General features: G+C 28.5%; 2 protein-coding genes across 2 annotated transcripts; one reads left to right on the top strand and one right to left on the bottom strand.

Annotated features, from left to right (window-relative positions):
* Nucleotides 1–335: 335 nt before the first annotated feature.
* Nucleotides 336–23,741, top strand: LOC107443985 (charged multivesicular body protein 1a). Its single transcript, XM_016058028.4, has 8 exons — nt 336–521; nt 6,519–6,538; nt 9,137–9,214; nt 11,367–11,513; nt 17,025–17,093; nt 21,154–21,213; nt 22,006–22,208; nt 23,594–23,741. Exons 1-8 carry the CDS (start codon nt 506–508, stop codon nt 23,613–23,615), a joined length of 615 nt encoding a protein of 204 aa, XP_015913514.1. The 5' UTR covers nt 336–505; the 3' UTR covers nt 23,616–23,741.
* A 7,769-nt stretch (nt 23,742–31,510) lies between these two features.
* On the bottom strand, nt 31,511–51,127 carry LOC107443984 (aquaporin AQPAe.a). The gene is made up of 3 exons (XM_016058027.5): nt 50,418–51,127; nt 34,547–34,627; nt 31,511–33,130 (listed from the first exon to the last, which is right to left on the bottom strand). Exons 1-3 carry the CDS (start codon nt 50,979–50,981, stop codon nt 32,963–32,965), a joined length of 813 nt encoding a protein of 270 aa, XP_015913513.1. The 5' UTR covers nt 50,982–51,127; the 3' UTR covers nt 31,511–32,962.
* Nucleotides 51,128–60,948: the final 9,821 nt, after the last annotated feature.

Here is a 60,948-nt window from a genome sequence, read left to right as displayed (position 1 = left end):
AGGGGATGGATCAAGCCATGAGACCGGTCTTCTCCCCAGATGACGGATACGAGCGTTGCTAGCGTTACTGTGCAGGAGAGAAACATGGCGAGAAAGCTCTAAGACATGAAAACGGGGCATGGACTAGTCTAGCTGCATACAAAAAAATTTGTGAATACGATTTTGGACATGTAAATGAGAACTTCAGAGGGGAAATATCATGAAGATCAGCCAATCGTAGTCTTGCTCTCATCTCCGAATTTGCTTACGCGTTTTGCGTATGCAAGGAGAATCATCCTTGCGTATATTTCTTCAGTGTGCCCCCAATCTGAAGGCGAATTATTTTTTTTCATTTTGTCGTCAAATTCTGATTGTGGCAACAATCTGTTTGTTTTCTTCTATGACAGGGAGTGAGTGAAATCTTTGACGGAATTTCTTTTTGTGTGAATTAATACACTCGTTTTGTTGTTTTTCCTTCAGAGTATTTTTTTTTGTACATTTTTCAATACTTTTCTGATCTTCAAAAATGCCTGATATGCAAGGTATTAAATTATTGTGTCATGATCATTCTCTTTACCTTAGTTTCGTTTTCTTTATACTCATGTGTTTTTTTCTGAGATTATTCTTTTAAATCATTATTCCAAAATTCAATTTAAATCCTTATCTCTCGTCTGTTTATCTATTTAAGTAATTTTTATTTATTGCAAGCATAAAACTGTTTTGGGTTTAGAAACTGTTGTTGGTTTATATTTTCAATATTAATTTTCAGATCTTATTCCCCTATAAATCGAGAATCGAAGTGTTGCTCAATCTCTCAGTTATCGAAACATTATTTCTTTCAATTGTATAAATCCTCCAATGTTGTTTTTTGCAATCAATCCAGCCGTTTATCGCTTTTTAACCGATATTTTTCAAAGACATTTTAATTTCAATAATTAAAATTTAAAATCAGTTTTAGAAAAAAGGAAAAATAACCCTCAGTAGTTAGAAGATATAACCTGATGGTTATGTTTTCTAATCATTAGTGTTAGAAATGTTTAATTTTTCAATGTGTTATGTCACTGATGCCTCATGTTACTTATATTATTTATAAATTTAAAAAGAATACAATTTACTGTTGATAACTAGAGGGAGAAGATTTATGTATCGTGATCTGTGGCAGAATTATCACCTAGTCTTGAAAACTTCCGGGCAGTGGCCCACTAGAAACTAAAAAAAACATCACAGAAAGGGACCAACTCGAAAGGTATAACTCGTAGCCACCCCCGAGTCTACATGTTTTTTTTTTCTTTAAATTTGCAAGTTTAAAATCTATTTGGCACCTTGGCGGTTGTAGTTGGCAGGCCAGATCACAATATGGAAATGTCCCCACTAGACAATTGTAGAGCATTTTTTTTACACTTTATTTGTTAGGTGACTGATGGTTGAGTTTATTATTACAAGAATATAATTGCCTCATTGAATCAATCAAATGCTCAAAATATGCAAGAATTCAAAATCAATCAATACTGAATACAAAATGCTGCAAAGCATCATGATGTTAGAGTAAGGATGCATTGTGATGCTAAATTTGAAACCCAGTCCTACTCTAGACTTTCCAAGGGACATTGTGGTTGCAAACTTTCGAGTTACCACTTCTCACAATTTTTTATTTGAATACTTACACCGTTTTGTTGCTGTTTCTTAGTACCTCTTCAATATTACAGAGCACTATATGGATTTTAATCTTATAATGTTGTGTTCACTTCAAGACAAACATTTCTCTGACTTTTTTATTGTTCAACTCTACTAGGTCATTTTGGAAGTAAAGATCCTTAGACATTTTCTTGATGTAGGATATAGAAGAATGTTTCATGCGTTGTTAAAGTCATCGCAAAGTGTCACATACCACAAATCAGTCAACACTGATTTGTGTTATTGTGCTTGAATAATTGTTTCTGTTCTTGTTTCTACTTATTTCATTTGGGGATATTTCCGTTTTGTAATCTGTCACACTAACTACAATCGCCAAGGGGTAGAAAAATTTTAAACTTACAAATTTTTTTGCTTGTTTTTCTGTATAAACTATAACACAGCCTTTTAATGGAGCATTTCTAACAGACTTTATTCTTTTATTATCCCTTTTTTCCTGTCCGGTAAGACAGATTACTGGTAACATAGAAAACAGAGATTCTCAATGTTAAAGTTATATTTCAGAACCAAAAAAAATTTTTCTTCATAAATATTCAAAATAAATATCAAAAAACTTATTTAGCGAAGTACCGAAGATAAATTTTTCTTGCTCCCGCGTCGGATCTCTTCCTCCATCACAAGATGTTCAACCAATTGACGCAAGAAGGTTCTGCGGTTTTTTACTCTGTAACCATTTTCTGTGTATATAACTTGACCATTTATACCTGCTACGTTGAGAAGGACAGAAAATGAGATAAAATATATATATTTAATTCATAAGAATATTATATCCATAATACTTGCGTCAATGGTCGCGCTGCACCAGAGGGGTGATTTGAGCGGTTCCAACTCTCCATCGACATGTTCTAAGGTCGGTTTTACGCGGACATTTGAGTAATCCGAAGTTAGGAACATAACATTAGGCTCAACCCCCGAAAAAATCTATTGACGGCAAAGGAGGTGGAAGTGCAGTAGGGATGCACCTGTGAGGTGCGTGCGACTAACAGAAGGTTAAACTGAGATGTTTAGTTTAATAATTTTCTTTCAAAAATTAAAATCAATTTTTATTTTTTCTGTTTTGTTTTTGTATATAATATTTTTTATGAGTGTTTTTGTGATAGTGCTGTTTTTTTAAAAGCCTTTCTGATAAACATCTCTTCCAACGATTTATGGATAGTTTTTCCTGGAAAATATTATTTTTAGTATTAAAGTCTCGTTTTAAGAACTAAGGCAATATTTTTTTCTATTTCTCTTTTTTTTAATTTTAAAACTTTAGTTTTCTTTTTTTTTTATTATTATCTGTTAGTCAGTTTTTTATTTTTCTTAAAATTTTGAATTATCTTAATATCTAATTATCTTTCCTGTGACAGAATTTTTTCAGGCTATGTGCGACAAAACTCTCTACTCCAGCACTAATATCTTTCTGCAAGATGCTTTTAATAATAACAAACATGCATGTTACTAATTTAAAATAACAAAAGTGCTGTGTTTATAAAAACTATGTAATTTTTTTAATTAAACATGTCATATTTTATTATTCTAATATTATGGGTGTTGTTCATGCATTTTGTTGTTGGGGGGAGAGACATACAAATTATTTCCTTCTTCTCATTTTGTAAATAATCATCACAATAAAAAACATAATTAAAAACCATGAACTCCGTAGTAGTGTTTGCCGGAAAAAAAGATCTATGAAGAAATCACGCAAATCGGACTCCTCAAATGCGTGTTTCATTTTGAGATTAGGTTATTGTATTAAGTAATAAATAATATCTTATAAAAAATATCAGATTTAAAAACTATGGAGAAATCAATAGCAATAACTGCCAAAAATTCGATAGAATTATTGGCTTAAAAAAAGTAAATACTGAAATGCACGATTCAAATTTTCCATATTCTTTGATATATAACGGATTATTTAAAAACCAAATGAAAATCAATATCAATAACTGCCGAAAATGCAATAAAAATACATTGACTTACCATACTTTCGTGCAAATTGAGCGCATTCAAAAGTGATTATCTAAATGCATGATTCAAATATTATGTTGATTTGGTAATTTTACCTAAATTATACAAATATGACTTTGTAAATTTCTGTAGAAGAGGAAAGTAAAATTTTTTACTGTTCAGAAGAAAAATCATTCTGTATGAACTATATAATGTTCTGTGACAATGTAGCTGCAATTCTGCCATAGGGATTATCTTTATAATCTTAACCCTTTCGCGACGCAAAGCGCGCTTACCGCTGAGGCCGGCAGTCTCTCTAGCGTGTGTCTCCCCAGGGCCGGAGGGTTTTTCGATGTTAAGCCTAATTCCATGAAATTACCGAAATATCAGCGCGTTGTTTAATATTGTTCTGTAGAGTATTTAAGTGTCATAAGCTTTATATATATTTCTATGGATACTTTATTTACTTAAGTTATTTCTTGTTTAAATGTATATTTTACACATTTTATTTTCATTATAGTGTCACTATCATTACTATCCGAATCTGTTTCAGAATCAATATCTGAAATATTTTGCATAATTTCCTCTATTTCCAGCTCAGTCAAAATTTTTCGACGCTTCGACATTTTAACGGTAAAGAGAAAAAAAATTCAAGCCTACAAGATCTAATTATCCACTAAAAACTAATCCGAAAATCGAAAGTAGCGAGAGAAAAAAAAACTCCCTTACTTACTGTAAATAAATATCACGTGCTAATTTAAAGAGCCCTCATTAAACATTCCCCCCCTCCACTCCTTCCCTTAAAAACCACGTGACTGTACTTTCATCTTGAGTAGAAGGTCAAATCTACATGTATCTGAAACCATATGGACATACAATGCCATCTTTTGGAAGAAATTTCATTTTTTAAAACGTTCCGAAACGCTGGCACAAATAAGTGACAGTCGGGGGTGAACGAGAAAACTCTCTGACACGCGGGTGTGTCGGTCGGGAAGTGAGCGCGTTTCTTGCTGGCACATATATGTGACAGTCGGCTCGAAAGGGTTAAACATTTTTATTAAAGTTATTTTCCCTTTACCAATAATAAAGCTAAGTTTTGATTGTTTTTCAATAAAGACTAAACTTATTTATATATTAAAAAATGTTTCTTAATGATTTTTTTTTTTTTTTTGTTGAAAAAAAGTGTTGCTACACTGGTTATCATAAATTAAGGAAAATTCACAAAAATCGCGATAACTCAAGAAATTACACATGGAATTTTATGAAACTTACCCACAATATACAACACATAGTAAGGTATTAAACAACATAAAAAGAAATTATCAGACATTAATAGTAGTATAGAAATTAGCACATGTATAAAATAAACAAATTGGAAGTATCGGTTTGCAATAGAAAAAGTACCTTTAATATGGAATATGATTGCCTCTAGAAGCAATACAGCACAAACAGCGATGTGTGATGCTTTCAATTATGCGGTCTATCAGTTCAATAGGAAGTGAGAGCCATTGCTCTTGTAAAGCAGTTGCAAGTGTGGCAAGGGTCTGAGGGGGCGGATTGATGGCAGATACACGCCTCCCTAGAGCATCCCAAACGTGCTCGATAGGATTCAAGTCCGGGGATCGAGCTGGCCACTCCATGCGAGTAATTGTTTCCTGTTGAAGATAATCATCAACAATGCGAGCTCTGTGTGGTCTTGCATTATCGTCCTGTAACAGGAAGCAATCACCAATTGCCCCGGCATATGGGCGCACATAAGCATCAAGGATGTTGTCTCGATAAACCTGAGCATTCACGGTTCCCCTTGGAAAGACATGGAGGTATGTGCGCCCTCCTAAGGATATGCCTCCCCAAACACAGACACTGCCTCTTCCGTATGCATCTCTTTCACGGATGTTTGATGGATGATAACAGGTCCCAGGTTCTCTCCATATCAAATAACGTCTACTGTCACTTTCTAGACTAAACCTGGACTCATCCGTAAAGAGAACAGGCCTCCATTGATCTGACGTCCAGTGGACATGTTGTCGGGCGCACTGCAAACGGTCTCTCCTATGGCGTGATGTGAGCGGCACGCAAATGGCTGGTCGTCTCGCATACAGACCACCTTCGTGGAGCCTTCTGCGCACAGTTGACGTTGACACCAACCTTCCGGTGGCTGCAGCAAGAGAGGATCTAAGATGTGTCGGAGTAGCGGTTCTATTCCTGCGTGCACTTAATGTCAAATATCGGTCATCGGCACTGGTCGTAACAGTTGGCCGTCCTTGACTGAACCTCCTAGATGCCGAATCTGTGGTTTGAAATTGCCTCCAAAGTCTATGAACCACAGATGGACTCACATTTAGCCATCTGGCCACTTCTGATTGACTCTGCCCTGCCTCTAGTCTCCCGATGGCTCTCCATCGTAGTTCTTCAGGCAAATGATGCCTAGAGGTCATTATTACGAATTGGCTATCTCAGATTTTCAATGTCGCAATCACAGTAAAATTTGTGTGCTTTCTCTCAAACTTGGACTTTTATGCTCCAGGCAGATGACGTAAGCCGAGTGCAGCGCCACTAATTTGCATATTGCAATTTTACTCAGCTACTCTTAGTGGACAACATATGCAAATTTTGCACGGTTTGGCTTACTTTTGAAAGAGTTATCGCTATTTTTGTGATTTTTCCTTAATTTATGATAACCAGTGTATTTCGCTACCGAATATTCGGTATTTGCCCGAATCTTTGATATTCAACCAGTTTAAGGGGCAAGAACAGAAATTAGTTTTAAACAGCCTGTTTAACCTGACAAAAAGCCTTGTTTTTTTTTGGAGAAAAAAAAATTTTTTTTTTCAACCCTATAAATAATTATGCAATAGTATAAAAATTTAATCATATTCATGGATAATTTCAAAACTTATGCATGTTTTCTTTTTCAGAACTTATGTTTCAACTGAGAGTAAGTTTGTTATTTATTATTTATAAATATCTTCCTATAGTTTAAAAATTGTGTATGCATAATGTCTTGTTTTTTTTTAATATTTTTAAGTTTTGTTGCATTTTTTAATTTAGAAATTTTTCGCTGTCTTCTAATTTTGTAAACATTTTAAATTAATAATTAGAGGGTAGTTAAGCCTATTAATGTGTATTAATAGTATATTTACTTTATGGGAGTATAGGAGAAAATTACAGTGTTTTGCTTTAACTTGAACATGGTTGATTAGGCTTACTGACAAATTTTCTTTAACGTTAGACTTGTACAAATGGACTTATTGAGAAGAGATACTTAAATCTGTTATGCAATTTTTAATGGAGGTTAAAAACATTATAACTATGGTGTCATAGATTTACTATAAAGCAGTTATAAAATATCCATGGTTTGATTATTGCTAAGAAGATTTTAAGGTGCTGTAGCCAAGAATCAAAAATAGAAAATTTCTCTCTCCATATAAAAATACAAAAACGTACTACGCTATTTAATACAATAGATGCAAATGCAGTATTTTATCCAAAATTTCCTTTATCTCTTGTAATGATTTGATTTCAATAACACAAAGTCTATCCTCTTTGAATGTTTTTTGATAAATTATAAGTTAAAAATTATAGATTAATTTTCTATGTTTTACTAGTGAAAAAGTTTTTCACTGTAGCTTACTATATGATTTCAGCAGAAATTTCTAAATAGAGCAAACCTTAATCTGCAATCTTAATAAGATAAAATCAAGTTTTAGTTTCACCAAAAATAAAAATTTAAACTTTGACCTTGCATAAATTATCAGTTAAAAACTTGTAATCTATTAATGCATCATTAAACTATGAATTTTATTACACATTTTACTTGTTTTTAGAAGACATAACTGCATGTAAATTTTTGTATTCTACTTGTTTACCAGACAGAATTTACACTTTGTCCATGCCAAAAAGGCAATGTTGTGAGTTTTTGACATTCTGTCAAGGCCTCCTTTGATTTCTCTTTTATTATTTAGTTAGTTGATTTTCTATAACTGGAATAGAAAGATGCTCTGATAAAATTGAATAAATTATTTAATTATGCAAAAATGGTAGCAATAATTCGGCTGCTATTATTTAATTAATTAACTAGGCTGTAATGTGTATAACCTTTTATGAGTTTGGCCTTACACAGTTGACCACTTAAAAAAAAGTCAAATATGGATTTTTGGTAACATTTAAGCTAGTAATCAGCTGTTTAATACATGTTATAGTGATTTTTTTCTATGTTGGTTAAGAAAAATTTTAATCTGAAAGGAAAAAATCCAGTCTACTCTAATTAATCAGGCATGAGAATCTACTATTTTTCTAAACTTTAGAAGACATTAAATTTTTAAACTTTATTATTATTTCATTCTCTTTAATCATGATTGAAATAGAAAGCTTACGGCTTTGTTAGACTGTAAGTGTACGTGTATATTAAAAAAACTTTCAATAATATTTAAATTTTTTTATATGTTTTCTTTTTGTGCGAAAAAGTTTCACATAATTTATATATTTTATTATGTATTTGCTTGTATATATATATATGTTTCAGGATTTTTATTCTTTTCTCACTCTATGCCTGAATTAATAAAATAATATGTTTCAACTCATCTTATTTATTACTTAGATAAAAATTTCCATGAGTAATTATAAGCTTTTTCCTGGTAAGGTATATCACTTTACTTCCTCTCAGTAGGTTCAAATAATGCAAAATAATTTAATAACTCAAATAACTAATAATGCAATAATAATTCAAATAACTCATAATAATTCAAAATCAGTAGGTATAAATTGAACTTGACCAACTGATGTGTTATCTAATCTGAATCCAATCCAATGATAAAGTATTAAGGGAATCCAATCCAAGGATAAAGTATTAAAAAAATATGTGTGAATTTTTAGATTGATAATGATTGGAATGATAATGATTGGAATTCCTATCACAATTCTAAGATAATATAATTTAAAACAAAATATTCTTAATTAAGTTCACTTATTCTAATGTTACAAAAATGCGTTATTTTTTTTAATTTCCAATGGCAGGGAATACAAACAATAACACAGAGGAACAATAAAAATAGAAAATAACAAAAGACCAAAGTCATCTTCCCAAAAGCTCTCTCACACTCCAATATCTTGCGATCTCCAAGTCAAGTCCGTGGAGCCTCCTACAGCAATCGAGGTGCTCTCTATTCAAAGAATGCATTATTAATTTTAAAAATCTTGCACTTTACATGCATCAACGTACTTAATGCACCAAACATAGAACCTTTTAGGAATAGTGTACTGAAATTTTCCTGCTACATGCCATTTTCCTGTAGGACGACGCTAGGAAAACATTTTCTATGATGGGAAGCATTTAACAGAAAGGTTGAAAAAAGGAAGACTTATTCTCTTATCAAATGGGCAAATATCAAACAACATTGGGCTTGACTTACTGAGATTCATACAAAAATATTTGACACTGCTTTCTGAACTAAATCCTTGATGATTTTTAGACAAAAATGTGTTTTTTGTTGTTCTTATTCACATAGCATTTTAATTGCTTCACTTTTTTCCATAGTTCAGTTGCAAACAGTTGGAAAGATTATCAAAGAAAGCTGAAAAGGATGAAAAAATTCAAAGAAATAAAGTTAAAAAAGTAAGAGTTTTAAATATAATTTAAAAATTAATTTTAATAAGCATTTTATTTTTTCTGTTAGTTCAAATCCTAAATTATTAGTGACCAGACACTACCATTCAAATCATTACACTTTTTCCAAAATTATTATTACTATTTTTATTTTTTAAATTTGCCTTAAGTATGTTTAATCAATTTATCCTTAGACTGATTATTTTTTAGGAAAATTATTATCATATTTTAACTTAATTTATACATTGCTTGTAATATCAAGTAAAAAGAATAATTTCCTGATTAATTTTTTTAATATTTTCGGTTTCTAAATTTATAGTCGAACTTTATTACCTTAATTGTCTATTTTTTTAAAATTCCACTAAGATTTTGAATGTTTTTTTTTTAATTTATACATGCAGAGGAGTTATTTATATATATATAAAGGAAAATTTGTTTAATATTTTTTTTACATGCGATGTTACAATATGCTAGATGTATCAACTAAATATTAAATTTTTTCTAATCTTCAACTTGTAAAGTACAATTTATGTTGTGTGCAGCTAATTTTTCTTCTGTTAGGAAACTTATTCAGTTCATTGATTGTATTTTTCATTTTGAATTATAGCTTATTTTTCAGTTTACTTTTTACTTCAAGGAATGTTGATTTCACTTCATTTTCAGCAAATCAGTATCAGCAGTGTTTTCTAACAACCTTCCTTGACCTTTTAATAGCAGTAGTTAGTATTAAATTCTTATTAAGGATTTTTTTTTTAATACAGACATCAAGATTACTTAAAGTACACACTAATTATTTTTCACATTCTGGCAACCCTAAGAAATTGTTTCACAACAATTTTAAATGGTATTTGATCTATACAATCTCATTTATGCATAGATTTTCTGCTGTTGGTCTCAAAAGTGTGGTGCCTTAAACTCTATGACCCTCCTGTCTCTATAATTGACTGTTGCTGGAATGCTTTATGCTTTTTTTTTCTTTTCTCAAAGCTAACATTTTATTTAAAATGATTTATAAATGCATGAAACTTCTCTTTCATGAGTGAAACAAACTTATAAATTTGAAGATAATTGGCAAAACTTGACATTGAAGTTATTATTACATATTTTGCAACTGATTATACAATTGACTTTCAATTAAGCGAGATAGGATTATTCTAGTTGTGGATTATCCAGGATGATAATAAAAAGGAAAGAGAAGTGTGAATTGCAGTTAATGAAATGTGTGGCTAGACCAGATTCTTCTTTACCCTTCCTTTCTATTGTATTGGATTCATACAGCCGACCTTAAGTACCACCAATTGATTTTGCTCCCCATTCTGTAATGCTGGTGTAGGAAGACAAGGATAAACATGATTCAATATCATTAGGGCTTAAAATATCGGATGATTTCAAGGCTTTGAGTGGGTAGTTAATGAGATTCAAACAAAGATACGATATTCTCCAAATAACAGTTTAAGGCAAGAAATTGATTAGTAATACATTCATAACTGAAGATTTTGTGTTGAAATTTTAAGATGCAGGAAAATAAATATGAGTGCTGAACAAATTTACAATAAGGAAATATGTTTTATATTGGAAGTGTTTGTAACAAAAAACATTGAAACTGCATTATGAAACCGAAAAAAAGGCATTGGAACATAAGAAGCAGAATCAATGCATAGCAGTGTTATATTGTGCTAATGCGTCCTATAAAGAGAGATGATGCAGCTTTTAAAGGGAGCAAGCATGTTATAAATTATTTTAATGGCAAGAAATGCTCTCTTGTTTTGTTTTCAAGCAGGTATCATAAAGTAATTTTCATAATGAACATGATAAGCTGAAGTATTCTACAATAGTATATAATAAGCACAAAGCTCTAATATAAATTTTTTAATATACAGTATATTTATTATTCAAAAGGAATGTTTTTAATTTAATCAAAGAATAAAAAAATAAATGCTTAACTATGAAAAGATAAATTTTGTTTTTGTGTGAGTAGTTTCTAAGATGATTAACTTTCAATATCATTAACTGCTTTTAATAAATAGTTTTTGTGAAAGATCTATCATTGAAAATCATTTTAAAAATTCTTTCATGTTTAAAATGCTGTTTAAAATGTTTTTTTTTTTTTGTCTTACTGCTTTTTAAAAAGTAAGAAACATTATTTGATAAATTTTTTCAGGCAATTCAACAAGGAAATTTGGATGGGGCTAAAATATATGCTGAAAACGCCATTCGTAAAAAGAATGAGGCTCTTAACTACTTAAGAATGGCTTCCAAAATTGATGCAGTATCATCTAAAGTTCAAAGTGCAATCACTATGAAAGGGGTATTGACATATCTTTTATTTTACTTTGAGCATTATGCTGAAGTCTCTGTTACTGTTTTGAGAAGCATGTAATATATATATGCGTGTGTATATATATATGCATATTTATATACATGTATATGTACATATTAAGGCTAGGCAGTATCAGAAATTTGATATTGTGATTTATTTTCTACTTTATATCCTGATATTATGATATTCCGTGGTAATTTAACTGTTATGCATATTATAAATGCTAGCTTTTTTGCAAAAAAAAAATTTATGTGTTTAAAGAACATCATTTACAAAGAAATACCCAATGTTTTTAGGAGTAGCTCATAGGATGAGTATCCTATAGAATCAACAAATTATGAAGCATAATTATTTAGAAACAGAATACTTTTATTCACATAATTTTAAATATTATACACAATTTTTCATAGTTTTACAACACATTTAAACATATTTAGAATTTTTACTTAAAAAGATCTGCATCCAGGCTTCGTCAGGTAGTAAATATGCACAATCTTTAGTTATCACATTGCCTGCAACACTGAATACACTTTCTGATAGCACACTTCTACCTGGTATTGCAAGGAATCACCTTGCAATTTGTTGTAGTTTTGGAAAGGAGGAGCTATGTTTTTTCCACCACATTAATGGGCAAAGAACTTTGAAAGACCTTTTTTTTGTGTTTGAGTACTTGTTGAAGAAACGCTTATTTGTTGTTCATCTTATATTGTATATGAAGCAACCATGAATTCAATTGCTCTATTTTTAACTTAAGAGGCATTTTCTATATATTGAAGTTTAAATCTTGGGTCACACAATGAACAAAGATCCAGAGTCAATACCATTGAAGAATCTTTACATTTGGCTTCAAGAGCACCCAGAATTTCTTTTTTGATAACCATGCTAATTTCAGAGTCTGTGTCATTAGCTTGAAGATTTTTCTTTGTTTTACTCAATAGTTGCGGAGCACAGGTTAGTTAGCTGTGATATAATTGCTACCACTTAAAGATTTTGTCATTTCTTCAAGCATATTTGTTATAGTCATGAATCTTAAAGCACATTAATATGTGATCCTTCAAGCATTAAATGCTTTCTGGTAGGATAATCTAGCAAAACTTTGCAGAGAGGAAGCTGTTTTGACAAAACTTGTCTGCATAGTTTTGTTGTGCTCCACCAACATGTTGGGCATGCAATTGGTAAATTTCAATAGTCATTACTCAATTGCTTTTGAGCTGTCTGTAAATCTCTTTTTCATCTTCTGCGAATGAGAAATAGTATTTTGAAGCTTTTTCAATCGAGAAATTGCTCTCTTCAGGGAAGACTTGCAGAGATTGGTTAATGCCAATGTTTGTGCGCAAAACATCAAATCTGGTTTATGTTAAGATCTTTGATAGCTTTAACAATGCTAGTGCCATTATCAGATGTTATTGAAGGCAATGTTTTAATATCAATATTTCAATCTTTTAAGGTATTAGTTAACATTTCAATTAAATTTTCTAATGTATGATTCTCTATGAAAGCTTGTAATTTAAACACGCACTTATAAGCTGCCATTCATTGGAAATTTAATGAGTAGTCACTGCTGGAAAAGGAGTGTTGGTTATAGATGTCCAACAGATCACAACTCTGTATGGAAGATATTCCAGTCTTTATCTTTTCAACCATATCTTTATAGAATTTTGGAATAGCTGTGGTTGAAAAGTGTTTTCTACCAGGCAACTTATCTCTTGGTTTCAAAACACTTACCATTTTGATAAAACTTCGGATTTTCCATTGTGGCAAATGGGTGCATTGATGTAGCAAAAAATTTTGCCACAGCTTCGGTGCAATTTTTAAGGGATTTACTGTCCAATGGTTAAAAGTCTATCCTAGTTTTTGCCACTTTCTCAAGTTTTCATTTGTGTTCTGCTTAGCATCGACTGGAGCTGGAGGATCATCTACATCCGTGGCACGATTAATGCATATAGTCACTGGTTTGCTTGAAGAGTTCAATTCCCTAAATTTTAAACAATGATGATGATCATTAGATGACTCATCAGGTTACTTGTGCCCCCATTTTTTAATCCAACAGTAGCTATATACCGGTCCTAACGGTAATATAATTTTGGGATAGCTACGGTTGAAAAGTATTTTCTTCCCAGGCAACTTATATCTTGGGTTCAAAACCCTTACCCCATTTCGATAAGCTTTAGATTTTCCACTGTGGCAAATGGCTGTATTGATGTTGCAATAAATTTTGCACAGCTTTGGTGCAAATTTTAAAGGATTTACTGTCAATAGTTGAAAATGTAACATAGTTTTTTTGCCCCTTTCACACACTTTCATTTGCGTTCTGCTCAGTATCAATTGGAGCCACTTCAACATGGTTTACATCAATGGCACGATTTATACTTATAGTCAATGGTTTGCTTGAAGAGTTTAATTCCTTAAATTTTAAAGGATGATGATGTTTTAGATGCAACACCATGTATATAATACAGGGTTGGGTTTTTGACGTCAAAAAGTGGTTTTTGACATGACAAGGGTATAATACTGGTTTAAACCGTCAAAAACCCGTCAAAAATGTCAAAAACTGAAGTTTGCCAAGAAAATATATTAACTTCAAAACTACCAACAGTTGCCATGCATTATATTGAAATTTAATTATACTATAGGTAATCAGCAGGTTTTAAAATATTTTTTAATTAAAATTAAGGTAAAATAACAGATTTAAAATCTCAGAAATTTATATTCAAATGCATGTGCAGAAAAATTTTGCACAAAAATTGTTTAAATATTTATATTTAAAAAAATTTTTTTTTTCTTTTTGATACTTAAGAAAATTAAAAGTTTATTACTATGCATTTTTGACATATAAGGAACATATAACTAATATTTATAAGGAACTTACAAGTTATGTTGTATAAATACAAACTTGATATAAGATACAAGTGTATAAAAATTTTTTTTTAATGTTTTACCGAATATCTTTATTATCCAGTATGTTAATTTGAATTTAAAAGTATAGTTATATTTATGAATAATGATAAATATAATTCATATTGTTTATTATATTTATTTATAATTATTACACTTATCATTTTAAAACAATTTTTATCTCTTAATTTTTTTTCCCCACTTGTATTAAGAATACAAATAATGCATATCTTGAATGCAAGAAGTAACTATTCAACAGCTGAATATTTAGATATTCAACAAGACTTAGTATTCAGCAAAATGAAATTCACAAGTATTTGGATAAACTAAATTTTCAGCATAGTAAATGAATAGGCTGAATATACTGTAAATCGACACTAACTACTCTGTGTATTTAACAGAAAGCACTTAAATTTGTATTGTCTTATGTTAAAAAGATTATTAAGAATATTTAAAAGAATATTAAAAAGATTTTTCTTTAAAAGAAGATGTCTAATGTACAAAACTGCTAATGTTTATCTTTAAAAATGTCTAATTTTTAGTATAATCTATACTATACACTAAATTTGGTTATAAATAAATTTCTTAATAATATCACTGCAGATTTTCAATAACACATGAAAATGAATACATAATATTACAAAAGATGTGAGTTTTCAAAAGTACAAGATTTTGGTTACTATTCAAAATATAAGTGTTTCTTCAAAATTTTAAATTTATTTTTTCTAGAACATATTTAGAAACACTATCCTTTAAAAAATATATAAATTTTATGTATTAATTAAATTTCACATATGAATATAGGTTTTTGACATTTTCGACATTTTTGACAGTGAGGTTTTTGACATGACGGTTTAAACCATGGTTTAAACTGTCAAAAACTGTCACATGTCAAAAACCTGCCAACCCTGATATAATACACACACACATATATATATACAGGGTGGACAAAATAATGGAGACACTTCTATACTAATACATTTTTTCATAACTTCAGAATTGTGCAATTTCTCATACATATCAATGGAGTTTAAAGATTTTTGAAGTTTGAGGGACTGACAATCAATTACAAATGGAAAATGTTTTCAAACACCCTATTCCAAAAAATGTAGCAATAGATTTATGTGGGACAGTTATTTTAGTTATTCTATGCAATAAGCCTAACTTAAATATTTATAGAGATATGAACATTAATATGAAAAACTAATTTTTTGTCTTTCTTTTTTTGCTGTAAATTTAAAAATATTCTCTAAAGTGTAACAAAATTTTTAAAGCAATTTAAAATTAATTACAAAATTCTTGCTTTGAAATTTGAGAAAAAATCATTTAAAATTGCACAAGATATGAGTAATTAAAGTAATTCGTTTATACTGCGCATGCGCAGGAACTTTTTTAAAAAAGTACAATTTTAACAGGTTTAAACAGTTTTATAAGTAGTTTTTTTACTTTTTAAAACAATGCTTGAAATGATAAGGGGTTTCCCACATGTTATACTATTAAGCAATATTTTTAAAAAATGACACCGGCATTGTTGCGGATCATCCCCCATAGAATTATCTTTTCTTTTCTGTATCTGTTCAAAGTATCTGTTTTCTTCCCTTATTAAATCGCATTTTGGTATTGTAAAGTATTATCATTTGTCATTAAATTCCATCTTATGATACAAACTGATATTTGTGGAAATAGTTGTTATCATTTTAATCTTTCTTTTAAAAAATACAAAAACTAATTTGAAAATTGCTTGAAATTTTTTAAATTTTTAAGATATTCAAATCAGACTTTTTTCATTAGTTCTCAAATACTACTACAAAATTTAAAAAAAAAAAATCGATTTTTCTCAGTCTTGCTCATTTCATAACTAATTGTTATGAAATTTAAACAAATATTTTTATTATTTACTAAAAGTTACTCTAAAAATTTTGTTTAATTTTTTTGAATATTTTTAAAGTTATAGCAAAAAACATAAGATAAAAATAAATTAGTTTTTTTTTTTTTTTTTAAATATTCATGTCTCCATAAGTATCTAAGCTAGGTTTACTAAATTTTGTGTAATTATTGCATCTAATAACCAAAATAACTGTCACAATTTGTAAATCTATTGCTACATTTTTTGGTATAGGATGTTCAAAAACATTATTTTCAATTTATTATTTGTTGTGGATCTCTCAAACCTATAAAAGCTTTTAACTTCATTGATGTGTATGAGAAATCACATGATCTAAACAATTCTGAAGTTAAAAAATAATTTGTTAAGTATTTCTGGAGAAATATGAAGGAATTTATTAGTATAGAAGTGTTTTCATTATTTTCTTCACCTCCTGTGTATATATATATATATAATCACCTTATTTTATTGTTGTTTTTGTTATTAATTTCATTTTTATTTTTGGTTTTTATTGTCTCCCCTTTTTCTTAATGAGTATAAATTTCTTTACAATTCTTCCTTTCTATATTTCTTAAACTGAAATGAATTCACTATGAACTTTTGAATGATTAAATTTGTTTTAAAGAATGAAAGAAAATAGTTGTTTTAAAAATAATTTTATGTACTTTATTCTGTGGTTTAACTTAGCTATATAATGGAATGAAATATGTTGTTTTCAGGTGACTAAAAATATGGGATCAGTTGTGAAAGCATTAGATAAAGCAATTAATTCGATGGATCTCCAAAAGGTCTGAAACTTTCTTTTTGTGTGTGTATGTTTTAAATAGAAGAAATTTTGATGCTTCAATTTTTCATATTCTAAGGCATTCTTTAAAAAACAATTTTTTTTCTGCATGAAACAATTAAGAAAAATCTTTTTTTTTAAATTTTTTATATCTGATGTATCATTAACAGATTTATTTTATTCTATTGAATTTAAATTTTGCATTTTTTTTCTTCTCTTTATCTTGTTTTAATCACCAAAAATATTTTGTTACATATTTAGAAAAAAAGGGAGTAAAAAAGATATAAGTTAGAACCTAAGTAGTTAAATGTTGAAATAATTTGGAGGAAACTCAGGGGTCTGTCTAGGTCTTTCTGAAAGGTGCCTATTTTGTGAAAATTTAGACATAATTTGTGAAAACTAAAAATTATGTTAAAAATCAACCCAAAAATATGAATTTATCGTTTCTTATGGGATACAAAAATAAAATTTTAAGAAAAAGTATTTTGAGAGACTACGGTTTTTCCTAAAGTTGAATTTGTGAAGGTACCGTTAGATGGTAGTAAATTTGGCTTGGACAGACCCTTGAAACTAAAATATTGTTTTATCAACTAAAAGTTGTTGTTTAGGCTGAATATAAATACAGTAGAGTCTCGAAAATCCGAGGTAATTGGGACACACTACCTCGGATTACTAAAAACTCGGATTTTCCGAAAAAGTAGAAAATTTTTAACAACTACAAATGAAATTAAATAAAATGAACATATTACCTTAAAATCCTTTATTCTTTAGTATAATGACGTAAAAGATTCTTTACAATTTAAAAAAATTGTCAATTTTTTGTTGCTTTAGTGTATTACTTCTCTTTGTTGATGCGATAGTCAGCCAACGCTTCAAAAGCAAAACATCTGCAGGGGTGGCTTCAGTTTGCTGTTCTGCATACTTTAAGACTAGTTCTAAGGCTGCAGAACCTTCACTATGAGATTTTTTTTTCTGATAACGGAGAGTTGTTTTCTTCTGTTTCATATTCTTCCTCATCTTCCATCATTTCTATAATACTTAAGTCTGTTTTTTCCAGCTTGTCGTCACTATTTAACCATTCATTTAGATCAACTGCATTAGAGTTTTTGCAGCCTGGTAATTCCTTCACCAAATCTTTCAAAACAATTGTTTCACTATCACCATCATAAATTTTCTCAATAGATGTAACCAATTTAGGTAGAAACTTAGTCCACGATTTAATTACTGTCTTACGTTGAACTTCTTCCCAAGTATCTGCTATCCAGTAGACAACATCTCTCAGACTACATTCCTCAAAACATCCACAACACTTTCATCATCAGACTGAACTAAATGTTGTAACAAACGGTGTCAATATTTTTTCTTTAAATTTTCCAATACGCCCTGATCCATTGGCTGAATCAAACTTGTAACATTGGCAGGAAAAAATATAGCACGGATTTCACCTCAACGTAGCTCATCATCGTCCGGATGAGATGGAGCGTTATCTAAAAACAAAATTGCTTTGCAAGGCAAATTTTTTTTTCTCAATGCCTTCCGTGTTTCTGGAACAAAATGTTCTAGAAACTATTGTTTGAAAATTTCTAGATTCATCCATGCACTTTTCTGATTTGTGTAATGTACTGGTAAGGCTTCTTTAGTGATGTTTTTTAAGGCTCTAGGTTTGGCAGATTTCCCAATCACAGTCAGTTTCATTTTATGATTTCCAGATGCATTGGTGCATGCTAAAATGGTTAATCGTTCCTTCTGTTTTTTGTGACCTGGAGCTGAATTTTCCTCTTTTGAAGCAATGGATTTTGATTGCAACATCTTAAAGTTCAAGCCTGTTTCATCACAGTTATATAACTGGTCAGGTGTGAGCTTTTCTATCAATATAATGTCTTCAATCCGTTTTTGAAATGCCGGCACAGCTGACATATCTGCCGAGAGTATTTCACCGCAAATATTTAGTTGACGTACACCATATCGTTTTTTACAACGGTCTAACCAACCAACGCTTGCTGCGAAATCTTCTCCTTCTTTGAACTGATTTCTGAAAAACACAGCTTTTTCCTGAAGAATAGGGCCACTTATAGGAGTACCTTTGCTACGCTGTTGAGTAAACCAAAGAAATAAAGCCTTGCTAGTATTTTCATAGTCTGATGTTCTCGTAGATTTTCTTTTTTCTCCTGGAGTCTCATTGCACTTCTGTGAACAAAACTGCTCAATTTTTATTCGATTGCGGCGCCAGTCACCAACTGTTACCTCTCCAACACCCAAATCGGTAGCAACACTTTTTATTGTTTCACCTGTATCTAATCTTTTCATAGCGTTCAATTTAGTTATCATAGATACAAATTTTCTCTTATTTTTTTCCACTCATTTTCGCAGCAGGCACCTTAACGCAACACTTTCAACAGCAATAAGTTTCCAAAATGATAAGGATCAAGCACGTGTATTGAATCCCTAACTAACATCTTAGCTACTAGTACAATTGAACTTGGAAGAATAAAACTCTTGTAGATCTGGTTTGAAAATTCCTTTCAAACCAACCCCTACGTAGCCACCTTCCAAAGCAAAGAGAACAAAAGGTGGTGGGTTACTGAAATTCTTTCCAGGAAGAAACGAAAAATAACACCTGCATTCTTTCGGTTGCGAGAGGAAATGGGAAGAGCGCTTTTGGTTGCTAGGGGGAAAATTTGGCACCTCGAATTAAGGGGAACCTTGGACTTCTGAGACTCGAACTTTCGAGACTCTGAAGTAACTGTAGTTGAATTTTGTCCTTGTTCAAGTTTATGGGGCTAATTATTTTGAAGTTATTTAGTTATATATGTTAGAACAGGCAAAATTTAGAATTATATCTATTTACTTACTTGGCATTGCTTCTGGACGTATGATGTATTATTTCCCATTTTATTTTTTTATGCGGAATCAACTGACACCAAATATAAGGAAGTATGACTATGTGCTTAGAAATTTTAAGTGTTTCTATGCATAAAAAGTCGTTTTTTCTTAATTCGCATATACTTGTCTAATATTTATGTATAAATAATTAAGTCATTATTCCTTCAAATTAATTGTCCTTCAACAAAATATTCATAATTATCAACTAATGTATACATTTTTTAAAGTAAAGTTTTATTACTTTTAGTTGTGTAGATTTTAATGAATAATTGTATTTTCATCAAGTGTCAGCATTTTTGAACAATCGAAAATTTTATTTATAAGTGTTAATTTACATCCAAATAGTAAGTACTGTAAACCACATTTTATTCATTCCTTTTTTAGTTATTATTATTACTTTTTATCTGTTCTTTCTACTAAGCCACTCTAACAGGGTAACTAGTTTTGCCCACTTATCTTTATATTATTAATTATTTATTTTGGCCCCTTACTTAACTTATGCCTCTAAATATTTATTATTTATTCATTTTTTATAATTTTATATTACTTACCTTTTACTTTTACTTTAGGTAAATTGAAAAAGTGATTTATTTAAATTTCAATAAATAAAGTTTTTTTTTTCCTTTTAACTTTATAATGATAATCATGTTGATCATGAAATTTTGTACATTAATTTATTGTTTAAGAAGCAGAAATATGTTTTTCTTAATGCATATTCTAAAATCCTAATAAGGTTTGACTGCTTTTGTTCAAAATTATTATTTTTTTTTTATATCTCTACGTTTTATTTTATTTAATATCTCTATTGTTATAAGGAAAACTAAAAGAACATGGAAAATTATAAGTTTTGGTAGTTTCAATTTGTTATGCATTAATATTTTTTTAAGGGTGGAGAAACATTTGTTCGATTGAGATTTTCCTGTATAGTAATTTTTCTAATTTAATCCAGAAGATAATAATTTTTACATTAAAACAATAAGATAAATAAATTATCTCTTGAAATATTTTATAAACCATGAAATATTTATTATGAATTATTTTATAAACTTGAAATATTTTATATTAAAATTTTATATATTATGGACAATTTATTTTACTATACGGGCAATTGTATTTTTGTTCCTTTTTTTTGTTGTTGTTGTAAAGAGATAAATATAAATATTTAATCATATATATTATAGGTTTCTGCAGTTATGGAACAATTTGAACAGCAGTTTGAAGATCTTGATGTGCGAACATCTGTAGGTATTTTTATGTTAATATTTATGAGTCTAAAAAGTTTTTTTAATATTTATTTTCATATTCAATGTTGACTATATTTGGTTAATTAGGTTAATATTGTCAATTTATTATTTTATAGACAAATATACATAGGTTTCTGAACATTAAATATTTGAGCCAATTTGAACCTTTTTTTCATTATATATCAGCAGAGAAACTGATAATATAATTTGTCCTTTAAAGTGACCAAGTTTATAAATGTTTGTGCTAATCTACCAGTAATCACATTCTTCTCTGGGAGAGGATTGAACTGACACAATAGACTGAAGACAACTTAGGGAAACTCTTTAAAAACTGACACTTTATGATTTTCTCAGAATTTCTTTTTATTTACCTCTCCTCTAGAGTTTAATGCTAGGCCTGAAATTGACCTATGGTATTTTAGTATTAAATGACAGCAGTATACAAATATAAAATTTTAAAAGTATGTGAGAATTACTTATGTCTAAATTTTCTGATTTTTTTTTCTGTTTGTATTTTAATAGTATATGGACAGTATTGGAACCATTGGAACTTATTTTAAAAATAATATTGGTGCTTTTTTTAGCAGTAAATGTATTTCAGTTTTTCGATTACTACATTCATTTATAGTTTTGGTCACCAAAAAGTTATTTAGATTAAAGTTATTTAGATTAGCATTTAAAAATGTTTATATTTTTTGGAAAAATAGTAACGAGCAAAAATTTTTGTCTGGCTAGTGTTTTAGAATTGAAATTTCATGCCCTCCTTTTATTATACTATATTTTCTCAAGGTTGTAGAAGATGCTATGGGTAGTGCTACAACCACATCAACTCCTCTTGCTCAAGTGGATGCCCTAATTGCTCAGGTTGCTGAAGAAAATGGTTTAGATATTATTGATCAATTGAATCAAGCTGAGTCTGTTCCTACTGGCTCATTATCATCTACTCGTACCTCCGATAGGTCTACAGCAGAAGAAGATGCCCTTACTAAAAGGTAACTTATTTTACTTAAAATTCTTTTAGTTTATACTTAGACCAGTGAACCAAGATGTTATAAATTAGCTATGCTGTTTTTGAATCAGAGCATACTGAAGGCATTTTATGTTTCAAATAAGAAATGTTTGAAAAATCAGCATTAAAATAGAAATATTTACTATGTTTGCATTATTGAAAATACAAAGTGATAATTTTTCAAGAAATGTCTGGGTACGGTTTCATAATCACTATTGTAGATTATAGATTATTTTACTTTGCTGCCCTAAATTTTTTGCATGCAGCCAAAACATGCTGTAGCATAAGATCATATTAGGAAATATCGTCAAGATGCATAATTTCTTAATTGTAAATCAATATTTGTTTTGTGATCTGCTTTTAAACTTTTAGCTTTCAAATTTAGTATTCCAAATTTTTTATCTCACATTACCAATTTAATTCATAGTACATCATAAATAACAGCTTCCAAGTTCTTATTCCCTTTAAAGATCATGTTTGCAGAATATTATCAAGAAGACTCTAGAATAAATTACTAGAACTGACCTTTAAATCTACTAAGGTAAGTTACTGAAACTTAAACGTTTCGTCCAAATCAGAAAACTATAAAATTCCTTTTGATGATAAAAATCAATCAACAGCTATAATTATATCCTTTATAAAAAGTTGCTTATACCTAAGCAACATAATATGTCTATGATGTGCAAAGATTTTGTTTTTGTCCAAAGAAATGCTGAAAATGCATTTAAGCTGTTTTTACGAAACATTGAACTAGAATGTGTCATTACAATATAGGTAGGTATTTTATTTATGTTGCAGTAGAACTGCACATCAATTACAATATGGCAACCATTACCATATAGAAAAATAACGGATAGCCTTAAAAATTACTCTACTGTGTTACCTGTTCCATAAAACGCCACTATTTTTGTTTACCAGACAAATCAAATTAAAAAAACAAAAAGCTGAAATGTAAAACAGCTTACTATTAAACTACTTATACTATTTAACTTAAATTATTAAACTTATATTATTTATAGTTATGCCATTAAAAAATTTAGAAGAGTAATAGTTAGATTTCATGAAATATTTAAATTTAAATAAGTATTTATTTAGCAATTATCTTGTTACAATAGATCTTGTAGGTTTAACTCAAACTTTTTTCACACTTTTTTTAGAATATTCCTCTTGACAAAGTGACAATTTAGTAATTACATGCATTTTGTGATTTAGAGTGTTTGTTTAAGTAATATTTGTACTGTTTAATGTTTATTAATACTTTTCATAAAAATTAGTTATCAGGATTAAGTGTTACTTTTTGTTTTGCCTTCTTCATTTTTGAAAAGTATTGTTGTTAATCAAAATTTTTTATATGTTTTGTTTTACTAGGCTTGCTGCTTTGAGAAACTGAAGCTATTTTTGGAATTAGAAATTTAGCTGCTTCTTAAAATTATGTCTCATAATGTGTATGTATGTATATATATGTAACAGATGTATCTAATGTATACCGTCAGCAAAATTAAATATTTTTCCTTTTGTTGTGATTGTTAATTTAAGAGAATTTTGGTTCATAAGCAAATGCTTTTTTTTCTAACCCACTATATTTTTAGCGGTACTCTATCCAACTGTCTTTTTGTCAGTACTTTATACCATTCTCTTTTTATCGGTAATCAAAGCACTTTCATTTAATGAGTTCTTGAATCCACTCTCTTTTTGAAAAATACTCGAGCTCTCTTTTGACCTATACTCTATTTTGACAATTACGCCATTTGAAAACTTTTCAAACTCACTCTTTGTTTTAACACTCAAACCTACTATCCTTTTATTTATTCTTGAACCCACCATGTGTACAAATAAAAAGATAGTGTGTTTCATCAGGAAATGTTTTTTTCATGTGTTTTGGGACCATTTATGGGGGTTTTGCCCTGCATTATTTTTTTTTTACATACTTGCATCCACTGTCATTTAAACAGTTTTTGAGCCACCTCTCTTTTGATCAGTATTAGAGCCAACTAGCTTTTGAACAATACTCGAACCCCATAATTTTTATTGGCACTCAAACCTATTATCTTTTTATTAGTACTTAAACCCACTATCATTTGATCAGTTCTAAACCCCTCAATATTTTAACCAGTTTTCAATTCCACTCTCTCTTGAACAATATTTAGAATCGCCATCTATTTTTTATAATTTCGAACCAACTTTTTATTAATACTCAAACCCACTTTCTTTTTATTAGTACTCAAACCCACTATCATTTGATTAATAAATCTAACTGATTAATTTTTTATCGGTACTGGAGCCCACTAGCATTTGATCAATCTTCTAACTCCATTTTATTAATGCTGAGACTTGCTACCTTTTTGTGATAATCGAACCTGCTATCATTGAACTCAAACCCACTGTCTTTTTATCGGTACTCGAATCCTCTATTTTTTGGTACAGGAATCAACAATAGTTTTACCAGTACTTAAACCCACTATTTTTAATCAGTTCTCAAACATAGATCCAACTATCTTTTTCTTACTTTTTATTGGTCTTGGAGCAACTCTCATTTTTCATTACTTGAATTGACTATCATTTGATAAATTTCCGAACCGACTCGAATTTGTTGAAAGCTCTTAATTCGCGATTTTTTTATCGGTACTATTTCTATCGAGAATCGAAAGCGCTTTCGTTTACTGCCTTATGCAATTGAAATAAAATTCGATTAAAATAGTGGTCTCTGCTTGATTTTTTCGAAAAAATGTCCGTTTCTTGATTCAACTGAAACATTACGAACGTTTTTCGTCACTTGACGGCATGATAACTTGACTTCAAAGGCGAAGTTCGATAAAACTATTTCTGACCAATCACAAAGGAGATACTCTCAATTTAATGGAAGTGGTGGAGAGCAATCAGGGATGTAGGAGGATGAAAACTTTGGTTATATGTTACAAACACTTCTTAGATAAATTTATATAAATAATACGAATTTTAAGTAAGAGGTGCAAATATTTTAAATTGTCTATTTGCATTTATAAAGGAATTATGGGATTAAACAAATTGCCAATATTTGATTAATTATACATTTTTTAAAAATTACAAATTGTTGTATAAGACATGTTAAAAAGTACTTTTGTCATAATTTAAAATGAGTAATTATGGTAGCTGAAAACGTTAAATAAAGAGAATCTTAAAAATGAAAACTCATCGTCATTGTATCTAAAATTATTTAAAATATTTATTTTATTTCAAACTATTCAATTTTATTTTAAAAAACAATTGTTTTTACAAAACTGTTGTTAATTCTTTGAAATATTTAAAGGGTTCAAATAATTACAGACCCAATTATGGAAGGTAAAATCGAAACTTTGCAAGCAGAAGCTAATTTGAAAGTCACAGTTGAAAATTCTTTCCCAACTCATAGTTGAGAAAATGCGTAAAAATTGATTTAATTTTCTGAGAAAGATTATAGCACACGTGACCTGCCGAAAGAGATAAATTTCTTCGACTGGCAACCCTTCTACTTCGATATTGGCCTAATGTTACAGTTGAATTATCAAACCGGTCACCATCGTACGGGTTCGAAAAAATCAAATCGAAGAAAAGTGTTTCGAAGTGAGCTGCTTAACCCCTTGACATTTTAAAACTCAAAAATTATGCTGAATTTTTAATATCTTGATATAGAAATAATATTTGATTGCACTGTAAATAACAACTCGCAACGGAATGTTGACAGAGTTGCCAACTGCTCCGGACTAGCCAAAATAATTTTAAAAAAACGGTAAATAACTGCAAACTAAATTTTGCAAATATTGACTATGTTTGCTTGCTTTTTAAAAGGTATAGCATGACATAACTACTATAAAGTGGTGAATTATTAAAGCCTACGAATTATTTAGAAATAGTGGTAGATAAAAATGTACTAAATTGAATTTATTAAACCAAGAATCACAATTGATAAACTACCAGTGGCGTAGCGAGGGGTGGGCAAGGGGGGGCATCATGCCCCGGGCGCTACTCACAAAGGGGCGCCAAATGGTCCACAAAACAAAAAATTGCTGGATAATTTTTTTTTATTATAATTGATTTCTGGAAAATATATTTTAAATTAGTGCCAGTGTAATATAATAAATGTTAATTCATAAATATTATTCATAATATTTAATATTTAATTCCTATTAAATATTATATTAAATTCATATTCATATTATATTAAATTCATATTCATATTAAATATATTTCAATATTTAATTCACGTCCTTGTCATCGCGCTCTGCTTAGAATAAAAATGAAATGTTATTAAATATTAAATGTTATATTTAATAACATTTATACAACAATACGAGTACGTGCTATGGTGGTCTTTCCGCAGAAAGTGAAATTTCTTGCGTTATGAAAAGCACTCTTGATCGTGTCCAACAAGAAATGTGTACACGATTAAGTGACCTTAATTTCAAATTTGGATTTCTACCAAAGGTTGAAAATTTATTAAACAAGGATAATGTTGATAACGACCTTGAAAATTTTTTTTTAAAAATCTGGGTGAATTTTATAATACAGATTTCAATGTAATAGAACTTTCTATCAAAATATGTGACAGCAAAATGTTACTCCGCAGTAGAAAAGAAATTAAACCTAAAACTCCATTAGAATTTCTTACTTTTATAATCAATCTCGAATGGAGAAGATGTTTTTCCAAATCTGAGAGCGGCATTTCAAATACTCCTGACTATCTTAGTATCAATTGCTAGCTGCGAACGTTCATTCAGCAAATTAAAATTAATTTTGACAGATCACCTAAGTGACCTAGCATTTTTAAGTGTGGAAAGAGAAAAATTTTAAATGATCAATTTTGATGATATTATTGATACATTTGCTTCATCAAAAGGACGAAAAATTTAGACATAGTAATTAGTTTTATTAATGTATTATAATCATATGATTATTAAATATATGTATCTCCTTAGAGATAATAAATATTTACTTTTTTATTGTTTTAAAACTGCGTGTTTTTAAAATATTTCTTTATAAATATGTAAAATAAATAATAGGTATCTTTTGAACTAATTCTAGATCAGGGGTAGGCAACGCTGCCCCCGCGGGCGCCCCCGATCGATTTTTAATGCGCCCTCGCTGGACTAATGTAAATGCATGATAGCCAGAGCGATTTACTTAACTCTTGTCAAACGGCGATATACAGCAAGTAGTCAGTTGAGTTTAGGATTGTGCATGATTATCTGTAAAATATGCTCCCTCGGTGATTTTCAAATTTAGTATTGCGCCCTTAAGGTCAAACAGGTTGCCGACCCCTGTTCTAGATGATCATATACATTTCAAAATCTAGTCTTGTTCTCTCAACTACATTTTTTGTCTCAAATTTAAAGCCTAGCTTGAGTCTATGACTTTATTTATTAATTTGCGAGTATATTTTACATATAATATTATATGGTTTTCGAATGGAAGGGGGGGGGCGCTAAAAGGATATTGTGCCCCGGGCGCGAGTTAAGCTCGCTACGCCACTGTAAACTACCACTTTAAAATATTTATTTGCTGTCCGGAGCAAGTTCTTATCTCTGTGTTGAAGACGTCTGAGACACGTTATTGTTTTGACATAAGAAACAAATGACGTCTTCGTATGTCAAGGGGTTAATGGTCTTAATCAGTTCTCGAATACACTCTCTTTTGAACAATTCCTAGTGTAGACCTCCATAAATCTATTTTCGACAGTTATCTTGGACGTTTTTAATTATGAATTTATTAATTAAAAATAAATATCAATGTAATTTTGAATTTCTTTTACTATCATATTTAGTTGAAATTGTTTTCGGCATTTGATTTCTGTAATTGATTCATGTCCACCTAAGCAGGCACTGCATTTTCGAACATATTTCTCTGTCCCAAATGTATTCACTTTCCCTGAATTAAAATTCCGCACTAGAGTTAATTATGATTATGCCGAACATGAATGAGTGTTATTCGGTTCTAGATACCCGTTAAAATGGGGTAATGAAAATCTTGCCACCTTATATGTTCTCATTAATACAATAGGTATTTACATTTGAAATAAACTTTCAAAGATGGCGCCACTATTACCAAGATGATAAAATTATTATCTTGCCTGGTTATATTTATATTTCGTTTTACAAATAAATCAAACGCTTTTCTTCTCTTTTAATCCTTTTTTTTTAAAAAAAAAACTCTATTCTAGAAATTTAGGTTATTTTCTTTTTACTAGTTCAAATTATTCATTCCTAATTTTGCCAACAAAAGTTTGAACATACCAAAAAATGCTGCTCTTAAAATCGAACGTATCGCGAATCTCATATAATAAATAAACTCAGATATTTTTTTAAACAGGCGTAAGCAACATTTTAAATATCTTTGAATGGAAATTTTATAAAATAGTTCTCATATTTTGATCTTTCATCTGCTTAAAGTTCGAACGGAATATTTCGTTTATCATATTAAAAATAAAAAAGGAAATTTTTTTTTTCTTCTCTTTAAATTCCGTTTAGTTTAAGAAAAAAAACTTTTTCGAAATCTGACTGTATAGAGAACAATTGCAGAATCGGTGGTGACATTAAAACTAATAAACCTAGTAGGTACATTTATTTAACAAGTCGGTGAATTTCAACTTGTTCGGGAAAAAAATAACGTTATTATTACAGTGAAGTACAAAATGAAAATAAAAAAAAGTAATACCACTTAATGTCATTCTTACTTTTGTTTTCTCCCTATATCTGTGAAATTATTTGAGCGAATCACAAGCGTTTTGCATGAAATGATAAAACTCCTTCATCCACAGAAAGTTTTGTAGAAAAGGTTAGTTATAATAATTATTTCCTTTCTTATTAAATTTAATAATAAGAGAAAAATTTGTATCACACAATATTAAACTTTATAGTTATCTTGTAAACTAAAACTACACAATTTTAACACCAACATTCAAAATTGAATTAATGCTATGGTTTCTGAGATATAAAAATTGTGAAAATTATAAATTAAAATTTTTTGGGAACTTTTTGTTCAAATTTTATATTTATTTTTATATTTTGTTCAAATTTTATATTTCCTTTAACATGATGTAAATTTTTTTTAAAAAACCTAGAGTTAAATATTTGATAATATTAGATCATTACTAAGTTAAAAAAGAAACATTAATAAATAAATATCTTAAAGATTTAGTTTTTACTATTTTTATGCGTTTAATATTATCATTTAGTTAATACTATTTCAGCTATCTTCCTATCATAAACAATTTAATTGAAGCTACTCATTTGCTTAATAGTCATTTTTGCGCCACTAATACAGTACATCAATCGTGTGTCTTTAGTATACTGATAAAATTAGTTAAACATAATTCTGTTTTGAAGAATGAAATTAAGGATCGAAAAAATCCTTGATTAATCGAGGATTTTTCGATAGCACGGTACATTAATCGTGTGTCTTTAGCATACTGATAAGGTTTGTTAAACATAATTCTATTTTGAAGAATGAAATTAATGATGGAGAAAATCCTCGATTAATCGAGGATTTTTTATTGCACTCATTTTCAGAAATAAAGACTACAAATACCTCGATCTCACGAATATACGAATTTTTCGATGTCACGAATTCTCTTTGCCACGTAAAGAGAAAACACATCATCAATTTTTCTCCTTAATTTGTGAAGAATTTTTCTTGAATTCCAATTCATTATTTTATCGATCATTTTATTTTGAATATGGATATTTTATTAATTATTTCCCAACTAAGGGATTAATATGTTTGAAAAGAACCTCCCTGAATTTCTCTTTTTTTTTTAACAAGTAGATATGGAAGAGGTGTAAAAAGGATGGGCTGCCATCTCATTAAATAGGAAAACCAAAAGAAACTGAGAAAGAACCTATTATTGTTTCAGTGTGTGGTGATTAAATAAAACCAGTTATTTGGAGTAATTTCATGATACAAAACATCAGTAGAATTTCTATTTTGATTCAATTTTTGATTAAAATGTTAGATAACCCGAATTTTCGTTAGCATGAAATTTTGAATTATATCCTCCAAGTTCGCTAGATAATAAAATGGTTATATAATAGAGAAAAGTTAATTAAGACAGATTAAATCAGTTTTTCTCACAGATTTTTTTCCAACTGGTGCGCAAGATTGCTCCACTTCTAAAAAAAACTATAAATTTAAAAATTTTTTTTGAGCTTCGCATCTTTCTTAAATTTAAACTATCACTTAAAATTAAGTAAATATTTAATATAAATTATATATATTCTTCTGTCAAAGTAATTTTTGCTGTATAAAAATTCAAAATACATATTTTTTTCTTTTTAAATTAAAAAAAAACACTATTTATGCTTTAATTTCTTTATGTATGGTTTTTTTGACTGCCTATGAAAAGAAGTTTCGAGTCATTTATTTAATTTTTATGAATTTTATCGTGCAAGCCAGACTTGATAGTATCTTTTTTTTCCTCTTAAAATTTCAGCTCTGCAGAAATTCTTTTGTAAAGTTACACAAAAATTACAATTAAATAATAGGTGTGCTGATATCAGACTCCTGTTATAGATTCTGAATCCTAAGTTGAATTATAAAAAAAATCGAAAAAATTTGTACATTGATGCTTCCTTGATGAAAATAAAACCATCCCTTAAAGCGAACCATGTTTCTGTTCCAGTTGAACTATAATCAAGTTTAAGATTATTTAATTTGAACTATATTATGGTTTGACTTGCAACCGTTATTAAGGATGCATTGTTAGAAATGTTTGGCTATTTCGTAATCACAGACTATAATATATATAATTTTTAAACCCTTGTCAAGATGTAGTAAAAAGTATACGCATAATGGATCACAAATAAATGTTTAACTGACAAAAAAAGGAAAGAAAGCCATAGAAATCTGCCGAATCACTAGTATGGAAAGTGAGCTGAAAACATCAAACACAGTTCTGATAAAGCTTAGAAGTATTTCTGATAACTCTTCTCTATTTACTCCGGTAATCAAACCAGTTTGAATGTTGATTCGGTAGGGCGTTTTAGTTTTTTCCTCGCTTACATATCAGTTTCTTACTTCGACAGAATATGCTTTTATGACTTCATTTTTTAATGGTATATAATAAGGATGGTCATTACGGAAAACCCTGAGTAGCATACATGATAAAGAATTCGTCAATTTCTATTTTTTTTCGACAACTGAAAAAGTTATCAAACATTTTTTTTCTTTTTACTGAAAAATGTATTTTTAATAATTAATTAACAAACTATATTAATTGAGCTTCCTGGGTAAATGTATTTTTTTTAAAATTATATAAGAAAATTTAAAGGCAAGATACTATTTTTCATGATTTTTTTATTTACACAATGAGTTTACAATAAGAAAATGGCAAATTTCACGTATTCACGACGCATGTAAAATGAAAAGTTAAAAAATAAGTATTAGCCTGCTGTCTGAATAGTATTTCTAAATCTATAAAACTGAATGTATTATGTTTCTCCTCTTTTTAAACTATTAAAATTTGTTTTTAGTAAAATTCGTTTGTCACAAAGCATTAAACTTCATAAAATGCAGATGGACTGCTTTTTTTATGGATAAAAATCATGAGAAGTAGATACATCTGAGACAACGAAATATGGCAACATTTCCGTTCCACTAAACAAATATATTAATTTTGTATAATTTTATGTAATTATACTATTATTTTTACAATTTTCTTCTCCAATCTGTCTCGATAATGATTTTTAAAATTTTGATAAACCTATCAATAAAATTTGAAACTTTTAATGTTTATATATTTTCTTTATTTAAATCCTTACAAGGATTCTAAAAATATATATCACGATTCTAATTGGTTTTATCTACATAAATATGTGTATATATATATTTAAAAAAGTTAAATTCGGAAATTAAGTTTTCGTCAGACTTAGCAAGTGGGGAAGGTTAGTTGAAAATAAGAGAAATCATTTGTTAACATTCTCATTTTTCCGTTTCCCCGAAATTTTCAAAATATCATCTTGTTACTAATATGTAGAACTAAGTTCAACATAGCTTTGAATATCGGATGAAAAAAACATTCTTTATTCTAGTTTTTTCAATTTTATGGCCATAAAAAAAATGTAGATGGATGTCAGAAATAATTTTTCGATTGGATGAGAACTAAGTTTAATATGCAGCGCATAAAAATATTTACTTGCATAATAAAATGCTATTTTAACTTTGGTTATTTTATCGAGTTGTCAGGATAAGACGAGGTTTTGAACAGAGCGTCATAGAAGCCTGTTTTATCGCTTATTGTGTTGAAAACTGATGTCTTTCATGTAAATTTTCTCAGTACAGCGATAAGTACAAGTCTGAAGTGTGTATTTGTGTGCTGGTAAAAAAAAAATCTTGATAAGGTTAATTCTCTAATAACTGGAAAAACTTTGTGCCGTCAAACAATCCTCACGTTACCAAATTAGCTAAAATTTTAAAGTATAAAAATATTTTGACCAAGTCAATAAAGCAATAAGATTATTTTTACCGGAATAATCTAATTTAAGTCTCTTAAAAACGGTCTCTATAGACCTATGCATTAAATATAGCAATCAGAGGAGAAACCTAACACAAAAACAAATGCAAAATATACGAATGATCTGATGAAAAGATTTCACCCATAGAAAATAATAATGCAAAATAATACATATCTTTTCACCAGATAATAAAAAGAGACATGCTGAAAGATCAAATACGGTAGAACACAAAAAAAGTTATTTTAAATGCAAATTCTTATAATATATTCTCTTTCTTCTAAATGCAAGTTGTGCGATCGGTTATTATTTCTTTTTCTCTCAACTTCAATAATGATTGCAGCTTTAAACGATCGATGCTATCCTGTTCAGGTGGCGGGCAAGCGAATAAATGTTGGTACAGAAGGCCAGCAACAACACCACCAAGAATTGGTCCAACCCAGTATACCTGAAAGAGTTGTTTCATTAGTTTAATCTCACAAGCTTTGTTTTGAAAATCGATTTTTATAACAAATTCAAGTATCGTTAATTGTGCATAATAAGTTCTAAATTGCTTTAAGGACAAAGATTACACGTCAAAGAAGTTATGCTTTCCCTGAATGGTGCGAATTTGCTGCAACCTTATTAAGGCTCTTTTTTGAACCAAGATGAGCCATAATACCGTGTATTTAAACTTAAGAAAGCAGAAAATTTCATTCAACTTAGTACTTGCAGCAATTGCGATAGATATTATGTAGAACATAATTACAGCATTGGCATACTGGCCACCCTTTTTAGGTCCTACATTTAAGAACCGGAGGAATTGAAAAAATACGATAATTGGGTTTAACTTAGTATGAAATTAAGGTTGCAGCAATTTTGAATAAAATATATAGGGCCCGACTGTAGCATGGACAGATGGAGCACTGCCTGAGGCCCCACATTTTAAAAACCGTGTAGCTTAAGGAAGACGATAAATTGGTCCAACTTAATACTATATTAAGGATCCCCTTTAGACAGAAAAGAGAGATTTTATTTCGTGTTTACCTATGAAGAATTTTAGGTCCTGAATTTCTTTATTTATTCAATAACTAATTGATTCTTTTGAATAATTTTTGCTTCATTTTATGCATTGAAATGCATTTTATTGAACTTAGTTACAAAATGTTTAATTTTTAGTAAATATTTTTGAAACTTGAACTTTTAGAACTTTGAAAAAGTTCGTAGGTTAGCATGGAGGAAGTTAAGTCTCTCTTCTGTCTGAAGGGGACGCTAAGGTTTCAGCAATTTTAAACTATATTATGAAGGGCCTGTGTATAGCATGGGCTGATGGAGCGCCTGCCCAGGGTCCCAAATTTCAAAAACCTGAAATATCATTGCTTAAATTTTAAAATTTCCAAATTCTTATTTTTAATTTAATTACTTTTCTATTTTTTTCAAAGGTAGTTAATGTTTTGTGGAAATAACCTTCTCCGTGTGGAAATCTACGCCTTACTTGTTCATTGAAATTGAATCAAGCTGAATTTATTAAAATTAAATTATTTCCAAAAGAAATTTTTATATGAATGTATTTCAAGCTCTTTTTGATATAGGTAACTTTTATCAAAGTCGAAACAAAATAACTGTCACAAATTATATTGTTTTTCACAATTTATATTGTTCACTATTTATTTCTAATGATTTATGAAACTAAGTTTAGTATCTTTACTTTTATTATTTATTTTACTTGTTATATTTTATATGTAATTTTTTTCTTTGAAAGTTATTTTTAATACAAATTATAAATTGTTTTGATAAAGCTGGCTTTATGTTGTAGTTATCTATTTATTTTCGTAGTAAAATCCTAGCCACATTAAATTGTTCCAATTATTGAATTTAAACTTACCCAATGGTTTTCCCAAAGTCCCGTAACAATGGCTGGGCCAAATGAGCGGGCTGTATTCATGCTGGAGCCAGTATAACGAATCTGCAAGCAACGGAAAAGTAATTAGAAATCATTTAAAGCAAAATTTTTAAACGTCTTTCTAAAGAAAGCAGAAGTATACTTTTTAAATTTAGGAGAATTATTTATTAAATTAGTGAATAAAGCAACATGAGTGAAATGTAAATTACTTATTTTTCATTTCCTCATATCATTACAATGGTTTTATTGCTGTAAGCGAATGTTGAAAAACAGTTTAAAAAAATTCCTTTAAACTGAATTAACTTAGACAGAAAAAAATGTCAGCACCATTTCATTTACATCAATACATGTATAAATCACATATGAATTTCTAAAATGGAGTTAGTAGGGTATTAATGTTGGAAATACATCTATATATACTATAAAGAGTTTCCCTAACTACACTTAATATATAAGTTTAGAATCCCCTCAAGAGTGAAATTTGAAAAGTATAGACATTAAGAAATGCAAATTGATATTTAAGTGGGGGAAAAAACTATCAGAAACTGTTTTATAACTATTGGGGAAAACAGGTCAGAAACTAATGCAATGGCTTCATGGAATTTTTTCTTATTATCGCCTTATAATTTCGGTCATTACACAATACTCTGTCTAACTAACATAAGTTAATTCTCTAAAAATTAAGTATAAACACTCTACGAGAAATTAAACGGTTTTTTAATAATTTAAGAGAAGTTTACTGTGAGCGTTATAAGCCATTTTGTTGAAGTTTTGATGAAACAAAAATGTACAAACAAAACATTTTAAAAGCAAACAACACGAAATTATGATTTACAAAGAAAAATTATTTTCATCTTTCATCCATTGTAATATATTGTAATTTTTATTAATAGTTAACTTTAAATGCTATCTTGTTACTTAGTGCAGGAATTTTTAAAGTAACGATCGATTATGAAAATTGCTTTAGCAGTTTAAAATAATTTTCTATACTCGTTTAAGTTTAAAAATTAGCTTTATGCTTATTTCTTTAAAGAAATAATTTCATTCGCCATTTAAATATTTAAAATTAAATAAAATTGTAACATGAGTTAAATTATAATATATTTCTTTTTATTTGAAACATATATAGTTCATGTTTTTGTGGTTTAATGAAAATTCGTTCCAATGATTTTTTAAGAGCTCTTTTTGCTTATTTTTAAAATCACCAAATGTCTCTTTATTTATTGTTATTTTTTAATATTTCGTTTCAAAACGTCAATAGTTCATTCACTTACACAATCTTAAATTGTGTTTTTTGCAGGAATATTATTTTAGTTCGATCACTGCTCTTGATGTTCGAACAAGAGTATTTGTTCTTCAAATTGGAACAATTGGATCACTTAATCTGTGCGAGTGCTCCAATCTGCGATACAATTAGTTTTTTCTTAACGGCTACAATTTGTGCTTTAACGCTTTCCTAAAAAATGCCTCTTCTTTGTATTAAGGGTGCAGAAAACAAATTGTTTCAGATTGAATATCCTGTATTTAAACCTTCATTGGGGCCTGTTATGAAGTGTTATACTTAAAAAAAAAAAAGGAAGTTCTTTCCTTCTTCGCTTATCTTTAGTGTCGGTGTGATTGTTGCGTTATTTTAAAAATATTAGGTTCATTGAATTCTTCCTTATTTGACACAAGTTAAGCCGATTAGTAAAAGTGTACATAAAAAACAATGGCATATTATTGTTATTGAGAATACAATAGTTCTTTAAATTCACTTACTCTTTATATAAATGAAGAAAAACCAGAACATGTGTGCTAATGTCAACATAAAAGAAATTCTATCTGAAGCATATTTTCTGAATAAATATTGTTACTTCGTGAAGAATGCGTTATTAAACCATGAGGAATTGCATGAAGAACTTAAATGCGAAAATATTGAAGCACCTGAATAACTTGTGTTCTAACGATTAGACGTTTAATCTTAATAGTTATGAATATGCTGAAATTAAACAAAAGCCTTTTTTACCACAGAGTTTACCAATAGTTTAGTTCCCTTAATACACAGTCTGGTAATTAATGAAATTCCATACAATTAGTCACCGAATAAATTCTCTGAGGTATTTTCATAAAATCACAAAATTTTATCACATATTATAAAACCACGTTTTATTGTTAATTTAAGTAAAATCATTATCAAAGCGCTTCGGTAAAAATTACCGAGCTTTTTCGTGTTCCCATAGAATCAAAAACATGCTAAATATTCTGATAGTTTTGGCCAAATTTTTTTTTCTCAGTTTATCAACAATATTTTTTACGCATGTTGGAACTATTGAAAAAATCAAAAACTTTTTGAGTTCATGTAAAATATACTTTTTAAAGATTATTCAATATTTTTTATTATTTAATTTAATAACGTCGAAAAACTTTTAATGGAAAGGTATACAAATTTTTAAATTATTTTTAACTATGTAATTTTAAATGACAAAATCCAAAGTTTTAACAGTATCGATCTATAGTTTTAGAGAAATAAAAACTTATACATATTAATGTCTTATAGTTTAATTTGACTCATTTCGCTGAAATTTGTTATTTTCCTTTAAAATTAAGCAGTTTAAAATGATGTAGTAATTTGTATACTTTTCAATAAATTTTTTTGATAAACTATTAAATGGAATATTAAAACATAATAAATAATCCTTTAAAGTTATATTTTGCATGAAATTATGTTTCGATAAACAAACCTTATACAATTTTCTTCTTTTATTTACACGCTTAAGTTATGCAAAAAGCGAAAAAAGGCAATAATAATACATACACACGTTAGAGAAACCAAACTTTCTACTGCGCTTTTGACTAAATTATTGGGACCTATTTTCCGTTATTCTAGGGGTTTAAAATTCAAATATATCGGGGAAAAAACGATAAGTTTATTTATAGAAAGTATAATTTTGTGTTTCTTAACTCACAAATATTGCCAGCTTAAATTGATGGCTTATTTAAGTTACTTGAACCATTATAATAGCATGTTAGTGCTTGAAAATTCGTTCATAAGATCAATAGTTATTAAGGATGGCCTTTTATTTTATTTTACTATTAAAATAAATCAAGATGCATAATGGGTCAGTATTTTAATTAGGTCAGTTGATTTTGTGAAAATGCCTTTCAGGCCTTCAACATTTATTTCAAATTCTAAGAAATGGAATTAGACATCCAAAGTTATATCAGTTACATTCATTAAACTAGCTATACATTTTTGAATAACATAAGATTATTGGCTGTAACTAAATAATGAAATTGGATAAGGCTGTAGAGATCAGCTGAAGTGATAAGAACTGCGACTTGTAATCAGCCAACAGTGATTTTGACACTTAATTTTTGATGTAATATTATTTACAGTTTTCTATAAAATTATTAAACTTATAACTATGGTCAAAAAATTGCACGGTAATAAAACAATTCCAGCGACCTTTGCGTAAAACAAAAGAGCAAAAAGCCCTTAAAAAGTCTTAGACGTAGTTCTTAAAATAACGACATTCCTTATTTACTACATTACATCTTATTATATTCTTAAAAAAGATACGATGAGCAAATAGTGCGACATCAATCTCTAAAGAACAAAGAAAATCTGATATTAGATATATTTTCAATGAAACTACAACAATTATGGGACGTAATATGCGAAGTATTATACTATAATGCGAAACAGCTACTCTATTTTGTTTAAATGAGACATTTTCCTCACGTGAGAGCGTTAGTTCTTTATGTCTTCACCAGTACATGATGCAGGTGTAAATATTTATTTACATGTTAAGGAAAACAAAGAAAAGGTCTTTCATATCAACCAAAATATTACAGGAAACTGTTATCTTTTTTTGTACTTCTATTCCCATTGATCTAAAATGGAAGTATTTGCTAAGTGATAAAGGGAGTTTTCCAAGCAATTCATCTGAAATTGCTTGAATAACAATAAATTTACTTTATGTACCATTAAAAATTTTACTTATATTTTTACTATATAACGCATTCATTTTACTTTGCGTTTTATTTAACAACCGTCTTAGAACAGCCGACCCAATTTAGGGTTTATGGTTACTTATGTTCAACTCCGTAGCTTGGTAATTTTGAACCCGATCCAGAAGACAAGGGAACTCCTAGATCAAGTATTAGGAGAAATTCGCCTTCGTGGAGGACTTTTTGATGCAACTAACCCGTATTTGCATTATATGAAAGGAAAACCGTGGAAACCTTCCACGGTTAGCCTGACTGCAAGGGGGCTCTAACCCAGTGTTTCTTAACCTTTTTGATATAATGGACCCCTTTTAAAATTTTTTAAGAAGTCACGGACCACCCCCCTGTGAAAAAAAATAATTGCAAAAACATCAATCACTAGAAAACGTTTAATTTTATTATTTAAATAGTATACAAAAATTTTATAATTAAAATTTTTAATGTGATGGTTGCTGCTGCTTTTCCTTAATTAATAAATTCAATTGGGGGATGGTTTTCGACAAAGCAACGTGTATATCATGTTCAACATTCAATCGATTTCAATGTTATATTTTTATTGTCACAAGTGTGGAAAATCCCGCTTCGCAAAAATACACTGTAGCAAACGGAATTATAGCTGCCATAGTTCGCTTTACAAGCAATGGGTAGGCTTCCAAACGTTTTAAAAATTAGGAGTAGTCAGCGGTCCCCCAAAATATAACTCATGGACCCCTTAGGGGTTCATGAACCACAGGTTAAGAAACCCTGCTCTAACCCATGATGCGTCTACCCTTGAGGATATTGTACATCAGCATTGTGGTCGGTGCGAGCTGGGTGCGGAATTCGAATCGATCAGCTATCGTTGAGATCGTACCCGCGTCACCTCATTGAGAGGCGAGCTCTCTATCCCCTGAGCCACCACGGCTTCATTATACTTTATAGATGCTGTTTGCAGTACGAAACTTCAGAGGTTGCTTATGAAAGAAGGAAAATCTACGGGGTTTCTATAAAATATTGTTCGGTTTGCCTGACAGAAGTAAAGAATAGTAATGGAAATCTCAAAACTTTTGATTAAAGAACGTGTCAAAAAATTACATTCGTAAAAGTTAACTTAATTAAAAAAAAACGCAAGTGGAGAACACCTTATAACATATTCAATTTAGCAGTTCACAAAATTTGCACCTCAAAACGTTATTTAAATAATAAGAATTAATTTATCTTATCGCCTATTAGAATTAATTAACTTATTAACTATATTAGAACAAAATTACTAGGTCTAAAGCAATTAATAGAGAAATTTAGCTCAACACAGTTATAAGAGATCAGTTCTTTACATATCTTGCGCAGAATTTACATACTTGAATGTGTGGGATGGAATGCAAAAACTCTCTAATATCCTGACGGAGTTATTAATATTTACGCAAAATTTGGCAGTACCCAAATAACAAAAGCTTTATGGGTTTTGTGTACAAGCTTATTGAGCTAATTTTCTTAATTTTTTATAACAGTATTTTTGAATTTTTATCTAAAAAATATAATAATCCTTTATTTACATATTTAAAAGAAAAAAAAAAGATTTGATTAGAATTTAGTGGCTTTTCAAATTTTGGTGGCACATGTTTCGAAAACTCTTGATTTCTTATCTTTTGTGGTACGTGAGACATGAAATTTTATGTACTGTAAGTGTCAGAAAAATGGCTCAAAACTGAACTCTTGAATTCTTATCTTTTGTGGTACGTGAGACATGAAATTTTATATACTGAAAGTGCCAGAAAAATGACTCAAAACTGTACCAGAAATTAGGTACTTTGATCTATAATGTTATGCAAATTCACCTTAATAAGATGTTGAGTTGAATCATGTTTACGCTAACTTTGATCGCATAGTGTCTGATGAAGAGCTGCTAGGTTGTAAGTTTGATCGTGGTACAGATAAAACTAAGAAAATATAATATCTCCAGCTTGGATCCAACAATCTGCTTGAATTTAAAATTTCAAGATATTTAATATTCTTCCAAAACATCACCGCGGAACATTTTTGATCACAACTAAAAGCTATTTTGAGGAGATAATAAATGTTTTTTAAAAAATAAGTGAAATCATTTGTAATTGCCCCTCTTGAGAGTCATGATTAATTATCATTTTCAAAAATAAATTTTAAACAAAAGAATTGGCAGAAAAAGAAACCTTTTTAAGAAAACTATATCCCAGAATTTATATCTTCTAAAATCTAAACTTGATAAGGCAAAAATAAAGAAACCATCAAAGCTAAGAAAAACTGACTAATATCAACAAAATTGTTTTTTTTTTTTCATGGTCAATAGTTGGCAGTCTATTGTTATTGAAGATCACGTGTCGAGCAGATTAACTCGGAGCTGATGCCACCGGAATATAAAATGAGCAATTCGCGTCGTCACTTCTTTTTTTTAAAATTTAAAACGACTCAAGACACGAATGAAAACCATTCAGATATTGTTTTGTTTTTCGTTTCAACTCAACGCATTGTCTTTAAGGTCTTTTGGAAGTAATATTATTTTTCATAATTCATTGTTGTCAAGAAAGAAGAACGGGTCATATAGAATTTTTTAATGGTAAAATTTGATAAAAGATTATTTATAATACCATTTATTAAACGACCTGTAATAAATACTATTCTTTTCATCGAGAAAGATCTTCCGCTTAAAAAATTGAGATTGATTAATAGCTCTAAGCAGAATGTTTTCTAAAATATTGAAGTGTTTGAAATCTTCTTTTTTTTTATATATATTTTTTAATTATTTACTTTTGTGATCCTTTTTCGAATGCTATTATTATAGGAAAATCAATATTTTAAACATATAGTTATTGCAAAATATAGAGTAAGTTGAGATTTTTTTATAGAAATACGGACTAATTTAATGTTTGCACCGATAAAAAAATTTATGTTGCTACTTTGAAGTTTTATTAATATTTCTTTTTAAAAAGTCAATGTGACTAAATAAATGAATAGAAAAATAAATGAATGTAGTTGTAGTTCTTGTGAAAAATCTGAAACAAAAAATTAAAAATTATTTTTTCCTTGTTACAGATTGTTTCAGAAATAATTGAATTGATAATTTGAAATCGAGAAATTATAATAACTTTTAAACTAAACTTTTCAGAATTTTTAGAGATCTATGGCTTTAGGATTTAGTTTGATGTTTAGATCACTTTAATGCTTATAATTTTCGGAATGTAATTTATATTTATGAGCAATGTTACTAAACCTTGTGGTCTTATGATTAAGTTTAACTTTAAGTAACTTAAATTGTCAACAATTTTTAATTTCTTTAGTATTACATTTAGAATTCGATCCATAAAGGAGGCATGCTTTGTATGAAACTTAGATAAAGTTACTCAATGCATGAGCATGTTAACTAGTAAATAGATACAAGCTATATACATTTTCATTTTCCCCTTAACTCAGTGTATTTATTAAAATACTTAATCTTTTCAAGCAACTAGTTATCTTATTATCTCTTAAGTTCATTGTCCTCCAAACCCGTCAAAAAATAGAGATTAGTTATAGTGTTAAAGACATAAATTACAAAGGAATTACCTGAAATTATAGTCTTATAATTTTTAGTATAATGAAGTCTGGCAAAAAGAAAAGAATGAAATAATATGTTATTGTATAATTGCAGTTAAATGTGAAGAATATTTTTTTTTTTCGTGTCTGTCACAAACCGCAAAAGTTTATAACTTATGTAAATACTATCACGAGTGATTCTGAAATCCATTGACCCCAGTCTGGAACAATAAATACGTGTTTATTTCATTATAATTAATATCAGAAACCACAAATGCTAGACAAAAGTTACATAACCACAAACAAATCGTCTGCGTGATCTAATTCCATTTAAAGGTGGTACAATGGCAGGAGAAATTTTTTGCGGTATATTTTCATGATTTAAATTGATTTCGAATCTATGTTTTATTTATATTTTTTCGCATACGACCACACATTTCACATTTCGCCAAAGATCACGCCATTTTCTAAATTATGAGCTCGGGGAATAACCCTAACCGTATTCATAATTTTATTTTTTTCCCCGCCAAAGGTAACCTACTCTTTGATTACTTTTGGAGCCTAAGTTTGTTAACTAGCTTCCGGGCATGAAAAAAAAAACTGAAAAGCAGGTGTAAAACAGAGAGCAACATCTTCAAGTTCAAGGTTAGGAATATTTGGCGGAAAATTAAGAGCGCATCAAAGAGTAATATTCCATGCAATAAACTTTCCTCGTTTTTACGACTTGCGCTGTGTATTTTATTCTATGCTACATTTTTTGTCTTTAAGCCTATTATTTTTTTCATTCTTACAGGTAACTGTGTGTTTAATGAGAGTCAAATTATCTTAGCATAATATTTATTTCAGACACAAAGCATTAAAAACGCATTTAGTTTATTGCAAATAAATAAGAAATATTTCATGTAGCTTTCTTTCTATAGCATTTAAGTATTTGCCAAGTTATGACCTAAGAAGGTCTTGACTACTTTTAAAGATAAAAAAAGTGTTTAAAGAAAATAAATTGTTCTTATGAGCACAAATTAAAACATTTAACAAGCAAACATGTTTAAAATTACGAAATACTTTTGGAACATTTACAACTTTTTTAGTATCCTATTTCATACAACCAAGAAAAAAGGCGTAAAATCTTTCACCAATGCAGTTCTAGTCCTTTTTTTTGTAAATTAAACACTTAAATATAATTATATCAAAAATATAAAAAACCAGCCGCAAACTTTGAATTTCTAACAGAGCATGTATTATTCTTTTTCATAAATCTCAAGTTAATTTCAGATTTGACAAATAATGTAAAAAGTATTAAATTTGAACTTTTTATGACTTTTAATTTTTTAAAAATTATTTATTTCCTGTCTCAATTATTTATAGCATATTTTTATGAGCCGCCCCAAGCTTTCACGTCTTTCAAAAAAAAATGCAATAAAACTGGCAATTTTTTGATTGAAAGCCATGCACCGAAAATTTTTTCTTATTTAAACATGATTAAACATTCTTTGATATTAAAAATGATTTAATATGTGTTGGAACATAGAAATCAAATAACAATGAAAAGTTCATAAATCAAAGAGACAACCGTTTCTATGATTCAAGCATCGATAAGTTTTGCCTCTCAGGAATTCGTAAGATCTAAATTTTATTAAGCGTAAATATTTCAAGCGTTACCTGTTTCATTTTAACGCCTGTCTTCGTTTTCCTAAAGTTAGCAAGAGAACAATTTAGAAACAAAAATTAATTTTGTCTTGATGTAACAGCTAATAAGTGCCTTCTCAATGAATTATTTTTCTATGCAGTAACAATGATATATGGGATTTTGGGATTTACAGTTTAAATGTTAAATCATGATTTTTACAGAAATTTTTTGTTTAATACACTGCTTCTTTTTTAATTTTTTTTTCTTTTGCTAAAGAAATAGCTAACTTTTAAAGAAAAATGTTTAAATTATATACGTTTTCTTAATTTTTAAATGAAACATGTAAAAACTAAAAAAGTGATCGAAGCTCACTGTTTTGAGAAGTCTGAGGAGAAATGTTACGATATAGGTGTAAACTGCGTGATATTTTTCACAATGTTATTTGTTTTATAATTTAATTTTGGTTTAAAACATGTAGAGGAATTTAAAAATTATATCTATATTTCAATTGATCATTGAATTGATTATTCACTTCAAGTGAAAATTATGCTGTTTCTCAATGTGTTTCTCAATTTAAAATCACGTACAGCTAATATTTAAACTAGCAATTTCGAAAAATAGGTCATTAATCACTTTTGTCACACTTTTAAGCACGAATGAACACTCGTGAAATATTGATGTTATTTCAAAGAAACGAAAGAGCATTAAACAATAAAAATTTGCTATTACTCGATGATTTCGTCTTTCTTAAATTAAATATTCGCTGTCGAAAAAGCCATAAGAAGTTAAAGATTAAATCAAAAAATTCGAGAAAAAAAAATGGAATAAAAATAATGTAGTTTTTTCGACCATTTCGTAATTTATATTTAAAAAGATGGTTTTTAAATGATGAACTTTCTCTCATTCTGGTGTTGATTTCGTAGATAGGGGAACCTTCTATTCTAATTAAAATATATTATCTCTGAGTTCTTAAATTCTTCCTTACATGTTCCTAAGTAATTAAAAATTAGGGGAAAGCTGGAGTTACCTTTAAAAGTTAGGGCCGAAAAGTTTCTCCTATTTTGAAATGATCTTGACTGTAATGAGAAGAAAAGAAGTACAAGAGAGAGAAAATCAAACTTTACTATACAAGCAAGTTTGCTATGTATTTTTTTATTTTTATGTTAAATCAAATAACACCTATGTCAAATCTGTAGAACTAATAATTCAGAAATCAAAAGAGGTTTAGTAAATATAAAGTATAAAAATGTATAATTTTTTATTATACCTATTTTCTTTTCTTAAATACTTATTTCAAGAAAGAAATTAGTTTATATGGATTTTTTTATACTTGACGGAATAGGGCTAAAACGAAGTCGATAATAGTTCAAAATTTATGGAAGATATCGTGCATAAATAGTACAGTTGTGTTCAGATAACTATCAAGACCTCTTAAATTACTATAAGACAAGAAAAGTATTGTTCCCTGCGTATTTCTTTGTACTTAATCGAATGAAATCAAAACCACGTCGATCATATTAACAGTTCAGAAGTTTTTAAAGTTTCAAGCATTAAAAATATAATTTTTTACGTATACTACTTCTTTATGCATAAAACTTTTATCACTTAACCATTAAGTTCAAGCAACTTATTCTTGATTTTATTGAATTTATCGTAAATAAGTACATCTGCATGCTAATATCCCTGTACCTACTTTATTTAAACGATTTTTCGATGCAAATATTATGTTAAACTTTGAAAACCTGCACAAAGCTTGTCTTTTTCATACGTGTTACTCTTTTAAAAAATTACTTTCACGTGAATAATTTTAGTGTAAAGTTATTACAGTGTAGTAACTGTAAAAAATTATTTGGAAAGAATTTTCCAATCTTTTATTTTCCCTCATTTTACTAATAAATAGTAATTTTATTTGATTAATTTGCTAAAATTAAAATATGGTTTAGCATAAACATTTTTTTAAATAAATAGTTCCATACTCGATAAGTAAATTCGCTATTTATGTGAAGTTTTGTTTATGAATGCAAACTAATTTATCTTAATTTGGAAAGAAAACCTTTTTGCCTACTCAGGTCAATGTTTCGAAAGGCTACCGTTAACTAATTTAAGTGGACACAATTTTTTTTTTTTTTTTGACAGACCCTCAAAATTTCGATCTTTTATTTTCCAGGTTGAGATTTTCGTAATATCTTTGACTGAATCAAAAAATAAAGAAAATAAAATAAATAACTAAATAGAATTAAATAAATAAATAAAAATTTCGAACAATTATAGAACTCACGTTTGCAAAAAATTTTCTAAGCAAAAATATTATTTATATAATTTTCTATTATTTTTATCATTTAATTCATTAAAGATCAAAATATTTTAAAATGTATTGTACACAAATTATAACACTAGTTCAAACTATGCATTCCTGAAAGTCAAATCCAAATTTGAAAGAAAATCAGCCAATTTCTGAACAATAACATTAAAATAAATTTCTTGTTCCATTTTAAAGAATTATTTGAATGGTTAAAAACAAGGTTATGAATTTGTCCTTTAAATTTTAAATTATTCCTTAGTTACTTTATAAATTACAAAAGTGAAAAATTTCCGACAATTTTTTGTGCTTGAAAACCTTATAAGCTGATTACAAATTCCAAATTTTACCAGTGATATTTTCGAATTCCTTAACAATTCCAAATTTTCCTAGTTTTTAGAAAGAGCTTTCCGTTGGCTTTCACGTGTTCAGGTATCTAATTTTGTGCACGGAACATTTTTTTTTTCATTTAACAATTGAAGCTATACAAATCCAGGAAGAAATAAAATGGTTTTTGTAAACAATAAAACTATTTAAAACATGAATTAAAACAATAAAAAAGAACTAGTTCTATGCAGATAATAAATTGCATTTTACGTCAATGATATATCATTATATAACATTAAATACAAATTTCGTGACCGAACAAATAATGTCTATCATTAAATGTCATACAGTGATTGCTTTTTATGAATCGAAATATTTTAGAATCCTTCACTTTTTTAAAGTCAGAACTTCATGTCAAAACAAGTTCTCATCACTTAAAATAAAAACAGTTATTTGAATGTAAGCTATTGTCTTCGAGTGTGGGCGATAATATTTTAAGCGACAATGAAAGTAATTTTCATTCGAATGGTAGGAAAATAATTTTAAAAAATATCAATAGCTTCGACGGGATTTAAAAATAGAAAAAGTATGACACCCTTGCTAAGTTTTAATTTTTTTATTCTGTAAAATGCATTGATTTGCAAGTATAGCATTCATTGCTCGTTTAATAAATTTAAAATTTCGTAAATCACTAGGTACAGAAAGGCCGATTTCTATTACCTACACTGTAAAAAATTCCTGGTCAAATTTCGGTGAAAATTACCGGCACTTAGATTACCGGTACTATTTACCGTACAATCTATTTTTACAGAAACATGTTACGGAACCAAAAATCTGTTGTACCATAATTTTCACAGTAATAATTACCGTAAAATCGCTGAATTACTCTAATTAAATAAATATTTCTGTAAAAATTATGGTAAAAATGGATATCTTATGGATGATGCACTTAAAGGACCGGTACTTTATACCGTAATTTGATACGGAATATTATAGTATACTTAGTAATGCCTTAATAGTAAATTCATAAGGTTTACAAAAAAAAAAAAAAAAAAAAAAAAAAGGAACCTGCATTATTTGTATTTGATTATTTGCAGTTCTTCCTAGAAGTCGTTCTTTTTGTTCTGCTTCTACGCTGCCACAACCATTTAAGTTGGTTTATTAGTTAAAAAAATGACTGAAATTTATTTAAAATTAGATGCTATAATATATTTTCACCTTCAATTATGGTATACATAATATTTTTCCGTATTTGTTGATGATTTATGTTTAGCTGTTATATAATAATATATCATGAATTTGCTGTACAATGTTGCATTAGATAATTACTATTTAAATTACATTATAGGACTTTTTATTATGTTATTTGTTGTCTTAATTTCTTTCTTTTTTTTTAATTTTCAGATTTTTTTACTATTTTATGCATGAAATGTTTTAAATGTTCTATTGTTGTTGAGAATAACGGTTTTGATAACTGCTTCGTAATTTATTGAGTATTTGGAAATCATTCGCAATGATAACTAAGCATATTTACTGTTGAAAAAATTTAGACTTAAAACTTTAAGATATTTACCTAGAATTTTATTTTATGAGATAAATAAAAAGCTAAATTAAGTTGAATAAAGATGACAAGAACCAAAAATTTGAGTAATGTTGTGTTTGGTTCTTATCAATAAGGTTTTTTGTCCCTAATTTCCAACACTCAAACCCTTCCCAGATTTTCTGTTTTAGATTTAAAACTATAGTATTTCAAAGTGAAACTATCTTTTACGATATAGAGCAATAATTGAAGCGTCTTATTAAGAATTCTTATTTTTTTTAATTTATCTGTATATTATTTCTTATTTTTGGGATGAAGTAAGACATTTTAACTATGCTGTACTTAGTTTTAAAACGTATGTCAGTTTTATTTTTAAATTAAATTAAAACAGAAATTCTAATCATTGTGCTTTATTTAAGCTCATTTGAAACTTTTGTTTATAAGTTTCCAGTAAATTGGAATAAGTAAAGTAGGTAAATAAATTAATTTTTACAACGATATAACTGAATGTTTATTTACTGAATAAATACTTTGAAAGAATTTTATGTAGCTGTATATTATTTATGCAGTATGCCCTTTTGTTTATTTAAACTTTGATGACCCTTCGAAATTATACAGTAATATTTTATGTAAATCGCTGCGTCACTATATAAAAAGCAATGTATTATTTTGTTACAATCAATAAAACTGTATTTATTTCAATCGTTTTATTAAACCAATTTATGAAGCAACAAGTTATTTCTCCTTTAAAAACTAGAACAAATAAAAAAATATTTCTTAGGTTTGCTTTGCTGTTTATCCAGTTTTCAATGGAAGAAACTGAGTACAAATATAGTTTAAAAAGTGATAAATGCTTAAAGCCAATCAGTTCTCATTGGCATAAAAATTCGTCAAATTTCAACAACGGTTTATATTTATATTTTTAGAATCATTTGCGCTCCGAAGAAAGTTGGAATATTAGATTAATTCAAAAAATTAATTTTTTTTTTCTGTTTTGACTTTACAATAAATCATGTAAATTTGGCTTCACTTATTTTTTACTCTAAATTCTCTGAAATACAATTAAATAAGTACTATAGAGTGAAATGCTTGTTGAAAGAAGTAGTCTCAATGATGAAAATGTATTGTTTATAAATAATTCTATAAATCTCTCATGCTCACAATTTCAAATAAAATACTATTGTTCAATTTTATCATCTCAAAATTCGGTATGACATTCCGCAAATATTAAAGACTATTACAAGCCATTTTATCAGTAAAGTGTTTACTAAAGATGAGCTAATTCTTGATAATAACTCAGCGTGGTATTTTTGTATTCATAAAAGAAGATAAAAATTGCATTTATTTATCTGTCTTAAAAATACCTGCCAAACTAAAAAAAATATGTAATATAGCTTTTAAAAATGGAAATATTTTTTGACATATTTGTTTTTGAAAAACATAAAAACACTTACTAAATGCACTTTTTTTTTTTTTTGTAAAATTTGAGATTAAATGTTTTTTTCATTTGAAGAATTAAACTTTTGTTTATGTTTAAAGTTTAGCCTGAAGAATAACATTTTAAAATCCTTAAAAATGTTACATTAGGTGTAATGTTAGTGATAATTAATTCTCAATTTTAGAGAGAATTATTTTGCTACCATTTTTAATTTAATAAAGAAGAATTTATTTAAATTATTGTTATTGTTTTGGTTATTCATATTTTTTTCTGACTAATGATTATGGTCTGGATACTGTAAGTTTTACATTCAGTTTGATGAAAAGGGATTTTTCCAGCTAACCAGAAGGTTTTGTTTTGATAGTTCTAAAAAAAGTTAACCAAAAAGGCTTTTTTTGTATTTTAACTTCATTCATCTAAAAAGTAACGAAGTTTCCAAAAAAAAAATTTTTTTTAAAGTTTTAAAAAGAAACTCTCTTAATAGGAATGTCTTTGAGAGTTTTTATTTCACTGGTCGCTAATTTAATGCTATATTTAAATTAATATTTTTATTGCTACAATTTTAATATGTGTTTGAAGCTAAATAATTCCTTTTTAGTATATATTATAATACGCATTACATTACTTAACTGAAAATTCACATAAAGAAAATAAACTTTTTAAATTTGATATACAAATGGTTTAAAATAAAGTCAAGTGAATAATGAACTTTTATATAATATTTTTTAAATTCATTATTGTTTTGAACTTTAGCTGGTAATAAACATTAGTATTAATTAGAAATAGCTGCATCTGATTTCTTGTACTACTTTTAATTTCAATATGCCCTTTTCATAATCTATTTATATTCAACCACATTAAATATACTTTTTATAACAGTGAATTATTTCTTACAAAAGCTTTAAAAAGTAAAACTTTTATGTATTGGTTTAAAACCTCTAGTTGTTTTTCCTCCTCTACAACTTCTTTTTGCCTCCTTAACAGCCTCTATTTGTTTACAACTTTTAGATTCTAATTATATTTGAGTTTATTTCCTTAAATATACGGAAATTTTGTTCTTTAACTATAATATTCAATTTTTAAAAAAAATAAATAAAGCTTAATACTTACAGCAAAGCAGTGACAAGCCGTGATGGATAGCCCAATAGCGAGGGGAATCGAACCCTGTACGTCTAATCGATGATCATCACAGGCAGCGAAGACAGTAAATACGAGAACAAAAGTGATACAGAATTCTACAGCAAGTCCTTGAAACGCTGTTATCTCTGGATTAATTAAAGTAGATCCAAGAGCCCCAACCTGCGCTTGGGGGGTTACAGCTTTCAAAATAGAAGCTCCTGCTATTGCTCCGCAACATTGAGCAACAATATAAAGTCCGGCTCGTAAAAATGAGCATTTTCCAGTGACCATCATGCCGCAAGTGACAGCTGGATTAATGTGACAGCCACTAATTCCTCCAATACATTGGGCCACTGTGGCTACTGTAATTCCAAAGGCTATAGCTATTTGGATAATAGTGGGACTTTCTCCCCAGCCTCCAATACACGAACCACAACCTACAAGTACCAAAATTGCGGTACCTAAAAATTCAGCTACAACAGCTTTTGCGAGTTGGCGAATTGCTCCTAACTCTTCCATACCGCAAATAGATCTAAATTCTTTCACTCGTCCCATACTAAACTTCTAAATGAAGAGATATGAAACCGATTATGGATGAAAAGCAAAGAACTGACTGATAAAAGTTCCTGATAATGAAGAAGACAGAAGAGAGCGGGAGAGATGTTTAAAAGGGAGATGAGAGGAAAAAAAAAGAACATATTAGTCTACTCCTTTTTTGCGCAGGTGCGACGACACGCGCGGACAACCAATCATGATGCAAGCTTTGTTACGATTAGTATGGTGGGTGATATTCTCTGTTTCTCGAGTTTCGTTTTAAAATGAATAGAACATTCTATTCAGGATTATTTCAATGAAATTTCGTTGAAAGTATTTAAAATGAAAGCTTAAAATTTATTTCCAAATTGGATTTTTTCTTTTACTGAAAAACAGCCTTGAAACAATTGCAAAAGTAATAGAAAGTTCGAGATTTATTTTGCAAAATGTTTGCAGAAGCAGTTATCTGAATTATTTTACCCACGAATGAGTTGTTACTATTGGATATGTTAGGAATATGTAAAATCAAACGAATTTTTAATGCTTAAAGCTATTTATTATAAATATTTTAAGTTATAATTACTTCTAAATTCTTTTATGTTTTTAATACCAAATATCTATCAAATTTTATTCTTCCTTTTATACTAAGATAATTTTGTTTCATTTAAGAATGTTTTCTCTTTATGAAATATTACCTATTTCAGTGCAGTAATATTTTATTAAGATTTAGAATAACCATGAGATTATTTTTATCATCCTCCAGAAAAATATGTGCGTAATGGTAACACAAAATTAAATTTTCTTAATAAAAACATTTAATTTCGTTAAAATAATATTTAAAAATGATATAATTTATATTGGATTTAATTTGCTGAATGTTGTCACACTTTATTCTTAATATTTACCAAAATATTTTTTTTTCCTTTTTAAGAACATGAATTTGTATTTGAGTACAATAATAAATGAATGAAATTTATATTTAAAGTTTATTATTGTTTAACAAATAAATTTCGTCAAGTTTTAAAAAAAAAGCTTTTTAGAATATAATTTTTATAATACTTGGGACTCTAAAATTCTTCTCGGTATAGATTCACTGCGTCCATAAAATGCAATCTTTTAGCATTAATGACTTTTTTAAAGTATGTAGAAATATAAATTATAATTTATAGAGCTTTAAGCTAGATAATAACAATTCACGAGTTATACAAAAAAATTTATTAGAAAAAAACTACGAATGCGTTAAGTTCTTATTAAATTTTTAATTTTTATCAGTACGTATTCGAGGTTAATTTTATTGAGAAAATTCAGCATAGACAGAGATGATGAGTATCAAAATAACTTTTAAATAAAAATAGAAAAAAATTGCATGCAAAATATTGAACTTGTCTGTAATAAGTGAGATAAAATATAACTCACTTTATAGAAATACTTTTATAATCTCTTTCTAATTCTTAAAAACCTAAACTAAATATTGTACTTAGGTAAGTCTTAAAGAAACAAACTAATAACTTTTCAATAGTTTCAAATTTACCATTTCTCCAAGAACTTCATTTATAGATTTACTGAGATCTTTTAGCAATTGATTGTTGTGCTTTGGTATTTCAATTTTTCCTATTAATATTCTTAAAAAAATCTAAATTTAAATTATGTTTCATTTTGTATAGTAATATTTTTAAGAAATAGTAATTATTTTTTTAAAAATCCTGCTTCTCGTAGAAAGAAATTGTTATTCTAATTACAATGTTCTTGAGCGTTTTTAGAACTTCTTTTGTAAATTTGCTGAGATCTTTCAGCAATTGATTGTTGTGCTTCGGTATTTTAATTATTTCTGCTAATATTTAAAAAAAATCGAAATTTGAATTATGTTTTATTTTTTATAGTAATATTTTTAAGAAATAGACGTTACTTTTTAAGAAATGTTGTTTCGTGTTGGAAGAAATTGCTATTCTAATTACAATATTCTTGAACGTTTTTAGAAAGTGACGTATTCGATAATTTCTAAGCTTTAATATGAAAAATGTATTAGCGATATGTTTATATAAATCTTACTTTAAATCGGAATTTGATATGTAAAACATGTTATTCACATAGTTATCATCATATAAGTAATGTAAAATTCTTATAAATGTTTGAAATTAAAACTGCATTGTACTGAAAAACTGAAAAATCAACATTCCTTTTTCCTAGTATCTTTACTAGAAGAATCCCCAAAAGTGAAGTTTACATTATTCATTTCTTCAGAATTTGACAAAAATATTGTATTTTTACAGAAATGTTCAGTTGCAGCTGAACCTAAAACCCAACTTCCACCATCGTTTCTAATCATAGTTTCACAAACTTTCACATCACATAATATGTATGTCTCACCTAACTGGTTATTGTAATGCCTTTTCTGTTTATTCCACTTTGACTTTACATTTTTATCTCTACAATTTCAAAATAAATGTCCATATTTGTGGCAGTGATAACATGGACCAATGACTTTTCTGTTATTTTCTGACTTTAATTTACTGAGAGATTTTCTACTGTCTCCATATATTTCTACATCATCTTTACTTATAGCAGAAATATTGAAATCAGTAACACCTGGAATAATATTATCAGCTTTCACTTATGTAAGTCTACTTTTTTCAAGAGCAATTTTAAAAACAATTAGCAAAAAATCTTCATGTTTCCAGCAATAGATTTGCTGAAGTATACCCGAGAATTCAGGTGATAGGTGTCTTATTGCTTGGAAGCTTTGAAACAATTAATTCTACTTATGACCCGCTTCACAAAGCTTTATTCCCTGCTGCTTTAAGTCGAACAATAGAAATACCTGTACTTTGGTTTGCCTGATATTTTATACTGAAAAACTCATCTAGTATCTGAATAAATCTAGCTCTTGCTTTGGGCTCAAATTGTTGAACTAATTTCTCCCACGCTTTCTTTCCATCTAAACAATCGTGAATTAATTGCCTGAACTCTTATTTAATAGTATAGTACAGCGTTGAAAATGATTTATCTTTTTTTAATTCATATTCCAGTTTTTCCCTTCTTTAGACTTAAAACTCTTTTTTACATTCTATCAATTTCCCTCTGACTTTATCCAACAGCGAAAATTTAATCCATGTCTTCCATTTGTCTCAATTCTCATGATAAGCTAAAGTCTTCTAGTAACATTGCGAGTTTTTTTTTTACAATTCATCAAAATATTAATAAGGCCCCCTTCTAAAATTTCTTTGGCCTATAAGCAATCTTGTAAAAAATTAGGTTACAGATAAAATATAAAATAAAACCCCCATTCATAGAAAATCTGTAAAACTTTTTTAAAACAATAATAGAGTTTATTAAAAGGAAAAATGAAAGACTCTCTAACAAAGGCACTAGTAAGACAAATATATAACTAACTAAAAACAGAGAAAACACCCCTCAAGCTGCATTCATTCAGCAGAGAGGACAATACAATCATCTCTTTCCAACTACATTTCCCATCATTGTTTAATTTTTGCTAAAATATCCAACATCAAATACGCAGAATAAGATCCTACACTAAACCATTGTAAAAACGCAATAGAAATATCTTTCTGCAACGTTTTGAAAGGTTAATTTTTTTTCCCAAAAATCTAAAAGCATTTTTTTTATTTAGTTAAGAGAATAAATGTCCGATTATAAAACCATTGTTTAATTACTGATTCGTCAAAGTTTCTAAAATATTAAGGAACAAAAACCATCAATGGTTAATAATAATTCCAAGAACCCATCATACAAGCATTTCCGAGAGCAAACTTAAAATAGAAAATCATTTTAGGAGGTAAATAACGAGGTAAATATGAAACATAAATTTACGGACAGAACTGAAAAGATGGGAACACTTATTTTGTGAAGGACATATTTCACTGGACATTGCATTTTTTATTTTTTTATGTAATTTATATGCGGATGAGGAGTACATTTAAAATGAGGAAGCTGCCAATGATGATCTAATGGTTACATAAAAGTAATCTTTGAAAGCTCTTGTCTTCAAATTCAATCAGATTAATAAAAGCATATTATGATGAATTATTCCTGCTTTGTATTATTGATGATCTTCTTTATTTCTTTGTTTTCGTATTTATAATCTTTGTTGATAATATCACTTGAAATTAAGACCTTGATGACAAGTTGATCACTAACTGAGAAAAGAAGTATGGTCATAACTACCTAAAGATGGTAAAATTTACCATGTTCTGTCTCCATAAGTACACCAAAAACTCGGTAGGTTTCAACGAAGCGCTTTGGTAACGATTTTGGCAAAATTAGCAATAAAATATGGTTTTACAATATGTGATAAAATTTAGTAATTTCATTATGATACCTTATATAATGGCATAAAAACCATTTATTCGGTTAAGTTAATTTTACAGTATTGTATTTTTTACTAAATGTGTGGTAATGAGAACTATAATTTTGAAAATTAGAGTTTTTGGTAAACCGTTACCAAATGAATGGCTTAATTGCCGCATATTTTGGTTTATTAACCAGAATTTCTTTTTTTCTTACTAGAAATGGCATAATCATATAGTACGTTAATTTTACCAGAAGTTTTTTCTCTGAGCAATAATTTATTCAATACTCAGCTGATTTATATCATCGAATTTATAATGCTTTTCGCAATACATATGGCTGGTTTTAATCACTTTTTTTTATTGTTTTTAAAATGTTGCTTTATTCTTCATTTAAAAAGAATATATATAACCTCTATCAAATGATTCGGATCACAATTTGGATCAAGTGATTCAGACGAGTGATTTGAATCATACGATTTGGATCACAATTTGAATCATGCGATTCAGATCACTGACTCGAATCATTGAATTTAGAACAATGATTCACAGATTTGAATCACAAATCACTGATTAGAATCATGTAATTTGAATGAAGTGATTTGGATCAATGATTCGAAGCATCGATTCAGATCACTATTCGTTTCAAGTGTGTGATTAAGATTAGTGATTCAAATCAAGTGGTTCAGATCAGTGATTCAAATCACGTGATTTAGTTTAATATTTCAAATACAATGATTCAAATCACTGATTTAATTCATGTGATTTAGATCAATGATTCGAATAAAGTAATTCAGTTCACTGAATCATACGATTCAGATCAATGATTCAAATCTAATTATTCAAATCCTGTGATTTGGATGACTGATCTGAATCACTTGATTTAAATCACATAATTCGGATTAGTTATATGAGTGAAGTTATTCGGATCAATAATTTGAATCAATTTATTCAAATCACTAATTCAAATCATGTCATGCGGTTCCAGTGATTCAAATCACGTGATTCGGATTAGTTATTCGAATGGAGTTATTTGAATCAATGATTCTAATCAAGTGAGTCAAATCACTGATTCAAATCATGTGATTCGGAGCAATGATTCGAATGAAGTGATTCAAATCACGTGATTTAGAGCAATGATTTAAATCACGCTCTTTGGATCAATTATTTGAATCAAGTGATTAAATCACTGATTCAAATCATGTGATTTGGATCAATGATTCGAATGAAGTGATTCAGATCGCTGATTCAAGCCAGTGATTCGAATCATGTGATTCGAATTCAGTAATTTGGATCACTGATTCGAATAATTTGACTCATACGACTTAATTGCGAATCACATGATTCCGAATCAATTGCATAAAGTCAATGTATCAAATGCACTCGAATAAAAAATTTCGCAAAACATTTACTCGAATTCTGATTCGAATCACCGAATCAATTCCGTGATTCGAATCATCGACTCAGTACCCAACTCTAATCAGTATATTACGTTTGAAATTGTATAATGACTTTTTGTATATGCACACAGCCCGTGGAAAGGAACGAAATTTTTTCTTTATTTCAAAAGAATTGAATATATTGTGTGATAAAAATGTTATCTAATTATAATGTTTCTTAAATCAAATTTTGAACAGAATATATATTTCAGGGTTTAAACCTTTTTTTAGGTGCTCCAAATTGTAATACTTTATTCATTGCTCTTAATTTGCTAATCATCGTCTTGTGTTGCTTATAAAAATAATATGCTTCATTATTTTAAGCACAAAATGCGTTTTTTAATTGATTCACTCCACATCTGTTTTATGTTTGCTACCCTAGCATATCTTAAATTATTAGCAGATTTTTCTGTGAAAATTAAATGTAGTTTCAGCAGAATATCTAATTTTAATTTTTAAAGGATCATTCTAGGTGCAACAATTTATTGTTAAACTTTCTTATATTTTGAAATGAAACATAAAAATATCCAGTCTTTTATAATGTAAGAAGTGGTTCTGGTCAAACGTCTAAAAAGAAATGTAAAAGCGCTAGTGGTAATTTAGTATAGTACTAAGATATAGCATAGTATTTGTTCATTTTATTAATTCATTTTACTAATTTTCCAATATAACATACTGATAGTTTGTATGCCTTGAATGCATTAACTTTTTTTTTTTTGTAAAATTCTTGTTAGAATTAAAGTTAAAAAGTATTAGAAAAATTTCGTGTTTTTATTCTTTTTTTTTTTTTTTTTTTTGCGTAGCTTCCAGCACTGAAAGCAAAACCTACATTCTGGGTTCTTAAATATAGAACAAACGAAATGTGTGATTATAAAAACTTATTAATTGCTACTAATTAATTAGTAGTGTATTAATTACTTTTATGATTATTATTTGCTTTGTTATTACTTATAGAATTTTTCATTTTATTGTTATTTTTATGATTCTGAAAATACTTAATAAGGTGGTCATTCTGGAATGAAATACTATTGCACATTACTATGTCTTGAATATTTTTTTTATTTTAATTTGTAACTGACAAGGCCCATTTCTGAGTTTTCGACTATTAATGTTTAACTCCGTAGCCTTGTAATCTTGAACCCAACCCAGGAGATAAGGGAACTCCTTGAACAAGTATTAGGGAGGACTTATGATGGAACTAACCCACATTTGCGTAACATGGAGAGGAAAACCACGTCTACTTCCCACGGTTAGCCCAACGGCAAAAGGATTCTGACCAGCGATCCGTCTACCACTGGGGATATTTTACGTCAACAATGTGGAACGTCAACATTGCTGTTGAGAACTGGAAACAGAATTCGTATCAACCAACTACCACAGGGATTTGACCCTGTGAGGGGAACGTTTTATCCCCTGAGCCACAGTTGTTCAAAATATGCTTTTAACCAGAACAGCTTGATAGGTTTTTATTCATGAAAGACATAATTTTCAGGGTTCTTATATATATTTTTTCAATTCTTTATGTTGTGGCTGTAAAAATGATTTTAAATAGAATTTTTGCCCAGTATAATATATTCAAGCATTAAATAGTCTACCACCAAAAAATGTCGTAAAAGTTGGTAGTTATATAAACAAATTAATTTGAACTCCATGTTCTTCAAATAATAGTGGTTGCTAAAAACGGTGAACGTTTAGAAGCAAATAGTATTGCACTTTAAATGGTCAGCAATAACCTTAAAATAACTGTGGCCAGACTGGCGGCACTGCCCCAGAAAGGGTTAAAGGCAACCTCCATTATTATTTTAAAGGAAACCTTTTCATATAATGATATATTTTTAAACACCATTTTATTATTTATTTTCTAAAAAAAAATTAGTTCATAAATTAATAAATAAATAAAATAGAGGTAAATTAATTTTTGTCCTAAAGCTTGCAGAAATATTTTTTTTTTCAAGATATAGTATATTTAAGAATTTTTTTACTAAAACAATGCCAATCTACAATTCATATTACGTTATTTATTGTCCACGTAATAAAAACTTACTTTAAGGTTTTTGATATTCTGCGTTATCTTTCAAATATCGTGGTGCAATTCTAATTTTATTCTTTTGCGTGGTTTCTCAACGTGAAAGCCGAGCCTATTCATTATCAAGGTCATTCAAGGTTATATTGCGTTATTGCTTTTAAAAAAAGATTTGTTGTAGAAACAAAAGCTTAAAAAGTTTACGCAGTACCTTCGTAACATTAGTTTGCTATCTTCACTCAATTCATTGCCAAAATCTTTACAATTCATAAGACTCAAACGTGACTGTAAAAAACAATCTTCTTGTTTTATTAATAAAGTCGACGCCCTGATTAGGAAAAGAAAAGTTTAAATGCGACATTTACAGCGTTTTCGTTATGAAATATTGAATTGTTTCCTATTTATTTACGTCTTTTATGAATTTAATATTCGTCTTGGAAGTTCACTCAAGTTTGAGGCATAAACTTCTATCGTAAAGTTTTCGTATTTTTTTCATGAAAAAATCACCATGAAACTAAATTTTGTTATAGGTGTATTTCGCTACGCGTTTTGTTTCTGATAAACAGGCCGATTGAATTCAATTTATTTTATTAAAGAAATTCCATTTTTGAACAATTGCTTGTTCAAATTTATGTTTTACAAAAAATCGAGGCATTTATTACCGTTACCAGGAATTGTTGTTTCGAAAATTGAATTAAATGGATGCCATCTAAAGGACCAATAATTCTTCTGACCTTTTTCACTAACTTTGTTCTCATCATTAGAACAAGAGACGATAAAAATTTCATTAAGAATAATCATCACATTTTCTAAGAATTGAATTCAACGTTCACATTTAATAAAAAGATGTGAGCTTGTGATGTCATTTAATTATATTAAGAAATTTCGAAACCTTGTTCCTTAAACCATGAAATAATTTAAGGATTTTCGTTGTAAAAGTATTATATTGGAGTTTTTTTTTTCTTTTAATAGACAACGATAAAAAATAAAAATGTTAATTTTTTTGTGATAGATAGATGTCAAATATCTTTACATTAACATTTCTGTGATGGAACCTGCCCAGAAAGAGTCATAGGATTTAATTTCATTAATTTTAATTTCAGAATTGAACCCTTCGTTCGTAATTACCGCTATATATTAACACTATTTTTTTTATCGTCCACTAGAAAATAAACCAAATGAAAAAAAAAAGAAAATTTCGCTAGTTTTATTCTTTTTTTTTTCATCGACTACCGTATTTTGTTAGACACCAGTTATTAAAAGTAAAAGTTTGAGTACACGTTTCTTAGCTGATATTGATATTTTCATAGGGTATTTAATTTTTGTCCAATAAGTTATTGATATTTTATTTAATGGTGTAAGAAAGATCATAATTGAAAATAAAAATTTAAATGTTTTTTCTGAGGAAAAAGTAATGGATATTTAATAGTGAAATTTTCCTAAATTTTATTTTTGTCGTATAAGTTATAGGTATTTTTTAACCGATTATGATAGCACAAAAACATATTTTATGAAGATAGGTATTTCTTAATTAATGTTGATATTTTCACAGATTGTTTTATCTTTGCTCGTTAAGTTATTGCTATTTTTTTTTACCTATAACAGCAACTAAATTAAAATATTTTTGTAAGCGGCGGGCATCAGGTATTTTTAAATAATTATTGTTATAGTCGTAAATTATTTTGCATTTCATTTAAAAATTATTGGTATTTTTTAACCGAAAATAACAGAAAATATAACTCCAAGTAATTTTGTGATGAGATAGTGCATTTCAGATTTTTTTAAAACAATATTATTATTTTCATAGATAGTCCAATAAATTAGCTCGTTTTTGATTTAGATCTTAAAAAGAGGAAATATCTTTAACATGTTTTTCTCCTGATATTTTTTTATAACTGCATAGTTTTTAATAAAGAATTTATTATATTATATTGTAATAATTTATGTAAATGATCTTTTACACTATTTCGAAGTTTAATTTCTACTTATTAGAGAGATTATCACACGGAGAAAAACATTCTGGTAAAATTTCCGTACTTTTATTGTGATAATATTTCTGGTAAAAAAATCCACATAATTCTGGTAATCAAATCAAAATAAGCGGTACTTTAACCATTCATTTGGTAACGGTTAACAGGAAATTCCGGCTTTTAAAATTATAGTTCTTATTACTAAACATTTAATAAAAATACAAAACTGAAAAGTTAATTTAACCGAATAAA

This window comes from Parasteatoda tepidariorum, chromosome 11, assembly GCF_982258835.1.
Source record: "Parasteatoda tepidariorum strain Cologne lab strain chromosome 11, Ptep-v5.0, whole genome shotgun sequence".
Taxonomy (NCBI): domain Eukaryota; kingdom Metazoa; phylum Arthropoda; class Arachnida; order Araneae; family Theridiidae; genus Parasteatoda; species Parasteatoda tepidariorum.
The sequence above is the reverse complement of the archived record's forward strand: the minus strand, read 5'-3'. Positions and strand labels throughout refer to the sequence as shown.

What these genes read in the sequence shown, in the direction of transcription:
- LOC107443985 (XM_016058028.4), top strand. An exon ending in ATTCGATGGATCTCCAAAAG is followed by an intron (nt 17,094 to 21,153) that starts GTCTGAAACTTT and finishes TATATATTATAG; the next exon opens with GTTTCTGCAGTTATGGAACA. An exon ending in GAAGATGCCCTTACTAAAAG is followed by an intron (nt 22,209 to 23,593) that starts GTAACTTATTTT and finishes TTGTTTTACTAG; the next exon opens with GCTTGCTGCTTTGAGAAACT.
- LOC107443984 (XM_016058027.5), bottom strand. Translation starts at nt 50,981, where the DNA reads ATGGGACGAGTGAAAGAATTTAGATCTATTTGCGGTATGGAAGAGTTA. An exon ending in CGGCTTGTCACTGCTTTGCT is followed by an intron (nt 34,628 to 50,417) that starts GTAAGTATTAAG and finishes CGTTGCTTGCAG; the next exon opens with ATTCGTTATACTGGCTCCAG. An exon ending in GACTTTGGGAAAACCATTGG is followed by an intron (nt 33,131 to 34,546) that starts GTAAGTTTAAAT and finishes CAACTCTTTCAG; the next exon opens with GTATACTGGGTTGGACCAAT.